The following is a 72,089-nucleotide window of genomic DNA, read 5'->3' as shown; positions in this document are numbered from 1 at the left end:
TGCGCCGGTAACTTCATCAGCACTATCACCACGCCGTCGTGCTGACGAAACTCTCCCTCGGTCTCAGTTGTATTAAGAGTTCAAGGGACGTCACCGAGCTGTACGTGTGCAGATCGCGGAGGTGCCTTATGTTCAGTACTTGATTAGTTGGATCGCGAAGACGTTCGACTACATGAACCGCGTTACTTAACGCTTACGCTTTCGGTCTATGAGGGTACGTAGACACACTCTCCCCGCTCGTTGTTATGCTTCTCCTAGATAGATCTTGCGTGATCGTAGGAATTTTTTTAAATACTATGTTCCTCAACATGAATTTCATCCGGTTTGTTGAAAATAGCTTAAAATATATGCGGCTAGCATTGGATGTCGATCTCCGCATCCATGTCCGTAGACTGGTCCCCCTGTCTGCGGACGGATGTGGGAGGAAATTTATGATTTGCCGTTAGAGATGGCCTTATAGCCAAATCAATCTATCTATCTATCTTCTATCTATTATATATACTTAAAACGATAGAAAATGAACGGCACAGATCTAACAATAGAAATAGAGTTCAAAAGGACGGCTGTGGTTTGCAATAAAGAAGTAGCTGCCTTTTCGTTATCTCATATGTTTCCGGCCAGAGTAAAAGCAATAGCTAGAGTCCGGACACAATACTATACGTGTATTGGACAAGTGATAAAAAAAGAATCGGGCGGGACAAGCAAAACAGGATGGATAAAAGAAAAGCTAGAGTCTAGACTCAATATGTATATGTGTGTTTCCTTTATAACTCAACATATGTGCTTTTCTACATGAACTCATCATAAGCGCTGATAAAAGGTATTGCCTTTCCCTTGAAAAAAAATGGTATTCCCATCAGCCGAATTTTACATGTTTTTTCCTGTACCAGTTGGACCATATTTGTGGGTCAAGCTTCCATGTGATTTCAGTAATCATATATTTTAACCATGCATATTTGTGGGGCAAGCCTTTATATATGATCTACTAATCTTGTATTTTAATCATCGAGATTTAAAACAGATGCATGTAATATTACGTTCTTCTTGCAAAAAAAATGTAATATTACGTTCTGATCAGGCACACGTACACGGACAGGATAAACTTTTGCACACAGGTAACATATTAGTTTCCAAACTTTAAGTATGAGCCAGATTAGTTTGGTCCATTCGAATTATAAATGTACCATGCAGACTGACTAAATTTAAACTACTACAATAAATAACAAGAATAAACTATGTACACCCTTTGTTCACAAATATAAGACGATTTATGGTCAGTGTTTTGAGAATAGAGGGAGTACCTTTTTAGTATATCATACCTCAAAGCGGTCTGAAAGTATCCGGTTACAAATAAGAAGCTGACATGCATAACATTGAGAAAGAATAATGAACAAGTAAAAAACCAATGGGTTAGACCTGCAAGGAAGTGTACCAGACTGCATGTATTGGCACATGATGAGTCTAGAAGTCCGATTTTTCTAGGCCATTAATGTCACGAAAATTTCAAGCATCAACCTTACCTTTTCTCAATATAGCTACAAGCATCATGGCTTTTTTCTAAGGAGTTCTATTTAACACATAATTTATTATTGCTTTGATGGATTAGAAACATGCAGTAGAACGTCAACCGAGAAAAATATGGCTGAAAAATTGGAGATACCTAAAATATATAACAGTGTGAAAAACATAGGGTATACATGGTGTTCAATACACATAAACTATGTACCATGAAATGTAAATAAACAAATACAATACCTGATTCATAAATTCAAATATCAAAAGACAGATAACTCATAAGATGAAAGTATAACCAAAACTGATCTGTTTACCATGAAATGTAAATAAACAAATGCAAGAGCTGATTCATAAATTCAAATATCAAAAGACAGATAACTCATCAGATGAATGCATAACCAAAACTGATATGTTGATTCTAACTATAATGGTTCGGGATAAAAGATAAAAAAAGTTACACATAACATGACACGTAACTATAACTGTAGACAAATCTTTTGTGCGTGGATAACGAACATGGCACACTTTTATATGTAAGGTTCCAGTATATTGAATAATTATTTTCTTCCATAATTTATGATATTTGATTGCTACTTTGATAGAAAAAATAACTCGGATAACATTTGGATTCCAGGGAATATACTGGTAAAGAAAGTAATATTGTGGGCACAATAATAAAGTAGCAAGTTATGAAGCGCATAGAACAAAAGATTTTATCAGTTTTGATACAATTTACCAATAATTATGTATATTGGATTGGAAACAATAGAGGATTAGAGTAAGATGGGAAGACATCAAAACATGTGGATACTGTACGATATAGTATTAATGGACAATAAGGTTCAGTTATAGGCCGTGAATATTACATGTTTTATAAATACAATAAAAGAAATTGTGAAAAAATATCAGGGGCTAGAATAAGAGGAACACAGATGTATCAAAATTTAATACCAATAAAATGAAATAAAATAGGTAAAGAAAAGAACATGACATAGCAATATACAAAAAATCTAGCCACGCAAATGCACAGGTAACCCCGCTAGTTATATGTAGAAATTGAGTTTTATCGTAGAAAATGGATCAACGGCATCTGAGCTAATTTTAACGGAAAAGCCATTCTTCTATGTGTTGGCCTTGTGTGGACACACATGTGACCTCTCACTAGACTGTCCACTCAAAACACCCTCATCCATACGAAGCTAAACTAATGAACCAAATCACCAAATCCATTTCCCAAGTCAACCATTCACATACACGTGTACATACCACTAGAATGTTCTTCTAATTAATTAATTTCAGTAAAGTACCTAATTAGCTGCTCATCGCCCGGCAAGCTTAGGCCAGCTGGGTCATTGCCAGTCATCAGACAGTATCCATCCATCCAGCTAGATGGCTGCAAGGTGGGTCCCACTGCCTGTAGAGGTAGCTAAGATGGGGCCCACCAGGCCACCCTGATCAGCCTATTATGAGGCGGCGGCTGATGACTTGATGAGGTGCACCAAATTGATTTACGTGACACGAGGGAAAATGAGGGGAGGCGAATAGGCAGGTGGTTCCTTCTTGGTTGCTCTTTGTTTGGAGCCCAAGTCCACACGTGTCAGGTCATCCGGACCTAACTCCCCTCTGCCTCCTGCACACGTGCCGTCCACACACAAGGCCTCTTTTTTTAACAGTGCACCTGCCATTTCAAATATATTTGGTACTTCTATGTGTCTATATGGTGTACAGTGGATATATTCATGATGATGGTGATCATCTGTCGTTTCATATCAATATCGTACGTGCAAAAACCGATATCTTTTGCTTTCTTAATAGAAGAAATTAACATGCACGTTAGTACATGTCTTTTTTTCCTTTTGAAGCGACCCGGCTTTAATTCCATAATGAGAAATTTTACCCTAGAGCGAAGAAACTGAAACACACACGTACGGACCACAAACATCTTTCGTAAAAGAAAAGGTTACATTAAAACACCACGGAGGTTGTCACATGTACCGTGATCTCTTGCAACCGGACTTTTCTCCAAATCATGCGACGGAGAATTAAACTTCACCCTGTACGCGCTCGCGCACGCGTGCGCACACACACACACATATCATGCCGGCTAGCTGCACTGTAGGCCTAGGGCCATGGTCATCGTTGATCTTCTTCCTTCACACACTCGCCCCATTGTTGTCGACAATGCCCCTTTCGCCTCCACGCTCTACGTCTCACAATAATCCTCTACCCCGCTCGCCCACCCCCTCCTTGTTCCTCCTTTTTTTTTTCCTTATACTTTCTTTCTCGCTCCTTTTTGGTCCTCTCGTATTCATCCCGCCGCTCAGCTCCTCCGCATGTGAAGATGTTAAAAATTGTAGTTTCGTTATATATATTTGATTGATACGGAATATTCGACATCAAGATATTCATTTAGAGCATAACGTATACACTATGTGATTCTCATACGGACGATATACAACTAATTCCAGTTCACTTGCTCATGCATATTATGCATGCATCACGCATGCATATTATGCTATGCATGCATATACGCACTACGTATAGTTGATCCATCATATATCTAACTAAACAAGAGGCAACAAGACAACAAGAGGCAACAAGACAGCACACACGTACGCCATCATATATCTAACTAAACAACGTACCTGCTTAAGCAAACTGCTGATTCGGTCCATAGCCAAAAAAGTGAGAGAGAGATAGAGGCCGAAATCACTGTTCTAACCTTATTAGGGAACCTTCGCACAAAATGAACTCGAAACGAAACTATTTTACAATCTAATCTTTTTAGAAACGCCACAGCCAGTGACATTGCTGCTCCACATGAAAACGCCAAGCTAGCTAGCATTGCTGCATCACATGAAACACCGAGATAGCTCGCGTTGCTAACCCGTCCAGTGCCAGGCCTCGCTGACGTGGTAGATCAAGAAACGCCACAAGTAATGGTGTTTCCACTGCTTACTCCAACGACAACATACCCGGCGTTTGATGTCAAAGCTTACTCTCTACCTTGTTTATTTTATTTCTTTTCCACTAGCCCCACAACATGCAGCATGCGCGTACTTTTTGATCCATTCCCAGAGATAGGAGAAATTGAATCCTTTGCACTGGTAGCCTCACACATGCGCACACTCACATCCATCCTTTGCACTGGTAGCCTCGAATGCAATATCATGTCATGAACCTTTTCAACATAGAAATACGAGTGCAGAGCATAAAACATCATGATAGATGAATAGTGTAATGGGCAGAAAAATATAATATTTTGCTAGGTTTTATATAAAAGAGACACATTCAGGGAATGTTCAATTGTACAGTGCGAAAATTCACGGTGGCACGCAAACGTCAAGACCTGCCCGGCCGCTTGATTGCCTCGCAATTCACAAAGTTGTCAAGTCTTGCACGGGGCCATAAATAAATTTTAAGTTTCAGTCATTGAAACTTACGACTTTTTATCTGAAACTTGCGATTTTTTCACTCGCTCTTACTAAGTTTCATAGATAAATTTTGATACAATTTTTTGTTGTTTGTAAGCACAACACTCATGATTTTATCGATCGCTCATACGGAATACTATGTTTCAATGGTTGAAATTTAAAATTTATTTTCAAAATTCATTAAAACATATTCAAAATGAATCTTATTTGATGCAAATGGAGGATGGGCGCGAACGCATGCATTAGAGCATATACAGCCACATATGGCAAATTCGGCCCCTCAAATGTCTGCGGGCAGTGACCAGAAACGCCTCAAATTTCACTTCTTGCATCCGGACATCTCATAGTAGATTCTTATATCCATGAAGTGATGCGGGTCTGGGTCCAAATTTCGTGGCCGGACAACGTTCGATCAGCCTGTCTGGACATTTGAGACGGGTTTAAGGGGTCCGGTTATAGATGCTCTTAGGTCTTCTATCTATATGTGAAAGGAGCAAAAATACGTGCATGCTGAATGTGGTGGGGCTGGTGGAATAAAAGAAATAGAATAAACCTGAAGAAGAGAGGAGACAATCACTAGAAGGTCCCCATGTAGGACACATCAAAGTAAGCTTTGTACACATCAAACCCCAGACACTTTGGCGCTGTAGTGAGCAGTGGAAACGCCAGCATGTGTCATGTCATCGGAATAAAATAAACAAGATAGGGAGTAAGCTTTCGCATCAAACGCCAGGTACTTTGGCGATGGTGTAAGCAATAGAAACGCCATCACCTGTGGCGTTTCCTGCTCTGCCACGTCAGCAAGGCCTGATGGTGGGCCAGATCAGCAACGCGAGCTAGCTCAGCGTTTTCATGTGTTGCAGCAACGCGAGCTGGTTTGGCGTTTTCATATGAAGAAGCAACGTCACGGGCTGTGGCGTTTCTAAAAAAGTCAGATTATGAAATAGTTTTGTTTCGAGTTTATTTTGTGTGAAAATTTTCTAACAAGGTCAGAATAGTGATTTCGGCCAGAGAGACGGAGAGAGAGATTTAGAGAGAGAAACAGAGAGGTCCCTAGAGAGAGGGAGAAACAGAGAGGTCGCTAGAGAGAGTGAGAAACAGAGAGGGTAGAGAGAGGAGGCTGCGTCTCCCGCACACAAAGACTTCCTTTTAGCATTCCATGCCGCCATGCACGCATCATCGTCCACCTCCCTCCCGGCCCCTCTAAACCCTTCTCTATAAAACCCGCTCGTATCCACCCCAACGAAACCTCAAAAACCCAACTCCTCCGCCGGCAAGCTAAGCCTCGCAGACAAAGAAAAAGAAGAAGCTAGCTACTAGCTTAGCTAGTCGTTTAGTGGAGCGATGGGGCGGTTGCCGTGCTGCGACGGGGAGGCCGGCGTGAAGAAGGGCCCGTGGACGCCCGAGGAGGACAAGCTGCTGGTGGACTACATCCAGGAGAAGGGCCACGGCAGCTGGCGTCGTCTGCCCAAGCTCGCCGGCCTCAACCGCTGCGGCAAGAGCTGCCGCCTGCGCTGGACCAACTACCTCCGCCCCGACATCAAGCGCGGCCTCTTCACCGACGACGAGGAGAAGCTCATCGTCCACCTCCACTCCCTCCTCGGCAACAAGTAAGTCACGCTCGTATCTATTGTTTGTGTCTTCTTCTCCGACTCCGGCGCCGGTGACTGATGGATTGGGATTGATTGGTTGGTTCAGGTGGTCGTCGATTGCTACGAAGCTGCCGGGGAGGACGGACAACGAGATCAAGAACTACTGGAACACGCACCTGCGCAAGAAGCTGCTCGGCATGGGCATCGACCCCGTCACGCACCGCCCGCGCACCGACCTCAGCCTGCTCGCCGGGCTTCCGGGCCTCCTTGCGGCAGCCGGTATCTTCGGCGGCTCTGGCGCGGCCACGGCCGCCTGGGACATGAACGCGCTCAAGCTCCAGGTCGACGCCGCCAAGTTCCAGCTGCTGCAGGGCCTTGTGCGTGCGCTCACCACCGCGGCGGCTCCCGCGCCCGCGCCCGCGCTCGGCATGGACAACCTCATGGCGCTCCTCGCCGTCAGCAACGGCGGAGTCGACCAGAACATGCTGCTCCAGCAGTGCCAGTGGAACGACATGAACAACCTGCCGGTGCTGACCAGCTCTGCGCCGACGAGCGGCATGCACAACATCAGCGGCATGTTCGACGGCTTCAGCGCCGGCGACGGTCTGAGCTCAACGGAGCTCGGGGACCATGGCGGGGCGAGCGGGAGCAACGTGACCGTTGATCGAATGGTGGCCAGCGACCAGGAGTGCAACAACAATGGCGGCGGCGGTGTGTCGTGCGAGCAAACGCCGGCGTCGAGCCCGTTCGGCGGGCTGGAGAGCCTGAACCTGATGGATGAGCTCAACACGGACGGTGGTTGGAAGGATTTGCTAGAGTGAGTACCTGCTCCTATTCCATCAACTTTCTATCAGAAAGAAGAAGGAAAAAACACATGCATGTCTGCATGTCTCTTTTCCACATCCACCCAAATTGTTTGGCTCATAGTATATTCTTAACTATTCTCTATGATTTTTCATTAATCCTAACTTCTAGTTCAACTAGCTAGATCTTTTTATCAGGAAATTAATTCACACAATGCATAGCTGACATGATTAATTCTTATATTTATTTCTATGCAGGCAAATGTCATGGCTGAACTCAAGTGAGCTGTGATGGGTAGATAGAAGAGATAAGATCAAGAATGCCAAAAATAATCAGGAAGGAGATGGAGACTAGACTACTAATTGTTGGATTGGATGCACATTTCGGTTGATCAATACCGAAGATGTGAAGTTTGTTTGTTGATAGGGGAAAAGGTGGTTGAGTCCACACTTTTAGACATGTACAGAAAAAGAACAGAAGAACATATGTATGTACACACTCACTGCAATTAAAGTTCATTTTCGTTAATTAGTTAATTGTTGTTTTCTTTTTTATGAGGGGAATATATGTAATAATTAGCTTGTGACATAAAAGCACTTCTCTTTTCGGACAACAAAGTATGTGCGTGACGGTGTGAGTGTGACTATATACTCATCATATTATTTCTTGACGCTTGCATTATGGCACATGATTTAATTAGTTAGTTTGAACTTTCTCTTGCGTGAAGAAGCTCAACTCAGGTCATCATTTGATTGGATTGTCATTTTTTTTCCACGGTGTTGGCCTTGTGTCCAGCATTAGTCTTCACTTTAATCAATCTCCCACATGTACTTTGCGACAATAAATGGTATGGCTACGTACATATGCATGGTTAGTAGGCTAATTGCATCATATTTTTATTATCTAACTAGAGGAGGTATAATATACAATGTTGGTTTTCCATTTCACATTAGGGTGTGTAATATAATGAAAAATTAGATTTTATGCTCTATTTAAGAAAATGTTTCATGCAATTTTTATGTTCATCTTTACCTATAATAATAAAGCAAATTGAGTTTCTTTCGTCTGTCATGGTATTTTTCAAAAAAGTCCCTCTATTTCAGAGAATTCAACCCATAGTTATGTTTTAAGTTAAAACGAATCGTTATTTTCGTATTTTATACAAAAGTCCCTGTCTTTTCTTGAAATCAACCCGCCGTCCGGATTTAAGTCACACCCGAACCGTTATTTTACATTTTTCAAAAAAAAACCTGATGTTTTAGGTAATTCATCCGCGGATCATATTTAAGTCAAACAAATGCTTTTTAAAATCATCCATATCTTTTAAACCGTAACTCCGATTTGAACATGTTATATATGAAATTTGATTAGAAAAATATGTAGAATATGAATATGAGATTATTTTACCTGTTAAGTATTTTTAAATATTATTTTTGAATATATTTGAGTCAAACCAAATAATTTTCTAAATTATCTGTATCTTTTAAACCGTAACTTTGACTTTAACATATTATATATGAAATTTTATTAGAAAAATGTGTGGAATCTAAATATAATGTTAATTTTACCTGTTAAATATTTTTTAAATATTGTTATGGAAGCAAAATTATAATTTATAGTGCAAGATCCGGTTTTTTCATACCGGCGGCGATCCAGATTGCAAATAAACACCCCACTATAACCATATAGGAAAAAGAAAATATCGATAACTACACATGCATACCTCTGAAAAATGTCGCGGGGGAAAACAACAGATTTCTCATCGCGCGCGCGCCAGAGGGAGAGAGGGCGAGAGAGAGAGGAAGAGAGAGACGTTTTAGGATTAACCATATTCAACACACGCTCGAGTTCCGGGGTGAGAACCCTAGGTCTGACCTTGATTGGTTATACCTAGCAATGGCGTCGTTTTTTGCGTCGTTACCCTGGTGAAGGCATTGCTCGGAGTTTTGCTCGGATTTGATCTTCAGGGTGAAAACCCATGTTCTGACCTTTGGTGGTTGGACCGGCGACGGCGGCGTTTGCGTGTCGTTCCCTTTCTGGAGGCGTCGCTTTTGAAGAAACTTTCTCGTAGTTCTTGTGTTGTCAAGAATTGGTTGGCGCCCGATGGTCACTGCTGTGTTTCATCGATAGTTGTGTTTTTTGCTTCAGGGTTTTCTTTTTCTCCATCCGTTTAGGCATAGCTTCGGTCTTGTAAGACTTTGCTTTTTGCCGGCGTGATTGTTTGTTTGTGTGTGTGTGTGTGTGTTGCATTGGCTGTGTGCATCTTAATTATGCAGAGACCGGGTGTGTACTCATTATTATTGTATCGCTTGATGCTACACTATGAGTCAATAAAGAGCACTCTTTATCGAAAAAACACATGTTTTTTGTTGTTTTGTGTGAACACCGAGGCTATCGTCGGCGAGGGTGAGAAGGAGGATAAGCGGCAACACAAATATGATGCCTCCCAAAAATAAAGGAGATGGACCTATTGTGATCTTGAGTGATGGTTGTTGAGTTAAGAGCGTGTGTTATGTTTTCTCTCCCGTTGCAATATATAAAAGGAAATTAAAAATAGTTAGATGCATAATATAGCTTCAAATTATTTCACATCGTCTGCTTGAAAAGTAGACATAGCTAGCTTCGATGATACCTGTTTATGTGGGGTCTTCTCAGTCAGAACGAGGTTACTCGTTGGAGGAGAATTGACTAGCAGACACGCATCACTTGTACTAATTAACCAGCAGGGGGCATGCATGCATATATATATTAGCATGCAAACGGTATAATACTATAAATGAGTTAGTTGGAGTTGGACAAGGACGGGTAGCGCTCAAGCTTTAGCTTGTCAATGTGGAGAAAGTTGCCTTGTTAATCTTCTAGAATTTCTCCACTATCACTGACGACCCAGCACGAAAATCAAGGCAAAAAAACACTATATCTTCATCAAACTATCTAGCTAATACGTACCTGGTTAACCAATATTAACTTAACACACAGATTCATAACTAAGACTTATGGTAGTATCAGATTCAGAGGGTGTTTGTTTCCAGAGACTTTTTTGTGTAGGGACTACCAAACGGGGAGGGGGGGTGGGACTTTTTAGGGACTAAACTAGGCATTTGGGACTAAATGAAGAAGACTCTCAAGGAGAGTCTTTTTGGGACTTTTTGGGACTTTTCTAATAATGCCCCTCCATGCACCCATTGCCCCGCCATCCCATGGTGTTGTTTGATTGTTATTTTTCTATATACTAGGGGCAACATGGTCATTTAATGACCTCTAGGAAGGGACTAGGAATTTTTTAGTCTCTGAAAACAAACGGGAAGGGACTTTTTAGGGACTAGAGACTTTTTAATTGGGACTAGAAAAAGTCATAGGACTAGAGAACCAAACACCACCTCAACTTGATACTACGACTTATGGTACTCTAATTAATCAAGCTTAACTAATTAATAACTAATATTAACATAATTGAGTAGACTTATATTGTAATTTTGACGTGCAATTTTGTTAAGCAAATGAAGAGCGTACTAAATAAAGCAAATGAAGAGCTACTAAATATCCATTTCAATCTTTGGGGCACTTTCGATCGACATGTCTTGTTCATGTGTGTACGTTCCTGTCTAATAAGCTAGCTTAATTAGATTCCTTTTTGTGATATATATATGGGGCAGTGGATGCAAGCATATCCACTTGGTGTGACCCTGATGCCTGCCTCACGTAACATGACAATATATATGTTTTTTTCTTGGTCCTGGACCATGTAAGTCACAAAATTGATTAGACAGTAGGTAAAGGGCTCATTTCCGGGTACCACAAGCCATTGACTGCCGCAGCTACGTATCACGTTTGTATGCACTGCTCTGACTGGTCTGTCCTCTATGCTCACAACCTAGTTTAATTAGCACATAGCGGCCCTTTTGATTAGCAGCTAAGCTCGCTTTATCCTCGAAAAGCCCGCGGGCTTTTTCGGTTTGACATAGTGGTTAGAGTACTCAAACCTGTTTTTTTCTGGCAATGTCCTTCCTTCTCTCGTGACAAGTTTGAACAGTTTCCTTTTCTCTTTCTAGCTAAGCAACAGGCCGGGCCTGTCGATATCGGTTTCTTGTCAGGTGAGATTTTGACATGACCATGCATGCATTCATGGCAGATGAAAAATGGACTACGGATAATTTGTTCAACACCGAGTCCTTTCATACGTATGTACTCAATGCGAAATGAGCTTGTTAGTAACACAAATAGGTGTGTGTGTGGGGGGGGGGGGGGGGGGGGGGGGGTGGGGGGGGTCCAATTTGTAGGAGGTACAATTATTACTTGAAGTGAGGTCTGTCCAAAATCTTCTTAAGAGATCTTAGCCAAGAAACCGTTGATTGGATACTTTGGTCTCTAATAAGCCAAGTGAAATTTTCTGGGGCGAAAAAAGAAGTCTACCCCTTCACTTAGAGAAGAGAACGTTGTTAGAGAGACATCCAGCAATTGTACCCCTTCGCTCATGAGTCACGACACACACAGGAAATAGGGCTTCCTGCTCTCGTGGGCGCCATTACTGATCTGCCTCGTTTTCTGTAGCCTTATGGTCATTGAGGCGCAGTGGATCCCGGCCTCTGTTGGCAAGAGGACTTCGCTTTTAGGTGTTTTTTAGTTTGGTTAAGGCTTGGGTCCTACTCAGGAGTGCGAGGCGGCGGCGGCTCCCAGGACATGGAATATAGTTCTCCACGTCTCGGCGGTGCATCTAGCATCGCCGAAGGGTGTGTGGAGGTGTGTCTCCGACGGATCTTGCGGGTTTCAGTCTGTCTTTGTCTCGGTAGCTCAATTTGGATCTGGTCTTCGTTCGTCTTGTTCGGGTGTCTATAGGTTGGATCATTCCAATTTATGACTCACTTCATCGGGGATAGTTGTTGTTCTTGTCCGCTGGTCTTGTGGGACCTTAACACAACGACATCCCAACTATCTACTACAACATGGTTTGCCCGGCTCCGATGAGGCAGGGGCGAAGATGGCACCGCGCCACGCATTCGGCTCGCTCCAGTGCTTGTAGTCGTCACTAGGTGGTCTATGGACCTTTATGTAATTTATGTTATTTTGTATGTTCTTTGTATTGCCTTGACAGTTGAATAGATTGGAATTCTCTTGGAAAAACATTGTTAGTGGTCAATACAAGGGCTTTGTATTTGAAATTATGTAGCTAGATGCAATTAAGATGACGTTGTAATTTAGTGGTAAGTATTCCCGCCTGCCACGCCAGTGACCTGGGTTTGATCCCCAAAAATGGCGCATTTATGTTTCTTGCATAAAATGTACACCTTTCCTTTACCAAAATTCTATGCATTTTACCATATGTTTCCGTCCTCAGCAAAGTAAATCTCCCCTTTCCATTTTCTCCTGTCATTTTTGGAGATTCCTGGAGAAAGAACAAACTAATCATTGGCATTATTATTATTAGTATTCAACACATTCATCACAGACTGTATTAGTCAATGACACATAACAGAAGGAAGAAGAGTAACTTGTCAATCCTCTGCCCTGCTGTAGTTGCTACTTTCCCAGCAGCAGTCCTACTACCATGAGTCACTTCAGTCTACATCCAAAGTTAAACTTCCCTTGCAAGCCACGGCCCTGCCTAGCCACCTAGCTAGCTGTTAAATAAACTAATCACATCATCCATGTGTTGGATTGGATCACAACACAAACCGGCTTACCACTCAACCTGAGGACTGACTTTTCTTTCAGACAAGAACTTTTTTTTCCAGAGGTTCAGACATGAACCAACAGGCACTACTGTTGCTAGTCAGCCATGGATATGCATCATTATCATGCCACTGTTTTCTGGCTTTCCCATGCTTCTCATTTCTCAACCATGCATTTGACCCCCAATCCACAAACAATTGCGCCAAGTTGATGCTTGCTAAACTGGCTACATGTTTACAAACAATTGTGGCTACATGCCTATTGTCTTTAAATATATATTAGGGCAAAGAACAGGATTTGTTCTGTACACTACATTTTGTGACCCGCGGGTCACATCCGTGTCATGCGCACACGCTAGTATTGCTGAGGTCTAGTGCAGCACATTCAGTTGATAAAAGTCTGTCGACAGTAGGAACACTACACTAGGTTCCAGCGAGCTGAGTCTAGCAAACAATTAACCGTGCGTAAGCTAGTAGCAGTTGAAGTTTCAACTCCGTAATTTACTGTACTCAAGTTTAAGCAAGTAGTTAATAGTATTTTTTTAACGACAGATAATTACAAGACAGATGAATAACTGAAGATCTAAGAACTGATTCAGTTTCATACACTGTTGCTTGTTGGCCATCTTTGGACAGCAGGCGATAGCTTGTGCCTGTTTTTCAGGTGCAGACACAGACACACAGGTTCAGGGTTGAATTCCTTCCATGCTAGGAGTATTTATAAACAACTCCTGCTGCCAATAGCACAGACATGCTCTGAGACAAATTGGTTAACAAGAAGGAGTCAATCTCAGCAGCAAAGTCAAACAGATGCTATACTGCAACATGGTCTGCTTTCTCCTAACTAACTGGATTAGATTAATGCAACAAACTAAGATTGCACAAGTTTCCGAGACGCGGCTGTTGTCGGGTTTATTGCCACGGCATGACACCACGGACACCACGTATGCATTGAAATATGTTCTTATTTACACAAATGGATTTATTTAATTTTATTTATTAACCTGACATATATTATCTGAAACCCATGGTAACTCTAGATATATATTTTTTGAGAAAATACAATTACAGATATGCTTTTTCCTCACATCCGAGTACCAAAACTTCCTGTTTATGTAACTGATGACGTCAACAAGAAGTGCAAATCGGTCGAGGCCCGGAGCATCAAATTCAACCTTGATATAGTCTTTGTCAACTCACTCAAATTATCACCATATCATACCAATGGAGCCTTTCTGCACGTCTGCGATTAGGACAGTGAACCTATTGACTTGAGAATGCCTAGGCCAATAAGCCTAGCTTAGCATTGATTAACAGTACCTTGTCTTGCAAGTAAAATGCCACATTTAATTAATCTTACTTAGATTGATGCCCAAATTGCGAACAGTCCTAGTATAGGTTGTTAATATAGCATCTAGTATAAGTGCGGAGATACAAGTGAAGTAGTACAAACGTGAACACAATCCTCACCAAACTGTAACAACTACAGGCTTAACAGTGACATGCGATGAGCAAATGGATCAGGCAAAGATTTGGTTCTATTTCTTTATCCTATTCTGTTTACTAACTATACTCTTTAACAGATGCAGTCCAGGGCATGGCACGGCAGATCATGTTGTTAATCCTTGTTGATTTAGAAAATTCTTAAGCAATGCAGTATCCTATGATGATATGAAAGACATGAGAACAAATAGCTTCATGCATTTTAAGGTTGCATTAGACTAAGTTGAGACCCTAATATTAACCTAAAGACCCCACAAGGCTGTCTGACTGTGTAAACATTTAAGCTTGACATATCCGTCCAGATCCTTACTTTATTCATCAACTGAACAGCATGTGAAGTTTGAGTTGCTTATATATTACTGCAACTGAAGAAAATAAATTAAAGGTGAGAGTAAAATTCATTGCCTGCCATATTCAAGCTCCATATGTGATCGAGTACTCCTTAGTAAGTATGTTACATATATCTTCTTCAGAATGATAGCAAAAAAAAAATGAGAACATATATATCTTTCTCTATTATGCATGTGTACATTTGGTTATGATTTGGAACAAACCATAAAATAAGTTAATTTCCGAAATATAGAACAGAAGCAAACAGCCAGAAGATGGGAATTGCATTCTTCAGATAATGACAGAAATTATTAACTCAGCGTGTGACATACATAATTGGAAGCGATTCTGTCATATTTGCAGCGCTGTTGCTTCCAGTGATACACAAAAATGATGGGCTGAAAAGGATTGCCTCCTAAAATAAGCACATAGTTATATAAGATGTCCATATCAGGTTTCTTATCACAATGAGTTACTCTTCGTTTGTGGCTGTCACACGCGTCAGAAATCTGATTAGTGCAAATATACATAATTTGTATGAACTGTTCACCATTCTGTAGGAGGACATGGCATTGCCAATCAGAAATGTTCAGTAATATTTTCTAGAGTGTACACTGACATATACTACATCCAACAATCTGACGGATTATTTTAACTGCCCAATAGCATTCAAATTCATCATGTCACCCTCATACTCTAAATCAAAGCTGCAGATAACAGTGTATTGGCGTCTCAATGCTACTAACAGGCACAAAACAGCCAGTAATTGTCTATTGTACTAGTAGCTAGATGCCTAGGCAGGTATTAATATATCCAAATTCTACTGTGGGATGCTTGCCAATTCATCCACTAGATAGAGTACTTGCAGAAGTTATCAGAATGAAAACAAAGTTCTTTCTTACTGTCATATCTACTCACATTATTGAACACACTCAAATTGTACTCATATCTACTCACATGAGCATATAATGCCAATAACCAATACGGACATAGTAGTTTTCCTCTTCATCGGACACCAGAGTGCGAAATTCTTACCAGTTCCACAAGTTCAGTTCAGTGATTGCACCGGACCAGATCTTTTTTTTAGGAATAGACTGAATCTTATTAACTACTGGGTTTGTTTAATGCAGAGAAAGCAATTCTACAAACCGGGTTTGCTGAAGGGGAATGTCTAATTAATTGACCAATAAGCTAGTCTGCTGAACGGAGACTAGTTTAATGAGCCCTCTAACAGTGGTTGTGTCGTGAGGGCATCGAATTTAGAGCACATTGTGATTTAAGTATGCATGGCTGATTCATACTGACTGAAACCTGCAGGCTGCAATAAGATCAACCTGAAGCTTCTACATAAGAGCGTGCGTGTGGGTGTTGATCCACCCACCATAACCGATTTGGTTAACAATATTGGGTGGCTGATGATGGTGAAGGCGCATACTCCCATATAATAGGAATAATCTATGAATCTATCGATGCCAGTATTAGTGTTAATTAGACTCTAAGCATTCTACTAATTTGTAGAAGTGAAATTAAGATGTAAAATAGACATAGATGTATCTTGTTAATTTTGTTCTCCTGTCTTGCTTGCAGTTCAGAGTTATAATAACACATGTCATGCCTTATCAGAGTGTGTGTTTTTCGCTTTTTATCTTTGATTTTTCTTATTTAATAAACCTGCAAATTAAGTATTAAGTATTTATTGAACCTGCAAATTAAATATCTGTGCAGTACAACATTAAGAAAGAAAAGAGAATAAATGACCTGACAGAACCGACAAGAGTGTTGAACTATATGTCTGAATGGACAACCAATGGAACTAACTACTCATCTTTTCTGGAAGACACATATGGATATTGGATTTGTGTGCCTGCATTTGTCAGTGATGACAGTAGCAATCAAGGATTGACAGGAAGCTTCCAATGAGCAAGGTGTGATAGCTATTATATCACAGTTCAAACATCAAAGAGCCCGATTTTACAGGAACGTCTCTGCTCTGTGTGATGTGAGAGATCAAGGTGGTTGCATGTTTGGTAAAAGTTTAACCAACTGTTTGAATTGCATTGCACCCCCATTATTATATAATTTATTCTACTAGCTTCTTCAGTAGACGACTTGGATAAATTAAGCATCCTTCATGCACTGCAACTAAACCACCAGAACACACTCAATGTAATTCTGTAATTCTTCTGTAGACAGAATTAACCATTTAGTTAGATATGGTTAATTAATTAACTAAGCATGCATTGACCCACATAATTAAGCATATATACCTGTCAAAGCGGGGGCCACTGGATTGCAGAAACCACACTTTCATGCAATCAATGCCCTGCCCTTCATACTCTCTTCATTGCTTGCACATAAGGGTGTCTTGCATTTCACAGTAATAAACAGTGATGTGATGTGCACATGACCTACATATCAACATAGATATACCTTTTCTGCTTCTGTATTTTTGCCAGTGCCGACAGCATATAGATACACCTTTTCTGTAATCCTAGGACCACAAGATCATTAATTCCAACTAGTTGCACAATTGCTATCCTCAAATGGCTTTGATTAGTGCCCACAAGTAGTACACCTTGGCTCAACACAGGAGATTAACTAAGAGTTTCAGCAAGTTATAAATGGACCCACTGTACATGGGCATGCACGTATGGTTTAGATAATCCAGTGACATGCACTTGACAATTGTAAAATGTGTTGTGTCCAGGTACTGTCTAATCAACCCTTGACAGGGATCCATACTGAGTAATTTAATAAGTGAGTGGGATTAGCTAGGCAATTATGTCTGAAAAGTTCAGTTGTGTCATGCATGCATGAGTGGGTGAACGTGTGGGCCAAAAAGATGCACGCACGCATGGTGGGATCAAGGAATATCAACTCCAAGATCGACACATCTAAGCAACTTCTTCTCACGACAACACACTACAACATGCAATTGCAATCTCCATGTCGAATATTGTAAGCCATTCAGCATTCATAGATTGCTACTATAATATGGATTCCTTTTCTTGCCTTATAAAGAAAATAGACTACAAATGTTCTCACAAAATTGGAACGTAAAGAGGAAGGCTTTGAAATATGTTCATGAATGTGTGCAAGTGGCAACTTTTGAAACGGGCTTTCCCCCGCTTTATAAATAAAGCCCAAACTGTTGAACCAATGCAAAGTGGTGAGGAAATCCTAATATGTCAAATAAAATAAGATATCAGAAAGAGTACCTAAAATGCCACCAACTTAAAGTCGAGCAAGGTAATAGGAGTCGACACACCTAATACGAAGCGACTGAGACTACCGAATAGGAAGTAAACCTCAACGCCTTGGAAAACCAAGGAACACCTTTGCACAAAATGTCTGATACGATTCTGGATCCATCGGTACGGTATCCCACCTAGGAAATTAGGTTGGATGGTAATAGGATTCAAGGATTTACCCAAGTTCAGGCCCTCACAGTCAAGGTAATGCACAACTCTTGCTCGTGTACAATGTACAGATGAATACAAAGGTATTATGTGCATGATATCAATGAGCCCCCCCCCCCCCCCCCGGCTTATATAACATACTTGGGTTCTAGGGATAAATACCCTATTCCGTTACATCAGTGGAGGTAGAGTCCTCCATGCCCCTGGTATCTTTGGCTTGTTCAGCAAGTCTTCCAGAATCTTCTATATAATCGTCATAGGCCACCCAATGTGGCACTGGACGTAACCAACCTAAGGGTCCTTGGTCGGCCCACCAAGCAGGGAACCGACATAGTGAGACACCCTTGGGTCGGGACACCGTTAGTAGCCCCTAAATCAGTCTCCAAGCTTGGATGCATCTCTGTCATGTCCGAGTTTCATGTCGTCTTCGGTCATCGAGATTGAAATGGATTCAATGAAGCTTCCCCAATGGTGCCTTCATGCAGCCAACCTCCGGCTGCTGGGCTGCCTCCAAAGTGGTGCAAACCTCCTCAGCCTTGTCTCATCAAAGGAGATAGCCGACCTACGCAGAAAATATTTCCCGTGTAGTCAGCTCTACACGGGTCAAATTCAAGTATCGTGTCTTCAAAGGTTCAATCTGCTTGGCCCTAACTAGCCAAGCCGGTCTCATCAAGTGGTCCTACCAGACCACGTGTCAGACGTGACCCGATAGTAAACATGACGTGTGGGAGCGAGCTGACGACCCACCTATGTCACATCCCATCCATAGTGGATGTGTGCCTCAATCCCCGCCCAAGGTTAATTAGGGTCCCCTTGGTCCACGCACGCAATTAACACCGATGTCGGGATGCAAAACGATTTGCTGCCATGCGGTAGGGGTAAGATGTCGCCATTTCGCATTTCCCTTGCCCTATATAAGGGAGAGGGCGCAGAAAGAGAGAGCTTTACACACTCATTCTCCTCGCCCACATCTTCTTATTCCTGATGCACAGAGCTCTGCTGCCCTAGCGCATTCGTTGCTCACTAATGCTCCGCCGCAACACTGTAGTAGCGCTCCTCGACCGCTCCACAACATCACAATGGGTCGCGCCTCCGGACGCTGACTTATGATGGGTGGAGAGCCCATCAATGGCAAGAACATCCTCGGCGAAGGATAAGGTGCCTCCAGGCCGAAGGGAAAGTGGATATCCTCCACAGCTATGTGTGGTCAGCTGGACCGCCTCTCCAACACCAAATACCTTCCAAGGTCGGCGGTCGCCTTCACGTGTTCACCCGTCACCATGATTAGCAATGGAAACGTTTGGGCCGAGGCGGTGCTGCGGCCAAGGCCCAACAAACATGTTTGTTTTGCTCCCTTTCTCATTCGAAAGTTGGGGTTTCCGATTCATCACTTTTCCAAGGTTTGTTGCACTTCTACTGTCTACAACTCTATCATCTTCCCCCCAGCTCCATTCTCCACATCACATGCTTTATGAGGCCTTCCTCTGCATCGAGCTGCACTTTGGCCTGTGGAGGAAGTACTTCTAGACCAAGATCCAAACCAACATCGACGAGACCTATGAGTGCGAAGGAGCAGCCATTAGGGGGCAACCCGGTGTCCAGTACCTACCAGGTGAGTGGTTCTAAATCATGGATATGTAGATCTCAAAAATCCTCGTCTGCCCGGCATCATCACACCATTGATCCCAGCTCCCCTAGTTAGGCGACACTCCTGTAGCCCAAAGAACAACGAAGTGGAGTCCAAGTCGACCCAGAAGTTGATTCAGAAGGTGATCGAGCTGTCCGACAGAGGTCAAACCCTAGTTCATGTAATGCAAGTGACCCTTAGCCGAGGAATCCAACTACTGCAAGCTCAAGTGCACCTAATGTGAAAGTACACCAGGGAAATGACCCTACCTTGGCAATCCAGACCCTAGCAATCCATGGAAGCTTCTTTGAGAACAAGCCCATGCGAGAGATGCTCTCCCTTATGTTCAAGGGAAAGACGATAGGCTTCCCCAATGAAGCAACTGACGCCTACTTCTCACCCGACATGCTTGTAGTCGAGGTGTATATTTACTTCAAGTTTCTCAGCTTCTGCCAAGTCTGGTAACCTGAACTAGCCCTTCGTTTGATGTTGTAGTCGTATCGCTGGTGGGCAGACAAGGTCGTCTCCCACGCCCCTAAACGTGAAGATCACTAGCCAAAAGGTTGAATTTTTGCTTTATCCTAAGGGTCCTGCTATGACCTTTACGCGCAGAAGTCATGCCGAGGGGGCCTTGGCGGAGATTGATGTCGATGACCTTCTCGAGGAGGCCATGGGAGAATCAAGCAGCGAGACAGAGGAGGATGGAGCAGGCGCCTTTGATCTTGTCAAGCTTGTAAAAGGCGATCGGAGTTCCCCCTCTCGCACCGCTGAGCAAGACCCTTCCTCGGACGATGGGCAAGAAAAATGCCAAAAGGTGCGCCAAGACTCGGTGTCCAGCACGGCTGCTCGGACCTCCTCTAGCCACCCAGCTTCTCTTCTGCTGAAGAAGGATTCCGAGTTGCTGCCCACGGCTTGAGATATCTACATTAAGCATGTGGCTACTTTGTAAGTATCTTCATAGATGAACTGCTAACTTGAGGTGCCTTCAGGTTTTATTCTTCAACATGTCTTGTACTGCACACCGTCGAGCGATCCAGACGCTGACCTAACCGGCGCCCCTTGGCTCTCTGAACGTGTCTCTCGAGTCTCGACACCACCCTGTGTACTGTGATGGGGGCATTGATGGCCATGCTGGTCACTCAGGCTCCTTCGCCTCCTCCGGACTTCACCTTCATCTTTGCAGTCGAGGAGGACGAGCACATCGGAGAAGCCAACCAGCCGCCCACCAATGACTTGACACTGATACATCGTGTCATTTCACCTAACATGTCTGCCACTGACGCCTTCCTGCAACATCTAAGCAATAGGTAGCCATGCTGGAAGCAGAACTTGGAGCTAGCCAGCATTAAGCCTAGGCTGACTGGGAAGAAGCCCGGAAGACAGCCACCCAACTTTTGCAAGAGTAAGAGGCAAGCCAGGCTGCCTGAGATGTGATTGTCCTCCTCTAGCAAGACCTCAGCAAACTTCATGACCTAATGAAGGATGAGAATGCCAGCTTGGCTGAGGACCTTAAAAAGGTCATATATGATTAAAGGATAGGCAAGATGGTGTTATTGTAGATGGTAAGGCATATATTCTTGAATGCATTTTTGATGTCAAGGTTATGCAAATCTGACTCAAGTTTTGCTTGCCTCAAACTCTACTGATCTCCCCCAAAGTGCAGATCGTGAGTTCTTCCAAGGGGGGATGTGATCCGAAACATGGGAAATACCAGGCCTTCTGGGCGCAGTTCTGGGACATCACCCACCTTGTCATCCATGGAGATTGGATTAAGCAAAGTGGCGAGCTACATGTGCTCGTGAGTCCGGATATGGGTCAATCTCATAAATATTTATCTAACCAGATGCTTGACTACTATAGCGATCAATGAGAAACAAGTCAGATGATGCGCTGATAGACGCACGCAAGAAGCAATTCCTAATCAAATGAGATGCAAGCCCAAATCAACGAGATGCATGCCTAGATAAAGAAATTCAAGACGTTGCACCTTGCACTTCTGGTTGTTGTTATGATTTGGTGCATACTCTCTGCATCAGCAGCATGTTCTTGTGGGATCCATTACAGGTATAACATTCTAGGTTTATGCAATTAGATAGAGGGACAATTAGAAGTGATGGTAGCCTTGCACTAAAATGTTATTCGTAATATGTACCCTAGATCAGTAACAAACATTTTTATTGTGCAACATTGAATTTGATTTGTATCTTGGATTAAGTTACGTATTAATATGTTATGAAAAGTATGTTCGGACTAAGTTTGTATGCAGGCATTTGAAAAAGAAACAACAAAATAAAATATGGGGGTGGGGAATTAAGTTTTGAAGGATGGGCTAGATGGACAAAAGTGTCTCAAATATGGGTAATTAAATTATGGGGATGTGCTCGAGATGCTCTTACCCATCCAAATTTAGGCTTAGTTTGAAGTCGTTGAAGTGTGTTCTGACATGCTTCTTTTATAATCAAAAGTTGAAACAAAAGCGGGGAAAATAGGCCGAACAAACAAAAAATAGGCACAAACATGTTGTCCAATTTATTACAAAATTCGCACACTCCAAGTAAGGACCGGAATATGTTGGTGAATGTTCACTTCTCTTCCACATTGCGTGCCAAATGACAACATGAGGCTATGCTTTCATATAAAAAAACACTTCATGTGTGCAATTGGCTTCCTACTTTCTTAGGGCATCTCCAAGGCGGACCCGTATACCTCTCGCAACCGTCCGGACCGTGCTGTCCGGACCGCGGAAGACATCCAACGCCGAACTGTATCGGTCTGCAAGACAGCCAGGACGCGATTTCTCCTACAAACCGAAGACAAACATGAGGGGGGGGGGGGGGGGGGTTGCGGGAGTCCGAACCAAGCCCAAGCCCGTTTCTGACCGCCCTGGGCCACCAAAAACCCTTCCCCTCCCGCGCGCGCTCCCGCCCGTTGCCAGCTGCCCGCCGCTCAACATTGAAGACGGCTCAGGGCGGACGCGACCTCTCACTGCCTCTACCATTGAAGAGGCGCACCGGCCGAGGGCGCCACCCGCGATGCGTCTCTAGTGTCCGCGCTTGTTCAATGCCAGAGACGAGTGACTGGACTGGACGGGACAGGATGGATATCTACTGCGCCCATTCAATCACGCTGTCTGTCCGTCTGCCGCCATTAAGCAGGCTCGCCAACCGAGAAACCCACTACGATGTCGCACATTGACGCACCTAGACGCCTCGCCCCACCGAAATCCACTATATAAAGGCGGCCACACCCAGCTAACTCCACACCCCAACACAAGCCCTCCACATCCTCCTCCCTTGCACTGCATCCGCCATGATCGCCAATGGGAAAGCACTGTGGGACAATCTGTCGCCGGAGATGAAGCACGCGATGGCCGCCCTTGCCGCCACCTGGAATAGCTGTCGTGGGCCGGTCTGTCTCCCGTGTTCTACTCTTCCTCGCCGGAGACCGCGCCTTCACTTCATCGGTCTTATCGACGGTGCTGGTGGAGACAGCGGAAGGAGGGTGACACAGGCTTGGACACCGGGTGCCGCCGCTGTAGGATAGGTTTAGGGGCGGGTTTTTTTTGTTCTAAATGTTCGAAATGTAGTTAAATCCATTGTGTTTGTATGAAATCGGTCATGTTTGTACGAAATACAGCCGTGTTTGCATGAATTTCATCCGGTTTGTTCAAAAGTAGCTTGAAATCTATGTGCCTAGCATTGGATGTCGACCTCAGCATCCATATCCGCGGACTAGTCCCCCTGTCTGCGCACGGACGTGGGAGGAAATTTGTGGGTTACCCTTGGAGATGCCCTTATAGCCAAATCAATTATACGTAGAAATTGAGTTTTATCATAAAAAATGGATCAACCACATCTGAGCTAATTTTAACGAAAAAGCCATTCTTCTATGTGTTGGCCTTGTGGACACATATGTGACCGCTCACTAGACTGTCCACTCAAAACACCCTCATCCATACGAAGCTAAACTAATGAACCAAATCACCAAATCCATTTCCCAAGTCAACCATTCACATACACATGTACATACCACTAGAATGTTCTTCTAGTTAATTAATCCCAATAAACTACCTAATTAGCTGCTCATTGCCCCGCAAGCTTAGGCCAGCTGGGCCATTGACAGTCATCAGACAGCATCCATGCATCCAGCAAGCTAGGTGGCTGCAAGGTGGGTCCCACTGCTGGTAGAGGTAGCTAAGATGGGGCCCACCAGGCCACCCTAATAGGCCTATGATGAGGCGGCGGCTGATGAGGTGCACCAAAATGATTTACGTGACACGAGGAAAAATGAAGGGAGGGGAACAGGCAGGTAGTTCCTTCTTGGTTGCTCCTTGTTTGGAGCCCAAAGTCCACACGTGTCAGGTCATCCGGACCTAACTCCCCTCTGCCTCCTGCACACGTGCCGCCCACGCACAAGGCCTCTTTTTTTTAACAGTGCACCTGTCGTTTCAAATATATTTGGTACTTCTATGTGTCTATATGGTGTACAGTGGATATATTCATGATGATGGTGATCATCTGTCGTTTCATATCAATATCGTACGTGCAAAAACCGATATGTTTTGCTTTCTTAATAGAAGAAATTAACATGCATGTTAGTACATGTCCTTTCTTTTTCTTTTGAAACGACCCGGCTTTAATTCCTTAATGAGAAAATTTACACTAGAGTGAAGAAACTGAAACAACACATGTACGAACCACAAACATCTTTCATAAAAGAAAAGGATACATCGAAACACCACGGAGGTTGTCACATGTACCATGATCTCTTGCAACCAGATTTTTCTCCAAATCATGCGACGAAGAATTAAACTTCGCCCTGTACGATGCTTGCGCCACGCGCGCACGCACACACACACATATCGCGCCGGCTAGCTGCACTGTGGGCCTAGGGCCACGGTAATCATCGATCTTCTTCCTCCACACACCTGCCCCATTGTTGTCGACAATGCCCCTTTCGCCTCCACGCTCTACGTCTCACAATAATCCTCTACCCTGCTCGACCACCCCCTCCTTGTTCCTCCATCTTTTTTCCTTATACTTTCGTCCTCGCTCCTTCCTCCTCTTGTATTCATCCCGCCGCTCAGCTCCTCGGCATGTGAACATGTTAAAAAATGCAGGTTCCTTACATTTGATCGATATGGAATATTTGACATCAAGATATTCATTTAAAGCATAACGTATACACTTATGTGATTCTCATACGGCCGATAAACAACTAATTCTAGTTCACTTGCTCATGCATATTGTGCATACATATTATGCTATGCATGCATATACGCAATACGTATAGTTGATCCATCCGCTTGCTCATGCACGGAAAACAACAAGAGGCAACAAGACATCACACACGTACGCCAGCATATATCTAACTAAACAACGTACCTGCTTAAGCAAACTGCTGATTCGGTCCATAGCCAAAAAAGTCAGAGAGAGACAGACGGAGAGAGAGAGAGAGAGATTTAGAGAGAGAAACAGAGAGGTCGCTAGAGAGAGATTTAGAGAGAGAAACAGAGAGGTCGCTAGAGAGAGAAAGAGAGTGAGAAACAGAGAGGGTAGAGAGAGGAGGCTGCGTCTCCCGCACACAAACACTACCTTTTAGCATTCCATGCCGCCATGCACACATCATCGTCCACCTCCCTCCCGGCCCCTCCCCCTCTAAACCCTTCCCTATAAAACCCCCTCCTATCCACCCCAACGAAACCTCAAAAACCTAACTCCTCCGCCGGCCATTGCTAGCTACACCTCTCTCCACCAAGCTAATAAGCCTCGCAGACAAAGAAAAAGAAGCCAGCTACTAGCTAGTCGGTGGCGGAGCGATGGGGCGGTCGCCGTGCTGCGACGGGGAGGCCGGCGTGAAGAAGGGCCCGTGGACGCCCGAGGAGGACAAGCTGCTGGTGGACTACATCCAGGAGAAGGGCCACGGCAGCTGGCGTCGCCTGCCCAAGCTCGCCGGCCTCAACCGCTGCGGCAAGAGCTGCCGCCTCCGCTGGACCAACTACCTCCGCCCCGACATAAAGCGCGGCCGCTTCACCGACGACGAGGAGAAGCTCATCATCCACCTCCACTCCCTCCTCGGCAACAAGTAAGTCATGTATCTATTGTTTGTCTCTTCTTCTCCAACTCCGGCGCCGGTGACTGATGGATTGGGATTGGTTGGTTCAGGTGGTCGTCGATTGCTACGAAGCTGCCGGGGAGGACGGACAACGAGATCAAGAACTACTGGAACACTCACCTGCGCAAGAAGCTGCTCGGCATGGGCATCGACCCCGTCACGCACCGCCCCCGCACCGACCTCAGCCTGCTCGCCGGGCTCCCGGGCCTCCTCGCCGCCGCCGGTAACTTCGGCGGCGCCGGCTCGGCCACGGGCGCCTGGGACATGAACGCGCTCAGGCTGCAGGCCGACGCCGCCAAGTTCCAGCTGCTTCAGGGGCTCGTGCGCGCGCTCACCACCGCCGCGGTGCCCGCGCCCGCACCTGGCATGGACAACCTCATGGCACTCCTCGCCGCCAGCAGCGGTGGGCAGAGCGGCATGAATAACGGTGGGCAGCACGGCGTTGACCAGAGCATGCTGCTACAACAGTGCCAGTGGGACGGCATGAATAACCTACCGGCGCTGACCAACTCCGCGCCGGCGAGTGGCATGCACAACATCAGCGGCATGTTCGATGGCTTCGGCACCGGCGACGGGCTGAGCTCGACGGAGCTCGGGTGCCACGGCGGGGCGAGCGGGAGCAACGTGACCGTGGACGCGGTGGCGCCACCGCGCCCAATGGTGGCCAACGACCAGGAGTGCAACAACAATGGCGGCGGCGGTGTGTCGTGCGAGCAGACGCCGGCGTCGAGCCCGTTCGACGGGCTGGAGAGCCTGAACCTGATGGATGACCTCAACACGGACGGTAGCTGGAAGGATTTGCTAGAGTGAGTACCTGCTCCCATTCCATCAACTTTCTATCAAAAAGAAGAAAAAAAAACACCCATGCATGCATGTCTCTTTTCCATCCACCCAAATAATTTGGCTCATATATTCTTAAATATTATCTGTGCCTTTTCCTTAATCCTAAATTAATTTATATAGTTCAACTAGCTAGGTCATTTTACCAGGAGATTAATTGACACAATACTTAGCTGAAATGATTAATTCTCTTATTTATTTTTATGCAGGCAAATGTCATGGCTGAACTCAAGTGAGCTGTGATGGGTAGATAGAAGAGATATGATCAAGAGTGCCAAAAATAATCAGGAAGGAGATTGAGACTATTAATTGTTGGATTGGACGCACTTTTCGGTTGATCAATACCGAAGATGTTTAGTTTGTTTTGTTGATAGGGGAACAAGGTGGTTTAGTCCACACTTTTAGTCATGTACAAAAGAAGAACAGAAGGATATACATATATGTACACACTCACAGCAATTAATGTTCATTTTTGTTTAATTAGTTTCTTTGTTGTTTCCTTTTTTATGAGGTGGGGAATATATGTAATAACTAGCCTGTGACATAAATTGAAAGCACCTTCTTTTTTCCAGACAGCAAAGTATGTGTGTGCAAGTGTGACTATATAATCATCGTCTTTATTTCTTGAGTCTTGCATAATGACGCACGGTTTAGTTAATTTGTTTGAATTTTCTCTTGCGTGAAGAAGCTAAACTCAGGTCGTCATTTTATTGGATTGTGATTATATTTTAATCCCACGATGTCGGTCTTGTGAGTCCAACATTAGTCTTCACAATGATCAATCTCCCGTATGTACTTTGCGACAATAATTGTATGGCTACCTAGTCAAATTTGCATCATATGGACTACTGTATTTTAATTATCTAATTCGAGAAGATATATTCTACACCGTGGGCCTTCCATTTCGCATTAGGGTATGGTACGTATATACTAGAAGATAAGTTTACTCTCATGCTTTAATTAAACCATATATATGTTCTAACTAAGAAAGACAACTGCATGCGTAATACTCCCTCCGTTCCGAAATATAAGTCTTTTTAGACATTTCAAATGGGTTACAACATACGGATGTATGTAGACATATTTTAGAGTGTAGATTCACTCATTTTGCTTCGTATGTAGTCATATGTTGGAATCTTTAGAAAGACTTATATTTTGGAACGGAGGGAGTATATAGCTTCAAGAAAATTTAGAATATTTGCTTGAAAAATAGATATAGCTAGCTTTGATTAATTCCTTTGTGTGGGGTCTTCTCAGTCAGAACGAGGTTACTTGTTGGATGAGAATTGACTAGCAGACACACATCACTACTAGTACTACTGAAATTAACCAACAGGGGACATGCATGCATATATATGATAGCATGCAAACGGTATAATACTATAAAAATGAGTTAGTTGGAGTTGGACAAGGACGGGTAGCGCTCAAGCTCTAGCTTGTCAATGTGGAGAAAGTTACCTTATTAATCTTCTAGAATTTCTCCACACTATCACTGACGACCCAGCAAGAAAATCAAGGCAAAAGAAGCACTATGTTCATCAATCTATCTAGCTAATCCATGGTTAACCAGATTCAACTTGATGCTAGGAGGCTAGGACTCATGGTACTGTAATTGATCAAGCTTAACTAATTCAAACTAATATCAATGCTATGCAATCAATTCATTTAGATTTGCAAGGCAGTAGTTTCGACGCACAAATCAATCAATTAAAGCAAAGGAAGAACTAACTAAACATCCATGTCGATCTCCGGTGCGTGTCCTCGGGGCAGTTTCTGACATGTCTTGTTCACGTGTGGACGTTCCTGTCTAATTAGCTAGCTTAGTTAGATTCCTTTTTGTGATGGGGCAGTGGATGCAAAAAAATATCCATCATCGGCAGCTAGCTGCTTGAGTGCACTTTTAGTTAAAACCGCAGCTACTTGGTGTGACCCTGATGGATGCCTCAGCCTCACATTACTTGGCAATATGATTTTCTATGCATATGTATCTATGAATATACTTTTTCTCTTGGTCATGGACCATATAAGTCACATAATTGGTTAGACAGTAGGTAGAGGGCTCATCTCCGGGCGCCACAAGCCATTGACCCGCCTCAGCCTGCCTTGCACCTGTATATGCATGCACTGCTCTGACTGGTCTGTCCTCTATGCTTAGAACCTAGCCTAATTATTAGCATATATAGCTTCCCTTTTGATTATATGATAATATGATAATATGTTGATGGGCAGTTTATCTCCTCACTGTCAGATTGTTTCCAAGTTGCTTAAAAAAGAGTTAGTTTCCAAGCGCATGTATGTATACCATCCTCAGAATTAATGACCTTCCCGGAAACTTCCAAGTGTAAGAATTATATATGTGCATGCATACGTGACCTAAATCTCGCTTTCTGGTCGGGTGAGATTTCCACATGACCATGCATGCGTTCATGGCAGATGACAAATGGACTACGGATAATTTGTTCAACACCAGGTCCACGGTGGCTTTCATTTCGTACCTATGTATGTATCTACCCCTTACCCACTAATTAATTGAACTAGCCAACGAACTAATTGCATGAAGAGGAAGATAAAGAATAGATGGAACACTTCAGCTTGGCTCTAGAAAGACCCATGAATGTATTGTTAAGATTTATTAGGCACGATCAGGTTTAGGTGGCGTTGCATATCAATCACTGCTTAATGTATAAATGATCAGATTCTAGTTATTTCCAGATTCTCCTAAACTTTGTGCCTCGGCTAAACCAGAATGTAGGCATAATGGGAAGTCGGGAATAAATAGTTTATGCTTCACCACAAACTAATTAGCTAGGATTAATCTAACTCTGCTTCCACCTGAGAAGATTGATGTGTGCCAGGAGACCTGGATCCCGAGGACTCTTAGCAACGGCCCTAGCATGGCCAGTTGGCCACCTATGCAATGCTGTCCACAAGTGTACGGTGACATGCACAAAGATTTACCTAACCCACGAAAAAAGAACCATACAGAACCCGTATGATGGCTGCAGCGCATGCATGGTGGTCAACTTGGCATTTTGAGTCTGACCAGGCACCAACGCATGTCAAACTGAGACTTTTTGCTGAACAAAACTAATGAAACATTAATTAGTTTAAAACATGTGAGACCCATGAAACTGTGCGGCTTTTGAGAGGTGTGGAAAGGAGGGACCTAATCAATTCCTACTCATCAGAAAGAACACTGTTCCTCGACATGGGCTGACCAACCAGACAAGGTTTTGATTTTGACCAGGTAACTATCTAAGTGAGACTAGTTGCTCAAAAAATAAAACTATCTAAATGAGACTAGTTGCTCAAAAATAAAAATAAAAATAAAACTGTCTAAGTGAGACTAGTTGCTCTATGGTCTCAAAGTTCCCAAATGTAAAAAGTATATGGATTGCATTGGTCATTGCGGATTCTGTGGTTAACTTCTTGTCCCACACAAACTGACAAGCACATGGATGGCAGTAATTCAGAGGAAGAGGCAAAGTTTACTCGTTCCCCAAAGGTACATATGTCGTCTTAGATAGCGACACATTGGCCGTCAATATGGGCAATTATGAAAATTGTATTTCCTGATAGACTATCTAGTACTCCCTCGGTAACTTTTTATAAGACGTTTTTAGTGTCCATGGCAGTGTCAAAAAATGTTTTATACTATGTTATGGAGGGAGTAGAAGTTAAGCAGCATTTGCCCGTTTGGTCAGCTGTGTAAGTTAATTAGCAGTGGTGGCAGTAACCAATGAAGGCGATTACCCATGTGGATGTACTGCTTTGACCTGCTCGCTGCTTTGATCAGGTCAGTGCCTTCCTTTTTACAGTCTAGAGTCACTTTTTGGTGCTGCTGTCGTCAGATCATCAGTAAGAAAACGTGGGTAAGTAGATAATTGGCTTGTCCTGTTTGATAATCATCACAATCTCAAGTACTTCGAAGACCAGCTAATTGAGCGCACGGTCTGCTTAGCAAGTGGCAGACCAATCATTTCACCCAGGAATATATCACAATTACAAAGTCCCCAGTTCTATGAAGTTGTCTCCGGTTCGTCTCTCTGCCAAAATAAACAAATATCTCTATACAATTCTAGCAAGAAAAAAAAGGTCACTCGCTGTCTTCCAGGAAACTCACCTCTCGATGGTCACACAATTTTCTTTCCCACAGGTTAAACTAGGAAAAAAATATTAATTTTACTGCATCGTAAAATATTGCATCTTAAATTGTTGAGCGATTAAATGTAGTATAATACCCATGAATGAGTGCTCAGGAGGATAACAAAGCGGAAACAAAGCCTTGCCCCACAAGGGATGGCAAGATAGTTAGTAGGTAAACCATGGACCTATAAAGGAACAACCACATACCTACCTTGCCATGGATGCGGGAATAATGCTCTGTTCCAACCTAAAGCCCTCTGGCTGGATCTCCCTCTCAATCCCCTTGCATCATCCATGAAGAAAAAAATAAAGGGGGACAAATGTCACTCTTTGAAAATGCCATCTATTGGTCGACACATCAAATTCATATTTTTATATGCTTGACAGACAGTTTTTGTGGAAAAGACATATAGTTGATCTGCTTTGTAACAAGAAAAATTTGCACTAGGGCATGAAAAGAACACATAAAACTTTAAGCACCAACTTAATTAACCAACTCGTCATCTATGGAAAGCACAGAACCATGCAGGCACCTAGCTCTCCTTATTACAGTTCCTGTTCGTACAGAAGAACCACCAAAGCGAATACAACTTCCTGACATAATCTTTTGTCAATGAATAATGAGGAAAATCATCAGGCATTACAAATACAGCCGTAACAGCATCGCCGTAAAATCATCAGGCATTACTAAATTAGCACTCATCGTAGTAAAAGGACAGGTCTTATGCAAAGAAAGGGGGAAGTGCTATAGTTCCCCGTGTGATAGAAAGCACGGTTCGGGTAATTGAACAGTAACAATGGATAACGATCAAACAGTCATCATCATCGATCACTCAGCACAGATCATGATCTTGATGGATCAAAAAGGTGTTCTAATCCTTCACGTGGTAAAACGACCAGTCAGTTCTAAGTTACAACCCCTAGTTTGTTAGTTAGCCTGATCATGCATGTACATTTACCAAACCTTTTCTTGTTACGCCTCCGATCAAAAGGTGATGTGATTCAGCAGAAATTTTACCAAACAGAGAGTAGGATAGACCGGCTGCATACAGGGACAAACAAATGCAGTCGATTTGATCGGTCGAAACAGTTGAATGATGTGTCCAGGATTGTCAAGTTGTGCATGCTTGGGTGTACATGTTGACTTGATAAAACTGTTTGTTGCTTATCTTGCCGGCAAGCGTTTGCTTGCAGAGAACCATCAGCATGCAAAACTTTGCAGCAACTGTTTACATATTTTTTCTTTGGGTGATGTGGAGGTGAACTCTGTGATATGACATGGATGTACACAATGTATGAAACAATATGTAAATCAGCCTGTCTCTTTCTATTAGTGGCTTCTGTTTGGTTAGGCAGTTCCTGTCTTACAATGATATACTCAGCTACTCTTAACAGCATGCTTAGGAGTAGGACCAGTTGGTTCATGTTAACTTTGCAAGCCTGCCAGAGTAGTGAGTACTACATACATTTGTAGTGCTGAATTAAGGATAAGTTGTGCTAGGATGTTCACCTTTTGGGTGGTGAACCATAAGGCATGACGATGACACAAGAATGCCTTGTCAATGTCGATCAACACACGCAGTAGCTCATCGTGGTCCAGCCATGTTTCTGATTAGGCAGATACACATGTATGTATCTTGTGGTCGGCATACCATCAACACCTGGTGTAGAACTGTAGATATATGCGGAGACAGCGATTATTTAATACTCCCTCCATCCTCCGTCCCAAAAAAGCTTGTTTTAGATTTGTCGAAATACAGATGTAAAATGTGTCTAGATACATCCATATATCTAGATAAATCAAGACAAGAGGTAATAGTTCTTCTGGCATATGTTCTCATTCATGAGTACTGCATATTTATACAGGTGTAAGAGAATTATACGTTAATTAAGACTAGAGCAAGCTAAGTAACCATGGATAGCAGCCACTGACCTTGTGAAAGCAACAAGCTAGCCAAGCACCAGGTGGTCCTGAACTGTGAGCCACAGTAGTGGACCACGCAACTGATCAAGTGGCCAATGCAACAGGAGGCATATGGGTTGTATGTAATTCAAGCACCAAGGATATACAGGGAATGTTGTCAGCACTCATTCCCCAAGGAAGCCAGGCCATATTGACACAAGATGGTAGACAGATATATCCAGACAGGTCACCCCATGTTCAACTGCATGTCAGCAGAATCTAACAGAAATAAGAGAGATGGGCAATGTAAAAATGTAACAGAATGAAATCTAACAGAAACAGTGTCAAACTCAAGAGTTAGCCGCTAGTTTACTCAAACTGTGATTACTGCTACCAGGCGACACAAATCACCAGAGGATCCAAATTACATCCAGCAACTCAAAACTACAAGCGCGGGTCAAATGAATATTCACACGTCTAAGCCAGCATTAGCTCATTGTCCACAAGCGAGCGATTAGCATCCAAATTCTCAGGGGCGTTATGTACATATGTTGTTTCAACCTAGCATGTCCCTAATCAAGTCCAGAAATGTACAACAAAAACACCCAGCGGATGGATGAGGCTTCTCATGACTCCTGGTTCGCCTTGTTCCCCGCCAGGATGAGGGAGATCTCCAGACCACGGCTGAAGGCCTGGTTGAACAGGATGCGCGACTGGAACGTGGACACAAAGGGGAACCACGAGAAGAACACGATGGGCGCAAAGATAACGGCGCCCATCCCAGCGTCGTACATCCGGGAGATCTCGCGGACGGAGTCCCACAGCCCCAGAGTCTTCACCACACGCTTCCATGTGATGGCCAGCTGCCACGAGAAGCAACAGGTTATGAGGCATGTGGCAAAATGCACAAAGGCAGAAACTACAGGAAATGTAGAAATTGAAAAAGGAAGACCAGTGTACTTACACATAAGATACACCATCCAGTTGCTAAGAAAGCTAGTGCACTTGCAAATAAATCAGCAATTGTAAAGTCTGTAAATCCAATAAGGCATGCAATTGCTGCAATGATGCCAATTGCAAGGAGGCCCTGTAGAAACCGAATAAATATCGGCAAGGCAGTTGACTTCCTTGGAGTTGCGGTGAAAAGCTGAAGCACAATAACAAAATAGATTTGTCATAACTCATGAATAATGTTATAATGCAGAATACAAAATAGATGAAAAATCATGAATAATATAACAAACCTTGAACAGGAGGACCATAACAAGAAGTACAATCCACGAGAAGCCATACATCTGACCAGTAACAGAAGGCATTTAGATTTATCACAGAATAGAACTGGCAGACTTGGTAGGAACATCATGAACCTGTTATACTATTATCTCTTGCTTTATTTGAAGATGAAAATACATGTACTCAACTTCAAGCTTTTTTTTATTCAACTTGCACATGAAAACAAAACTATAGAGTAAAAACTATGAAGTAAACTGGTAAATTTTAAAACCAGTTTGTATCCAACCACAATTTTATGCTCATGGCAGAAGGCAGACCTAACACACTACTGCTCGGTCACGGTTATGCAACCAATGTAAACATAAGAATGGATAAGTGGCCAACATGAAGAGATGAAAAAGGAATACATACAATGTAATTGAACTAGAAGAAAAATATTATATTTGGTGTAAAGAAGCATCCAAAGAGTCAGCTAACGAAGCAAGTGAAAATTTGTACTGTACAGAACTACTAAAGGAGAGAGCTCTTCACTTACTGCCACAGATGTATTATGTGCAGTAATTTTAAGCTTGTACACAATGCCATACTGGAACAGGAGAAATCTGAGGCTCAGGATAGTCTCAAGGATTCGTCCCCTAAAGGTCTGGATATGAGCCTGTATTTACACATTACAGAAGTAACAAGAACATGTATAAGTCAAAATAGCAAGAAGAACAGGGCTTAAACAAATAGATTTTCACACACAACGTCATGGTTACTGACCTGCTCCTCCTCCCACCAAGATTCCCAACTATTTTCGCCCTTTACACCAACTCCACCTTTATAAAATAACCAATTTGTCCAGTCATCAAAGTCCTCAACAGTTCTGACATTCAAAATGCAAATCAGTAAAGGTACATCCAAAAAACTAATTATATCGATGCAACATGCAATAGCCAAATGCATCTTATATTTATATTTCTAGGACCAGAATGATGAGTGAGCAGGTAGTATAAAAGCGTACATATACAATTATCCTATACTTCTATATACTTGATCACAGTAGTGACTGTTCTATTTTCTACAAAGGGAAAAAAAGTAAACAAGCTCAGTTTCCCAATCAGTGGTCATCCTGCTTGAATGACAACAAATCTAAAGGGAAAAGGTAGGATTGGTGAACATACTTTTGCCACTCGAAACCAGAAGGGTTGAAAATGTATGGCGCAAAAAGCCAGGATATAACCATGATCCAACTACTGATAGTCAACAGAATAAAGGACGATGACCCGCCCTTCGTGTAGCCATACGCAATGTAGACAATAAGCAGGAGAGCAACCTCAAGCCTGCAACAATATAGCCATCAGATTGATCACCAAGTAATGCTACCAAGAACACTATAGCTGGAATTGAAGATTCGATGCGTTGCATTGAGTCAGATCCCTGCATGGGGGGATCGTGTTTTGGCTCTGGGGAGCATATGCTCCTGGATGAACAGTGAATTAAAAAATACAGTAGTAAATAAATTTTTAAAAATCTGATTTTCTTTTTTTATATGTTCATTCATGTTAGTGTAACAAGCGTGCTTGACAAATCTCATGCGAAACAGGATAGCAGTGCGTCGTCGGTGAAAAAACAATAGTGTAACATTTGGAGGTAACATGTGGCATTCATCTTGTTATTTTATTTTATTTTGCACAGGTTAAAATGCTTAAGCTTTGCCCCTAAAAATTTGTAGGTAGCATTTGGGTGTGACAATGAACACATCTAATTTTTTTTCAAAAAAATTGGCATTTGTAAAAAACATTTTTAACACACAGGAGCATATACTCCCAAGAGGCGAATTAGATTTCTGGGCCAGAAATGACTCTTTAAGACATTATTACAATTGGTTGGCGTTTGCTGAAGCAAATCATGAAACAACAGTATTTGCCAATGAAAACTGCACAATTGCCGCTACTTGGTGCAGCACACTAGAACAATTATAATGTTAATATTTCAAAATTTAGAAGAGAGGGTTGTGAGCAGTTTTATTTGTACTTGGGAGAGGAACAAGAGAACATAGGATTGAGCAATAACAGTTGGGCTTGGTTCATTTCCAAAGGCAAATAGGATTTCTTTCCTTTTAACTCCTAATTTTCCAAGCAAGAAAATTTAACTACTCCAGTAATTTCCAGCACAATTTTGCAGAGCCCGTCAACAGATTACTTATTTTATGGCGTTATGCAAATGCTAACCAATTTTGCCTTCAAAAGGAGTTTCAGATTGATCACCAATGACCAATGTCAACAATCAGATTATAAAATGCAAAAATTATGTCTGATAATTGCAATTGGATGGAGAAACCGTATTATCGCAATACTACCATGGATTATGAGTCCAGGGACTGGTTAAGACTAGTCTATGAGTTTCAACTCCAAGCCCGAACTACACTTCAGTGTCGACTAGTCTATGAGTCACAACTTCACTGTCGACTAGTGTCGATTAGTCACGCACTCACGCTTAGTCTATGAGTCTCAACCTCGGAACGACTCGCCGACTCATAAACCTTGAATACTACAAAAGGAATATGGCAACACTACAGCTGTGTGGTATTCTGTTTGGTATAGATGGATTTGTGTGTCCATTACTCGTGCAGATGAACTTATTGTAACGATTCACTTTATTGCTTGAAAGTAGCAACTTACGCTTTCACAAAGTGGCTTCGAGAATAGAGCCTATAATTGTCAGCAAACTTTATGTGGCGAACAACAAAACCTCGTCCAGTAGCACGATACTGCATAGAGGATCATGGATCAGCAGAGTTCAAACAAATAATATTTGTAAAAAGGAACACATCATATGTTACCTTTGCACCACCATGAAGGATAGTTCTCCCAAAATAATGTGTTCTAGTTCCAAGTGAAAAGGTGAAAAATACTGAGCAGAACTGCAGTTGCATTGTGATAAAACTGAAAATAGCCTGCACAGGATTAAAAATTATAACATGAATACATGATCATGGGTGACCCTATAAAAGTAGGTTTCTAAAGAAACAAAGGGCACCACCTTCATTAGCCCTAATTCCAAAATGAAACCCATTATCATTGGTACGGCTGTAAAAACTCCAATCTGAACCAAAAATTGAGCGTTCAGAGCAGCATCAAGGGCAGTGTTCCCCAGAAACCTAGCTTGACGAGATATCGAATGGTCGAGTCCAGAGAGTGCCTAAAAGTTTCAAATGTAATTTACGGTTTAATACAGCACAGAAGCAAAATTCAGCAAAAAGAAGCATAACGAAATAGGGATCATAATACTTACCAGATACACCCTCCCATACAAGAAGATATACACAGTTAGAACAGTCATCTGCATGCACACGTAAACAAAGAAACTATTACATATATGCATGCGACTGTAATCATATATGCAGCCAGTCAAGAAACATATACAAATTATCCAATTCTCAAGAAAATGCTTATAGGGTCTTTTCTATAGGCATGCCTTAAGCTATCAAATGATTGAAATTGAGAACCTAGTAGCAGCAAGACACGATGTTTAAGTAGCAACCAATAAACCATACCCATAAGTCAATCAACACGATCTAGGTTTTTGGTGAAGGACTTAGCATATCAATCTTAAAGAAGTTGAATTAGAAGTTTGTATAAACCCTAAGTTGGGAATAGCCGACAAGGATGCATTTATTTTTATGACATTCTGGTATCTATAACCATCTTTATAGCCTCAAGCAGATATGGCCGGTTTCAGGATAATGTAATGCAACCAAAACCAATTCATGATATATGATCAACTAATGGCACTATGCATATCAAAGCTCACGTAGCAACAACACACAATAAATAACTTACTTGGATACATCTATTCAAATGAGTTGGTTGAGATTATTATCCAGGCACAACCAATCAATAACAATACAGTAAACTTATTATGAAGGGGGGAGAGAGGGATACCATTGTGCAGACATAATAACCAACAGTGGTGTAAAAGAAGGTTAGCATCCTAAAGAAGTCAAACAGCTGCCCCAAGCGGTACACGTCTCGACTCAGAACTTGCTCGCCGTTACCTCCGGCAACTTTCCCCTCAAACAGGGCAATCTGGTTTAAACCAACATCACGTCCTTTTCCAACCTAGAAAGAAGCAAAGATTTTATTACATTTTGGGGAAAAGAAGCATATCATTAGTACATTTTATGGGCAACATACAAATAATGGCATGTGCACTCAGTAAGCAAAATGTAGACATATCAGCACTGAATTGTAAAGCATGTTACATGTTAGCTTGTGTGCACAGAAAGAATAGAAACTGATGTGTGTGCTGCAGTGTCATTTACTCACTCATGTTTCGCTTAATGCACATAATTACATCTGTCAACAGAACTTTCCACACATGTCATACCATGTATGCACCTAAATGTATCCATGCTGCAGACTATGTATACAAGTGAACAGAATAGATAACCTGGATATATTCATGATGTGTGATATTACCCTGGCGCAGAGTTGAATTGAATCCTGCAAATTGTTAACACTTAAAGTCAAGCTTTCAAGAATAAAGTAATATCTAGGTATGCACAACGCTTGTGATCTTAAACTAATATTTAGTTATCGACACGTCACCTACCAACCTATCTATTGTGAGACAATTAACAGAGATGGTGACATCAGGCATTTTAGCTTCTTAAAAAATATAACATGGTAAATAACTTCAGAATGACTAGTTATCTCAAGACTTGAAACCTCGAAAAATACTGGGTGGGGTGTGGGGAGGTCCAACAAGGAAAAGGTCCCGGTGCAACCTAAATAGCCATGAGCTGGCAAGCACGGCAGCCCACCATGTCACATTCATGATGTAACATAACTGTAGATAACATAAAGTACCAACCAGCGTATATATCTTCACTTATATTGATCACCCGGGATGCCTTGCTAATACCACCCCTGGTTATATGAAATATCCGATCAAAGACATCAGGATGCCCGTAGTGCATTCGAACCCTACACAAGTACAACAGAATGCAATTAAGTTGTGCCGAAATGAAACTATTGTCAGGTTCATTGGTAGAAAGAGAAAATTAGTAAGAATGTGCACGGATATTCCCTACAGGACACGGTACATTTACTCACTTGAGGTAAGCAAGAACACGTTGCCCCAAAGTAACGAAACTGGTTTCCTGTTTAGACATAAATGATGCCAGCGAAGACACACTGTAGCAAAATAAAATAGAACAGGTTGATACAGAAAAGATACAAAACATGTCAATAGTTGGTAAAATAACTGAGTAGTCGAAGAATAACCTTCCCGTAAACACATGCTCCCGCACGCCAAGAATTGTGGGATAACGTATTCCATGGTTACCACGAAATTCTTCAAGTAAATTCCTCACTTTCATTGCCTCCTCCAAGTAGTTATCCTATGTGAGAACTTGTATCCATCAGGGCTATTTCGGGTACACCGGGGCATCATAACAAATCTAATGTGTACCATGCATATGAGAAAAGAGAAGCATCTGAAACTAAGCCTAGCACAGTTTGTGGGAGTTATACACCCCCACCACCCAAGCTCAAGTCATCTACTTGAATTTGGGTGCCTATTTCTTTTTGAATGAACACCTAGTCCCTCCTCATCTCGTTTTCTAAGGGAAGTATCTAGTGCGACTTCGTATTTTGTTGTATAAATTCCCCTTACGCCCTTGTACACAATGAACTCCTTTCTATTCAAGAAAAATGCAAGCAAATTGAAAGCAATGGAACATCCATCTGTATGGCAAATTCTACAAAGAACGGTGCAGGATGCGACACTATCAGAATTTAAAATATCCTTAAAAATGGAATGGACAAACTAGAAACAGACAATATGTTCTATGAGTAGATTTTTGACTGGGATCTAAATTCAATCCAACAAGATACACGCAAGAATCTAAACTAGTGATACTTCATGAGGAATTGACAAATGATAAGGTTAATGATTAAATATTTAAGGGCTGTTGTTACTATTGAAGAAGAAAAGTATACCTGATTCATATCAATCGTCTGTATTGCATCTCCACGAGTAAAAATTATAGCATGATTTTGGTTTTCAGGTTTCCCCTCGCCAAGTTTGGGGTTCCCAGGCAGTTTAATGGAGTATATTTCCTATTTATACAACAGTATGAAAAAAGATGAAGCATAAGAGGTCAATTAATATTAATGTTGGTAAAATTCTAAGATACATTATGGCTGGCAAGAACCAAAACTTTCTTCTGTTTTTTGGTTAATAAAATTCCATACTACCAGAGCTAAGGCTACAACAGCATTTGTGATCTCTTCCAGAAGTGGAGTTAGTTTGGTAGATCAGCAAATGATAAGGGGGCATCAATAGAAGAGGTGGTGCAGTAGCAGAAAACTGAGAAATGATGATAAGAGCAATAATTTCATATTCTCTTACTCAATATATAACAAGAGAGAACAGTATTATCAGTTTTATTCGAGAAGGTGATATTACGAGACTAACAAAAACATGTGAACTAAAGGAAAGCGGGGAATAAGGCTCAGGTACTACGCATGGTTTGTGGGTTACACGGAGAAGGAAAAGGATGGAACATGACCATCAGTTTCTTCACCTATTGTTGCTTTTGGAGTCAGAAAACAGTTAATAATAACTGAGATAGCTCAATTGCTGCTAATACAGAACAAGCTATTTTCCACGTACTACAGATCTTATAATGTGAAAAGTGGAGTGTTACAGGTTTATTGTTGATTTCAAGGACGCAAGAAAAATGGAGCAAATCATTAATCAAATTTATACAGAACTGCAGTACTGTCCTTACTTGATCTTTTCCGTGAATATCAGCCTTCACGAGCTTGGAATGATACTCTTTTATAGCTTGCCCATCACTCGATACACCATCCTCTTCATGTATGAAAGCAACCCGAAGGGCCTCATTTCTACAAGTTATAACAAAAGTTAATCAGGATTATGCAATGTAAGGTTTAAAAATTATATAGCAGAAACCAAAATCAGAAACATATTAACTTAAGATAATGAAAACTAAAGCAAGAATGACCTCATCTAACAGACAAAAAATCAACTGATGATCCAAAAGACAAGAAATTAAGGACTTCTTTTAATCTTTTCATATCCTCTATATTTTTTAGTTAATTATAGAGTGCATCCCACTTTGAATCACACAAGTGTCACATCATGACAATTAGAAGATTGCTATTTTTGTATTGAACCAGATTTTAAGCACCGAAATCCATATTTGTACCAGACTTAACATCCACTTCTGATCCTGGTTGGTTTGGCCTACCTGTCAGCTGACTAGACAGTGAGTTGGCACGCATCTGTTGACAATTCAATGAAAAAAATAGCATGACCCTTAAAATACGCTATTAGCGTGCTATATCGCACTATAGCGTGCTATTAGCGAGACATTTCTGAGAACTCTATAGCACGCTATTATTTTTCACTGGTTGACATGGACATCAAGAATGATGCAGCTTTCTAAAGACATGTCTAGTGTTGCCTTGGAAAAAATAGATTAGGAACAAAAGTCTATTACCCCTTCTTAGCTACAAAATGACTAATTTATTCTATTATTAATGGAAGGCCAGAATTACCGAAAAAGGCTTTCTCCCCGCTTTAAAGATAAAGCACCACAACCAGACAACAGTATCCAACACAAAAAGCAAGTCCAACAAAAAACACACCACACGCACACAGACGAGAAGTACAACAGGTTCTGCTGAGGGCACAGCTCAACAAGCCCAAAGAAAAGGAAAAAAGGCCAGAATTAACCAGTGCTCCCACCACTCTGGCAGAAGTGCCTATGTACTGTAAAAATGCTTAATATTAAATCTGTTCAAAATGTCAGTGTGAGAAATATGTGGTTCGAAGTGGGGTTTACTCTTTACTAAATTAGTTTGGGTATAATTATAATTTTTGACAGAAATAAGGTGGACTATTTACAATGAAGTGAGTTGCAAAGCAAGCCATTGTCCTAGTAATCTAGAATAGATCTTACAAAAGAAATAAAAGTCAAGCAAATTAACCTCTGCAATAAAAGAGCAATATCCGCAGCCTCTGGAGCCTTCCTTTGCTTCTGCTGTCCATATATTTGACATGAAACAACGTATGTAAATTTTAGATCTGCCTGGGCCCGTGCATCAGGAGATAACTGATACCCTTGAGTGTCAATATATTCAAGTGCAGAATACCCATCTTCAATGCCTGGTGGAACAAACAAAATGATGAAAATCTCTCAGAAAACAAAATGAGAAAAATAAACTATGTTATTTCATTTTCTACAACAGAGAACTATAAACACACCTCCAAGATATCGCTTCTCCAGGTAACTCTGCAACATCAACGCTCGTCTGTAGTACATCATACCCCTCACTGCTCCAGCAAATACAAAGTCAAGGAATATATTAAATAAAAGGAAGGAAAAAATATGTACTTGGCATCAGATTGAAGCTTATGGACCATTTGAGTATGGAACATGTATTAGTTGCATACATTCCGCTATACATGAGCATTTAGTAAACAGAAATAAAAGAAAATTCACCTGTCCTTGCCAAAGTTTGGCCACGGTATGACACCCAAAACCGCAGTTCTAAGGTGTCACTTGGACTTTCCTTAAAATCCTCTTCTGATGATTCTCCACGACCAATTCGTTCTAAGAAGTTGGCCCACTCATCTACAAACCAAATAAAAATCCAAGCCACACACTTAAAGAAAATTAAGGGCATGTTTTGTATAAAACGACAATCTGATTGCAAAAAAAAACAAATGAGATACTAATTACATTTCTGGTATAAAACAAACAACTTAATCAGTATTCTGGTACAAGGAACATCTTCTTCCTTTGTGGTGAACCGTGATCCAACAGAAATGTTTCGCTAATAAGCAACACACGTTGACATGTAGGAATTTTGTGATAATTAATTGAAGCTGTATTTACAATGCTCAACTCTACATGACTTATTCTGCCGAACACTTTCCTCTGCAACACATGCTGACATGTAGGAATTTTGTGATAATTAATTGAAGTTGCATTTACAATGTTCTACTCTACATGACTTATTCTGCAGAACACTTTCCTCTGCCATACAACATGTGTAAAAACTCCAAATACTTTATAGCCCAAAGTACAACATAAAAAGGGGAATGCTACCACGAGAAATGAAAAACCTCAACCTGTGAAGTTGTTTAATAAACTATGGACGAAAAGAAAAAACTCAGGATGGGAGGAAAGAGTATTGGTTTAAAATTTTGATGTCTACAAACACAACTTCGGCAATAGTTTTGGTAACTACGAAAGAGTTCAAAACATGATATCAGTGCGGCAACGACTTGTATGCACTCTGTCATTTAGGTGGAACAGATGAACCAGGCTTGGAGTACGTCCAAACAGTAAACGAAACAAGATGCATCTACCATGTGTCCTGTTTCTCGATTGTCAATCGCGTTTGGATTTGAAATTTTATAACTCATAATAGTCGCATTGTGTTGTGTCGATTTTGGCAAAATCAGAATTTTTGTTTCCACTCAAAGGGGTGAGTACACCTCCCTATCTATACATACTTTCCCTGGCAAAACAGCCAGAACAACATCTACATAAACCAAACCTTGAGAAATAAAATATCATCAAGAAGTAATAATTTGCAAGAGAAAGCATCGTAATATTACCAGGAAAGATTTTTTGAAGATAGAAAAGTATAGAAATGCCATCTTCATTGTCAACACACAGCTCAGACATGCTATAAAGTACAGTCTCACTGTAGTATGGGGTAAATACACTGTTGCACAAGAAAAGTATGTGTCAAAAGGATCATATTCATTTAGATAAGCATGAAGTTCATAAGCATTTACAGTACCAGAATGGGATCATCTCAGAGACGGGCTTTGCTTCCGGCATGTCCATGAACAAAGAGTTGGTGAAAAATTGTAGTCTTCTCTGAGCTTCTAAATTTTTTGGAATGTTTGCAGCAGAGTCTTTGACAGTCAGAAGTAAGTGTAAACGCTTAACTTGTTCTTTCTACAAGCACAAATATACCCAGTGTAAGCAATGAGAGAATGCCATGCCCTATAGGGATGCTGCTATGGTACCAGCGAAGCAACACAGAAAGTCACGAAAAACCCAAAAAAAATGGATTTTTTCTTAACATTTTGAGTGGCAATAGCATACATTGGTAGCACCACAAGAGATGGTACGACAAGAACTCTTTCCAGTAAGAAATTTTCAAATAGTTGTGCGGATGAAGTAGAAGTACCATTTCCAGATCATTTGGCCACAAAATGTTAGAGAATAGACGCCCATCATTCCTAGCTCTTAACAGTAATTGCCAGGTGTCAAATTCTTCCCTGCAGCAAGAAAAAAACATTTGTAGGAAATAAAGTAGAACTGTGTAACTGATATCTTTCACCAATCAAAACAGTGATTGTTCTCATAGCATACCTCAGATTTGGTGCAAGAAACTCGTGGGTAACAACCTCATAGAGCTCACGGAGAGCTTTTGTAACACCAGCTTTACGATCAGCAGTCTCGTCGCGTATCTAATACATATTGTATTGTCATTTAAAACGCCTTCATGATATATTTAAGAAACATACATGAAATAGGAAACAGTTAAAAAAATTACTAACACGTATACTGCTCTATTAAATGTTCATCAAAGAAAACTATGCGAGGCATCAACGAAAGCACAATCTCACCAGAAGTCCTGTCAAACCAGTAAGACGTGACTGGACCAACTGCAACTTCTTCAGATTTATAGTAACCAAAAGTGAATCTCGTTCTATGCTTTCATTGAGATATTGGAAAAGGCGTTCAACCCTGTACATGTATCAGGACAAAGCAGAGAAAAGTGAAGAGATAATTTAGGAAAACCATCTAATGATGGTGAGTAAGGTACTTCATCTTTTAGTACGGAATCATACCAGAGCTTCCCTTCACCATCAACTATAGACTTAAGAATTCTTTCTGCACTATAGTAGCATTCCTTGACCGCATAGGCCATGTATTCATCTTTTGATATTCTGTGCCATAATTCCTTCTGGGAGTCTTTGCAGTCAGATGCATAGTCATTCGCCAACATGATCTACAAATAAAGCAACAGAGTCATGACACCCCAATTCACAGATAAAGATCAATTCTTGCAACAGAAGTTGGATATAGTTGGTTTCAATTAGGATACCTTACTAGTAAGAAGAAACAATGGCCATTGTACGAGTCTTAAAGTTCCACAGTTACTTGGCATCATAAGCAGATCCATCTCCCTGAAACAAAATTTATTGATGGTATTGAAGCAAATGGTTTTTATAGAATGGTAAACATATATAGTGTTCAATGTACCTGTTACTGATGTAGTCCTCTTCACGCAAGCTCTTGATAATCTCATTCCAAAACGGGGAGAATATCGAGGCATACATCTTAGTAGCTGCTTCTGAATCCTAGTGTTGAGCGTGATCAAAGGTCAGTACTTTCAGGTATTTAACTTGTCGAGATTTTGAAAAATGAAACTGGAATCAGCTAACTTGATTTTTTAAGATAAATAAAAAGAAGCCATTAAAAATAATAATATGTCCAGCCAACATCACTTCATCAGGGTCTAGGATATTGGCCAGATAGAGAGGTAATATAACAAGGATGAAATAAGAATACAGGAAAGCCAGTTTTACAAGTTGAAATTGGACTTGGTAGTTTGAGAAACAACAAGTTTAAATAGAGTGACATGCTTGGCTAAATTGAGTTGAACATAACTTGTTTGCATAAAACTAATCGCGAACACTTAGTTTAAGAAACTAGATGTGTGTGTGTGCCAGGGGGTGCGGCGGTAGACATCTTGAGATCTTGAGATGTACTGTGGCACAAGCATCTAAAGGAAGTTACAAACACAGCATGTGATAAACAGGCATTTGTTTACCTGAGGAACTGGCCTGCTAGATATCCTACAACATCAAATGAAAACATTATGAAAATTGGAAAACAAATCAAATTAAACTAGATAGCTGCTCAAAATGACACAATTTTAAAGAATAGGATTAAGGACCTTTGCGGGGAAAGGGTTTTTGCAAAAGCTTCTGGAAAGCTCTCAAAACGTTTATGAAGCATTTCAATTGAACGAATCTGCATTAAATTGGCACATGTAAGAGTGATATCCAGTTTACAGATCACAACAAATGCATACGTGGTCGATAGTACCTCCCCAAGGCGACCTCTAGCACCCATAACGCCACCAACAAGAGCAGATAGAAGAGTGTACCAAATGTGTATGTCCATCAGGTATATCTGAATATACAAATATAGTGAAGCAGTGCATCATTTTGAAAGTTCACTTCTTTTCTCTCCAAGAATTTGAAGGTCAACACATGAAACTTACAGCTACGACGGGCGCCCATAGGCTGAGAATGGTCAAAGCATTTCTATTTCCTATAAAAGCGTCATCAGCATGGTAGTGTCATTGTTAGTGTACTTAAGTAAAAAAGAAGATAATCGTTTTCTCCTTAATAAAGATGTTGAGCAAATTATTACCTCAAAAAAAATGTGGAGTAAATGAAACAACGCTACTAGTGCGATATGTACAAATTTACTAACCCTTTGATACAAAATCATGCCAAGAATACTGCAAATCATGGAGTTGCACGATTATATTGGTTGGTACAACTAAAGGGCGAATCTGCAAAAGGGAATGACATGATGAAAAGAAGAGTAACTTTTGAAGTTCTGGCCACACAGAAAATATCAGTAAGCATCTGAGTTCTGAAAGAAATAGTTATACCCACCTGGAGATAATAAGCAAAAGGAAATTTGCATGCAAATATGACCAACCAAAAGATCACGTATCTGCATCAAAAAAAAATTCAAAGGTAAATAACACACCACGACCATACAAGCACTCAAGTAGTGAAGGCTGAAGACCAGTTAGAATGCTGGTGAATTAATAACTAAACATGACCAACTGGCAAGTACTAGTAAAGAAACTAGAGAAATGTCTCAGACTGATGCTAACAACTCCTAATGTCAGGTAGTGATTACATTATCACATATGTCTGTCTTTTGCTATTTCCTAATAACTGGCTCCCTGCACTTTATATTAAGTGCATACACATATCTGACAGTAAAATACCGCAAGCAGCACTACAGATATCATAACTAAAGTTCGGCAGGAAACGTGATTGGCCTGACCAGAAGAATAGGTAGCATGTCTCGCAAATAACATCCCACAAAATTTTAACACAACTGAACATTAGTATCTTGGTGATATGTCAATAAAGAAGTACAAAAACTAAGGGTGCCTCAGATTACAATGTTCAAAACTCCTGAAAATGAGAAGAAAAGAACCTGGCATAGTTGCCTATACTCTCATAGAGTCCCCGTCCAATATAGTATCGTTCCTAGGTACGAAAAAGGGAAAGAAGATGAATACGTAATTTCATAATGAAGATATGTTCCCAAAACACGACGTAGAGTGAAAACATGCATACTTGGTATATCCACTTGAAAAACTGGAAAAACTGTGAACGGTCAGAGTAATTGGACAGCCTGTGGCAAGCTGGGATCTTGGCCAACGATGCGAACACAAGCCTAACCGCAGCATAACCACCCAGAACAAGAACATAAATCCGGAAATAAGTTGAATCATTGTTTCTTGCATTTTTCTCATCCAAGACTTTCCTGTTCAATATTCAACATTCAAAGTGAATAGGTAACTTAGTGCTCAAAGTGAATAGGCAACTTAATGCACACTGAGAGAGGTAAAATCTAAGAACAACATATAATCAAATACTCACACATAAAGATAGGTCACAAATGTTGAAATTGCAGCCAACCAAAGGAATCGGATTACTAATCGTGAGATGGCAAAACCTCTTGCAGTTTTATATGCACCAAACATGAGTAGCACATCCAAGCAGCCTACAAAAGATAAGAGGCACATGCAAATGGAGAATGTTAAAGATCCTGGTCCAGGTAACACTTTCTTAAAATGTATAAGTAACATGTGCAAAACCATTACAGGAAAAGTGAGATCAAGAAGAACAAATTAGAGAGCGTACACTCAATGAAGTTCAGTATGAAAAAGGCTGGCCCAGCGCTAAGTACTACTTTAATAGTACTAATGTTTATCTTCCCATGGTGAAAGGCTATAATAGTTAAGCACTGCAGCACCATTGAGAGAAGAGAGAAGGCATCTTTAGCACAATATAAACTATTGATATATTTATTCACATAATTAATTACAATAGTATCAAACAGCTGACCTGAAACATTAATATGAGGAAAATCCACAACCGATGAAAACTGCGGTACAGGTGCAGAAAAGTTCGATGCTCAACAAAGTTGGTCTTTCCCGTCTGCAATGGAACTTTTTAATAAGAAGGCACATAGGTAAAGAAAAAATAATTATTATGTAAAACAGGGTACGCATGAATATTTCATAGAAAATGGATTTATTTCATTCAAGTCAAAGAACACCCCTTAGCCCCCTTAATCACTAGTACTGCCAAATATTTCATATCAAAAATAAATAAAGTGATGACGAACGGCCAATGTTTGCTTAAAAGACTCCACACTTTTGTAATACGTTTTTACAAAATTTAATGATTCAAAGATATAGTTCTGCATAAGAAATGTAAGCATAACATCATAAATTCTGTCTCTGTTTTCATTCCTCTTTGCAGATACTCTAAAACACCAATAAAAAGGATAATCACAAATTCACAATAGTATCCAGAGGTAGCTGGCTTTAGTATTAAATGTAATTTATTTATTTTACAATCTATTGCCAAGTTCTAAGGTGGAGTAAAACAGCAACTACTTACAAAAAAAATCATGCAGCTCGATATAGTTTCTTAAATATCGCTCTTAATACTCCTTCCATCCGGAATTACTTGTCGCAGAAATGGATAAAAATGGATGTATCTAGAACTAAAATATGTCTAAGATACATCCATTTCTCTGACAAGTATTTCCAGATGGAGGGAGAAGTAAGAATTGTATTTCATAGTCAAAAATCAAGTGTGAACCAAGTTGTTTACACTGTGTGAACTGAAATGAGACCAAGGTCTGCAACCAACATTGAAACAATGCAACAAGAATGCTGACTAGAAACTAAAAATGATAGGATGGTAAACCTCATGTAACTTAAAGGAGATTGCAGGTAGTTAAATAATGTGGAAGACTCCCAAAATCCTACGAATACGAAGGTGGATGGACAGTGCGACTTAGAATAGGGAGTCTGTACAAATGGGGTAATAATGAGGAAGATGACTTTTGATGAGAACTATTCTCCTTGCTTGATGTCAGAAGTTACAACAGTTGTAGGGTTTTATAAGGCAGGCTCTCCTTGTTACCTAGAAGTCCAAACTCTTATGTTTAACGCCCAATAAAAACAAACCTAGTCCTACTTCGCTGATTTGAACTCAAACTCTTTAGGATAACTTCCTAATCAAACAAACAGATCAAAACTGAAACAAACTAGTAGACAACAAGCAATCCAATTTACTACCGTACTGGAGCCCCTGCCCATAACATACAGTGAGAACAACAGATAAGGGCTAGGTACAAGAAAAGGAGAAACTAAACAATTTTATTCTGCGGACTAGGTTTCTCAACAGTGTTTAGCTGTTTGCACCACACGTACCATCAAACTACTACTGTCTTTAAAAAATATATTCATGATCAACTTACACGCTTCCTCTTAGCAGGTTTGCGCAAAAATTTGGAATTCTCGGCAGGTGGCCAACTCAGCTCAAAGCATGAGCGTGACCTACACATATGAAACAAAGCAGAGTAAGAGAGACAGTAAGCGAAGGGTAAAAGGGAAACAGCACAAAGGCAATGATTTAGGGAATGGACCAGAAATATTCATTGAAATCATCATAATTCCGCCATGCAGAATGTGCTGCTTTCCCATCATTGTTATTGTTAGCCTCCTGTGGAAGATATAAAATGCATTAAACCTAAATATAGCAGAAAGGATAAAAAGACAGCAAGTCAATTCCTATGTAAATAGCTAAAAGCTTACACTGGAAAAAGAATTTAAGATTCTAAGTAAAAATAAATCAGAACAACGAAACCTACATGGTCTCTCACAGATAGCCAACTAAGAGATTGAGCGAACAATTTCAAGTTTTCAACAAAATCAAGGAAGTAATGCTAAAATATTGAAGCGCCAAACTGTAGCGGCAGAATATAGGACTTCATTTTGAATTCAAGAAAGATCCATATCAATCCAAAGAAAGCCAGATCCAAAAGTAGGAAAGCAATAACAATTCTGATCTAATTGATGTAACAGTTGGACAAAATTGTAAACCAAGCTAGAACTTCCATGATGAACCTACCGCAGACATTGTTAGATATATAGGAGTAATTATTTTCTCTAGATATGAGGTTGAACCATCATTGGTGACACAGCTCTTTGCAGGCTCAGCTTCAGATGAATCAAGAATCCCATCAAGTTCCTTTGCCATCTGAAGACATGCCAAAAAGGATCAGTAACACATTGTACAAAAGAACTACAGAGGAACTAAGAACATATTCAAACACGACAAGGAACCAATCTTAAGTTTGCCATCAATCAGAATTTGATTTCTCAAGGACATAGTGTTTTGTTCCATTGAATCATCAAATACAGGGTCTACTTTTCTAGTACAAAGTGAAGATCTACAAAAAAAAGCTACTTCGCGATCTTTTTTGGCATAAAGCAAACTGCTGTGAGTGTCATAGCATAACAATTGTTTTCATGATACATTAGAGTTCCTTGAAACAAGTCAGTGCAGCAAAAAGGTAGATACACCATCAGGGACAGATGCACAGATCATTCTGTTTACTACTACTCCCTCCTTTCATCTATACAAGGCCACCTCGTAATTTGGGTCTAACTTTGACCATCGGCTTGACCCATAAAATATAAGTTATATGGCACAAAAAGTATGACACTGGATTCGTTTGTGAAAGAAGTTTTCAATGCTATATTTATTGTGGCATATAACATATATTTTGTTGGTCAAATTGGTGGTCAAAGTTAGACCCTAATTACGAGGTTGTCAAGAAGCTAAGATAACTAGCTGTCAAATGGCTGTTGCAATTAATGATTTTGGTCATTGCCACAAACTGACTAGACTATCTACAAAACGGAAGAGCCTATCCTCGACTGATTTAGCGACTTCTAGTGTTTCACATGGCATCCCTTGAAAACAAATTAACGGGTGACAAGAAAAGACTCACGTTGTGGAAAATGTAGCATAGGCATTCTGGAAGAAAGCGAACATTTGCAGCTTCGCCCCAAATTAGAAAGTAGAGAGCAACCAATATGATTTTTCTGTTCTTGTTTACTGCTTCAAGGCTACCAAAAAAGTAAGTGATATAACAGGTAAGCGTCGATGAGCTAATAGCATGCAAAAAGAAAGCTGTTCAAAAGCAGTTAACATACCTGGTCCATGCAACACGCTTGCCCAAGAACCTACACCATTTTATGTAGTTGTCCAGAACTTTGCAGAAAACTTCTGTAACAGCCTTCTCATCGATTTTCTACAAGAGTTGTGTCCATGTTTATTTTATAGTGAGTTTAGCTAAGAAATTATTAATATGCACAGCTAAAACTTACTGACAAATGGCCACCAGAAAGAATAATAAAAGAGGTCAGGTATTTCATATTTGCCAGGTGCCTCAAATTTATTGATAATAGATGGAACAACAGCAGCAAGCCTAGGCATTGCTAATAAACAGCTAGTTATACTTCTTTCAATCCTTAAAAGTTTCAGTTTATTTAGACAAAACCATCATTCCCTGGGGCAATCGTAGAAGACGACCAAGGTAAATAGGCGAATAGGCTTCTAATTTGGCATAGATAGATTAGCATCCACACACACACACACAAAATCCGATGTATATTCTATTAAGAAATCTTGCTTTTTATAAAGTGTAAGTCGACAACAAGGCGAGTGAAATGACATAGACGAGCATAGACTATTTGGACAGTAAAGCTAAGGGTGGCGACAATCTCAAGAGTGATCTTGCTGTAAACACATTACTTTTGCATAAACGTACAAGTAGAAAACAAGGCGAATGAAGTGAAATAGATCAGCATAGGCTATCTGGACAGTCAAGCTAAGGGTTTTAAACCAAGGTGGCTGGAGGCTTGCACTCTTGCAAGACCAACCAACCAAGATACAGTCAGTTCCTGAAATGTGTGGTTTAAAAACTTTATTACTGTGTGCTCAAATGTTCTATCCTACATTGAAGACCGTGTGAATGCCCAAGACAACATATAATTAGTAACAAATGAAGTATTATAATCGGTAGGAATAAGGATCTAACTTAACTCCACACCCATATGCCTAAATGTTCTTTTGTTCAGACGTATCCGGATAAGAGGGGGAGAACTAACCGGTTCTGTATCATTAGGCAAGCTCAGACGGGACTGGGCATTGGCTAAGGTAAGTGCAACATTTTCACGCTGATTCCGAACATTATCATCCTGAAACATGAACAAAATTTGACCGCATTAGATACACGACGCGGGTAGAATAGATAATAGTAATGAAACCAAGGGTACTAGCAACCCCCATACATTATAAAGAAGATAAAGAGATACTAGTTTATTAGTCCCGCAAAATAAATGAACAAGAACTAATCCGCCCCACAGGGGTCAAAAACCCAGGTCGGCAAGGAGACACCAATGTGCTCCCACCAACTGGGCTAGTGCCCAGTTCTACAATACAGAATAGCATGAATCCTAAGTAGATAAGACTGGAGCGGGAGCAAAAAATAAAGAAACAACTTGCCACATTGTTGCTTGATGGATAACCAAGCCAAAGAACATAAGATCATCGAACTAAGCACACCAAAAAAAACTACACACGTATCTACCTTTTCACTTAATAGAGGAGGATCTAATATAATATGACCCAAACCATGAAAATATGGCAGAGAAAGGTTACCTGGAAGCCAAATACGTACTGCAGAAGGTCAAAAATATCTTTCTGTCTCAGCTGTGGTGTGTCATAATGAAAGCGTGGCAGATCCTCACAGTTTTGAATTGCGGCTATTGCAGCCCTGACCTAATAGGGTTGTAAGAGATAGTCAAGACAACTAAAGAGACTAATATCTGGCAAGGTATGAGAAGATAATATTGTAACAAAAACAGAAAACATGGATACCTCAGGGAAAAAACCAACAACATTTCCCACTGATGATGCATCAAGGGGTATAATATTGTAAGGCATAAGTTCGCCTCTCAGAGCTGCATCGGATCTTTTTATTTTCTTTATCTGAAAGGGCCAATGAGTACCAGTTCAATAAAGCATAAATGTCAAGCAAACCACATCAGCAAACCATGCTTTAAAATAATGGATTAGTATATTTAGCAATTACCTCCTCTAGAATCTGTCTACCAAGCCTATCACTCGGTGCTTGTCCAACAAGAATTTCTAAAACATCAAGCAGAGCCCTCAAAGTAGCATAGATCTTTTTCATTTCCATAGCCCTAGCTCCCATCCTGGTCATAGCGTAAAAAATGGAAAACTCATGAGCAATGTCGTATAGTACATAAGATGAGTTGCCACCATAGCATCATCAAGTGCAACAGGGATATGATAATGTAGTACTTCAGCAAACAATTGTGCTCAGAGACCTTAAGAAAGAAGGTCAACTTAGCACTTAGTGTATAACAGACACTTCCAGACCAGAGATCAAAGATGCATGGACAAACATGAGTAGAGCATATAAATACAACAAAATCCAACTCCGGCGTATCAATATCAACTAATTGACAGCTAAAAACATGCAGCACAGGAGCAGCAAAGCAATGAGCAAATGTAAAACTAAATACAAGATTTAACATTAGTTAACCAAGATACACAAGCTTTACTTGCTGGTTGTTTTGAGCAGAGTGTTTCAGCGAGTATCTCAAGGTAACACAACATGCAGGATAAGCTGGCCAAAACTCAAGTCACAGAAAATGAGACGACCCTGGTGTTTTATGAAGCAAATAATACCACAATTATAACCAGAGAGAAAGACATACTCGGTGCTAAAAGTTCCTGATTCCCTCATTATCTCCTGCTCCCGTTGCATGTCATCAACTCGACGACGCTTCTTGTACTCCAAATAGAAATTCCACAGCACCTCGATGTCATTCTGACGGTCAATTGAACCCCCGTCCTTCTTAGCAAGCTTTTGCTGCAGAATACCATGGCACACAATAAGAAGTTAGGCACCAAAGTAGAATCTTAACTGGAGGAAAGATTGAACCACAATAGGGGTGATTGGTCGTGCAATACAGTGAGCACTAGCATACCTTGATCACGGATGCTAAACCGGTTTTGAACTGTAGAACGCCTCTCCCATCGCTGCTTGGATCCAGATTTTGAGCCATGCTGTATGCTTGTTCACAAACTGTAGGGCGACGATAATGGAAGATTAGAGAAGACATTCAGATTATAAACTAATGCAAGGGTGCATAAGTACGCCGCCACACCCATGTTCTTCTCCTTGTGATCATTCAACGGAGTAAGGGCGTAGAAATGGGGGCTAACAAGTTACATGTTCAACTGTGTCTTCTGGACCTAACCCCAGGTCAGTGGCAAGCATAAGAGACTGAGAGCACACAGAACCCTAAACCCCATGGCGTGGACAATGAATTACCCAGAGATTTTTCAGGCCCGCAAGCTGTGCACGAGCATTTCAGCCAGACCAAGGGTTGGAGTTGCATTCAGAGTAAATAAAGTTGTCAGAGCTTTCTTCAAGTCACTACGAAATCCTAGATGGAACATTTTGCGCCAATTCATGCTATTAGATTAGAACCCTTTGGAACCTCCAACGGGACCATGATTTGGCCAGAGAGTCGGACAATCTGAAGCCAGCAGCACCTGAGCTATACAGCAAAATTCGCCCCCAATTCAGCCCAAACAGGCAATCCTATTCCTACGACTTGTAAAATCAACTACTCCGTCTCAGGTCGAGGTGAGGCGGCAAGCATCCAAAGCGGCCTAGAGCAGCAGCAGAGGAGCGCACACGAAACCCTGAGCCCCGCTGCGTGGGCGCCCAATTACCGACTGGCATTTCCCCCCACATCCGCGGGCCACAAGCTACACTCGGTAAACCCCCGCAAGCAACCACAAGGTAAGAACAGGCTCGCTCGCGGTGACAAGCAGCAAGCGAAGCGGGCTAGCGGGAGGGGAGGGGAAGGGGAGTGGGCGCTTACGGATCCGCGCGACGTTGGGGTCTTCGTCCTCGATGTCGTCGGCGGCCTGCAGGATCTGCTCGATGTTGGTGGTGCGGCCGAGCGAGGGCGGCACGGCGGAGGCGAGCCCGGCCCCCGCCCCGGCGTGCGCGGCGGCGGCGGAGGCCCCCGTGCCGCCCGCCCGGTCCCGCTTCAGCGCCGCCCGCACCAGCCGCTCCCAGTTCTCCGCCGCCGCCCCCGGGCCCCCGCCCCCTCGGCTCGGCCTCCGCCGCATGGAGGACGCCATCTCCGCGGCCCCCGCCGCCCCACCAGCTCGCGACGAGAATCAGCGGCCGCGGCGGGCGATCTGAGCTGGCTGTCTACTGTGGTGGTTTTGGTTTCTGGGGGTTGGGGGAGAGGAGACGGGTTTCAAAAGCGAGGTGGGGATGGAAGTGGTGATGGTAGATCCGGGGAGAGGAGAAGGGTTCGGGGCTTTGGCCAGTCGGGCACGCGGTAACGTGCGACGCGGGGGCGACCCGACCGACCGGTGCGGCGCGGTCTGGGCTTTTGGCTCTCACGTGTCGCTGCCTTTCTCGACCGGGCTACCGCGTCGGGTCGGGGAAGAGTACAGTTCGTGCCAATTTCAACGAATTCTCGACGCGTTCACAAAACAGCCTCCATCCGTGTAAATGTATATATATGAAGATAACGGGAATAGGATTTTAATTCTAAATAAATAGAGTAAAATTCATCAGCGGTACCTCAACTTGCGTCGCGCGCTCACTTTAGTCATTGTACACAAGAACTCACGCAATACGGTCACTGTGTACGGTGAACAGTGAAAATATATAACACCTAATACCAGCTAAACAGTACATGGATTGCATCAAAGCTCTTCACAAGGATGTCCTAAAATGGTACTGTCATCTTCCAGTACATGCGGAAAAAATCTTTGTAGATTTTTTTTAATGATTTGGCACCTTTACAAAGATTATCTGCTTAGCTGAACTATATATCAACAATTTGAGGTTGATGCTTTATCCTTCTGTTCAAGTGCATCTGTAAGCTCATGCACAAGTGCAATGGGTGCAAATAGTGTTTGTTTTCTTCATCTCAGTGTTTGTTGGTAAGTTGCACTTGAACAACACATGCTCAAGAAAGTCATGATTATTTCATCTTGTTTATCATATCATTGCCTGAAGCAAACAAGATTAATTGTCACAAGCAGAGTATTCCCTGCTACCAGATAATGGCTACGGTTTTTGTAATCAGTGTATTGTGTACAAACCCACCCACATGATTTCTTAAGCAAGTTGCAGCTTGGATAATGGAATCCAAACCTAAATGGAGCCCTCGTCTGGGACAAAGGAGGATTTCTTCAGAGAAATGAGCTGGTTTTTGTTCTTGCCACTACACCTGACATTATTATTATTAGGTAAATAATTTGAACAGAAACAAACTCGGTTATTCCTTGCATCCATGGAATAGTTAAGCGACTTACAAACTGAATTAGTAGTACTCCTACCACAAATACACAAACACAAGTACTAGTACAGTGTATATATAAATAAAAGCATGGAAGGCATCAATGCTCGTCGAATTCGCAGCCGCTCGTGGTCACCGTCGAATGTGCATGCGTTAGGCAGCAGCAGTACGCGGCAGAGTGTGCACACTACTGTAAATAAATTTGCAAACTACTGTAATGGACAGATGCAAACTGAAACTGAACCTGAACCGAACATGTACACAAATCAAAGTGGTTCTTTGTTGAGGAATAAAGACCTGGTTGCTGCTGTTGTCCAGATGAGGAGGGGACCAGCAGGGGCACCTTGCCGCCGGAGCACCTTGTCGACTTGCCGCAGGAGGAGTAGGACCTGGTCAACAGAGAAGAAACAGGAGGTACCTGCCGGCAGAGGGAAGGTGGCGCGGCGGAGACGGCCCGACGACCTCAACCCTAGCGGACGGGGAGGCGCGGCGGAACCGATGGGAGGGCCAGCTCGGGCTAGCTCATGGTCGGGACTACTGTGCCGAGGAGGGGGCGGCACCGGAGGGTGACGGCGAGGCGGCCGATGGGTGGAGGGTGGGCGGCGGGCGGCGGCGCAAGGAAGGGGGCGGCGAGGGGGAAGAGACAGAAGGCAGCGGCGCGGGGGAAGCGACAGGGGGCTAGTGCGTGGGAGCCTGGGAGGCAACAAACCAATACAATGAACCGGGTTCTACCCATGGTTTGTAGCGCATAATGCATCAAACGGTTTCAGCCCATAACCAACTATACCCAAACTGGTTCTTCTCCAAACCGAAACCAAACCAGACTTAAGAAAGCCTCAGCCCAATAAGACCTAAACCAAAAAAAACGAATCAAGCCCATAATAAAAACCAACCCATTTCACCCAGTTTTTCTAAAACCACTCCCAGATTTATGCGCCGTGTTTCGGCGCCGTGGTCGGAGCACCGGGCGCGGAGGAGTTTCTTCTCGCGGTGGTGAAGAGGAGGCGCCGCCGCCATCAATTAAATAATAGAAAATGAAGGAGATACTAGGTAATGTGTATGAAGGGGTAACTGCACTAAAGGAAAGGCTCTCTCCGTTATAAACTATTCCGCTCCCTAACCTACCTTCCGGTCGATCTTTACTCTTCACTACGGTTTCAAGTACTCACTCCATCGAGCGTAAGTTCTGATTTCTGTCGTAAATTTTCTTCTTTCTCTTCCATTCTTGTTTGATAGGGCTGACATTGTGTTTGCCTATGATATGTGGTAGTATTTGTCACGTGTATGGCGATTTAGGTTTAGGGTTTTTCGAACCCAATTAGGCTGTGTTCGGTTGAGAGGGATTTGAAGGGGGTTTGGCAGGGATTGAAATGGATTTAATCCCCTACAAGTCAAAACCCCCTCCAATCCTCCTGTGGGGGGGTGTAACCGAACAAAGCCTTAGGGGTTTCTAATAGGGTTTTAGGTTCTTGTCAAGCGGGTCAAATTTTCATCGATTCCACATGAAATGATGTTTTTATGTACATGTATGTGCACCTTAAATGTTGGAATAGGCTTAGGTTTGGAGCTCTGGTTTATGGAGAAAATTGGGGGTTTCTGGTGCTTTGTGTTGTCCTGTTCAAAAAGGTCATTCTTTGATCAATTTTGATTTGATGAATTATGCTTTGTTGTTGCAGGAGCAAGAAGTGGGAAGTTCTCAGTGCAGTTTCATCATGGTGGTTTTTTCATGGGTGAAGGAAGCAATAGGGCTTATGTTGATGGACATCAAGTTTGGTATGATAGTTTGGATAAGCTCACCTGGTCTCCCATAATGGTGGAACATCTAGAAGAAGAGATTGACTGGGAGATGGCAGACACGTTGAAGGCATATTATCAAATCCCAATAGTTGACATTACTAGGAATTCTTTGAGACTTATCAGTTCTGAGGAAGATATTGGTCAAATGATGAAATTTATGTCTATTGGGCATCATTTCTTCAGTATTTATCTGATCATGATGACACCTTGATTACTAAGAAGGTTGTTGATGATGTGGTCCAATTTCCAAGGGCTCAACTTCCACCAGTGTTTAGCCATTCAAAAGATGGTACTAATCCTCAGAGTGGCAAGCCTGGAAATTCAGAAGAAGACTGCCCTATACCAATTCAGGTTGTCTATCCAAATAATGTGCTAGACAGGGAAGAAGATGGCAGTCCATTCATGTTTGTAAGAAGGTAGTGCACATTTGGTGAAGGAGCAAAGGAGAATGCAGAGCAACAAGGACAAGCAGGGCAATATGAAGATATAGAGCAACATGAAGATGCAGAGCATGTAGGGCAAGAAGGAGAAGCAGAGCCACATGAAGATGCAGAGCAAGTAGAGCAACAAGAGAAGCAGAGCAACATGCAGTAGAGGAAGATGCAGAAGCACATCAATTGAGGAGCACCAGAGCAAAGAAGAGATGTTTTGAAGGCAATGTAGGAACAAATAGTGACTCAGATGACAGTGACTTTGATCCTGGTGACATGGTAGATAGTGACTTTGAAATCAGTGATGGAGATGATGACCTTTATGCTGACAATGTGGATGAGGATGAACCAGTTCAAAGGAAGGAGAAGGTGAAGCAGAAAATAGCAGCTATTGCAAAAGATAAAGGAGTTGTAGGGGAAGGAAAGGAAGAAAACATGTCAGATTATGAATCTGAAGGTGAAGATCTTTGGGCACCTGATTCAGATGATGAAATACAAACCAAATTTAGAGCTTTTAGAAAGGAGGATTTGACTTGTCCAAAATTTCATGTTGGACAAGTGTTTGAAAATGTTGATTTGCTTAGGAAAGCAATTAAGGAATAGAGCTGCAAGAACAGAGTTGATGTCAAGTTACCAGTGAATGACAGAAAGAGAGTCAAAGCAGTCTGCGATGATGATTGTACCTGGTATTTGTGGGCTTCTTATGACAACAGGACAAAATGTTTCATGGTGAAGAAATATGTTGAAGAACATAGTTGCTGCAAAAAATGGTAAATCAAGGCTTTCACAGCACCTTTTCTAGCCAGGAAGTACCTTGAGAGTTGCAATAGGAATAGATCCAAATAATTGCATATTCCCCATAGCAATAGGTGTTGTGGAAGTGGAGGACAAGCCTAACTGGGTTTGGTTTCTTGAGAGGCTGAAGAGGGATCTTGGTATATCAACACATCCCCATGGACAGTAATGTCTGACAAGCAGAAGGTATATGCAACCACATTGCCTGATGGTCTAATTAAATTTGTGTACTTAAGTACATTTGCTAAACACTTTCTGTATTGGTCTATATTGTTTTGTAGGGCCTGATAAATGTTGTCACTGAAGTATTCCCTGAGTCAGAACATAGGTTCTGTGTCAGGCATATGTGGAAGAATTTCCAACAACTGTACAAAGGTGATGCTTTGAAGAACCAATTGTGGAAGATAGGTAGGAGCACAACAGTTATTAAGTATGAGCAGTACATGGTTGAGATGAAGGTGCTAAATGAGGGTGCATACAACTGGTTGAAAGAGTTGGAGCCAAACACTTGGGTGAGGGCTTTCCAAACACTAGTGCAGAACAGGGCAGTATCACCGGTTCGTAAGGGCCTTTAGTGCCGGTTCGGTAACCAGCACTAAAGGGTGGGGACTAAAGGTCCCCCCCTTAGTGCCGATTCTGCACGAACCGCCACTAAAGGGCCACCACGTGGCACGAACCAGGGTCGTGGGCGGGGAGACCTTTGGTACCGGTTCGTAACACAAACCGGTACTAAAGGTTGGGGGTGTTTTGGTTTTATTTTTTATTTTAATTTTGTGTTTTCCATTTAATTTAGAGATTGTTTTTACATTATAATGAGTTGTTAAATCACTAGGTGAAAGTACCGCGGATTAGTGGATATATATGCATGGATTGTCCTAAGTGATCAAGTAATATGGATATGGCATATTGCTTGATGATCACTTAGCTAGCTAGCTAGGATCCATCCAGTTGAAACTAATCCGTGGTTTCTTTCATAAATGATATAATAACTCATCATCATCATCATCACCATCATCATATTAATATGAAAACTCTTGCATCATATCATCACCAACAACATTAATGAGCTAGCTAATAATCATCATAGTCGTCATTACCACTATTTAATCATCATAGTCATCACCGCTATCTAATCACCACAAACACCAGCTTAAAGAAGAAATATTCACTTGTACCAGAAGCAAAGATATCATCGATTTCAACATGGTCATGAGATTATAAGCGTTCATAAGACCACAAAAGCACAAATCACTTTGAGATTAAGTTCAGGACGAAGACATGAGAGGACAAGTACTAATTAAGAGCATGAACTAGCTAATCACTCCTACTGCTCTCTCTCAGGTAAAATAGCATAGAACATGTGTAGAATTCCTGATTCATCATATTGGAGCATGCAGATGAACATGTATCCTAATCGTGGGCTACGCTTCTGTTTGCTGCCCCCTAGTACTTCTTTGTGATCATTCACAATTTTGTCCAGTCTTTCACTATTAAGCATTCCTCGGTTTTAGAAATCCTGAATGCACTCATGTGCGTTGTAGGATGTCTTGGTCGTAAGCTAACCATTGACATACCTAAGTGTGACATTCTGCTCAAGAATTTGTGTGCGGTGTTCAACAAGTAAGTTCCAATGCTTTCCTCTCACTCTTTTTAACATAAGATGCAATGCTTTCCTATCACTGTTGTTAACATAACATGCAAATGCTTGTGCAGATATATCTTGGAGGCAAGAGAATTGCCAATTCTTTCAATATCTGAGAGGATGAAGCAATAGTGGACTGCAAGGCACTACACTAAGCATTGTGAGGGTGATAAGATGCAAGGAGTAATGTGCCCTAAGATTAAGAAACTTGTTGACAAGCTGACAGAGTTGGCCAACACGTGTTATGTGTATGAATCAGGAGATGGAGTGTTTCAAGTGGGGGATAGAGGAACAAATTACATAGTAGACTGGCACACCAAGTCCTGTAGCTGTATGAGATGGCAAAAAAGTGGAGTGACTTGCATACATGTTATAGCATGTTGTAGGAATGAGAGAGTAGATCCACTAACCTTAGTGGATCAATGCTATTCAGTGTCCATGTTCAAGAAGGCTTATAGCACTAGTAGAAAAAGGGCCTTTAGTCCCGGTTCATAAGGGCCTTTAGTCCCGGTTCTGGAACCGGGACTAAAGGGTCGGTACTAAAGCCTCCCCCTTTAGTCCCGGTTCTAACTGGAACCGGGACTAAAGGCCCTTCACGTGGCCGCTGCCTGGAGGTCCACCTTTAGTCCCGGTTGGTAACACCAACCGGTACTAAAGGAAATTTTATGATTTTTTTTTGAATTTCAAATTTCTGAATTATTTTAACCTCTAATCTCTAATCACCCCTCATCACTGCTCAATTTAACCTTTAATCTCTAATCACCCCTCATCATTCCAAATCCCCTTCACGTGGCCGCTGCCTGGAGGTCCACCTTTAGTCCCGGTTGGTAACACCAACCGGTACTAAAGGAAATTTTATGATTTTTTTTTGAATTTCAAATTTCTGAATTATTTTAACCTCTAATCTCTAATCACCCCTCATCACTGCTCAATTTAACCTTTAATCTCTAATCACCCCTCATCATTCCAAATCATCTAACTTCCCGAACGGTCACCCATCCTCTCACTACTCCAGCCTGAGCACGCTTAACTTCCAGGTTCTATTCTCCCTCGTCTCCAAGTCTGCACTTGTTGTTTTCCTGACAATAGTAAGATGTCAATCTTATTAACCCTCAGGAATTTAGCTTGAGCATGAAGTCACACATTTCACCGTTTGAGTTTGAAACTATTGTTCTAAAAATCAATAATTATTTAGTAACACTAATATTTCTTGAATCACTAGTTTGACCACAGTTTGACCATAGTTGACCAAAATTCAAAAAAACTGAAATAATTATTTAGTAACACTAATATTCTTGAATAATTATTTAGTAACACTAATACTTCTTGAATAAGTAGTTTTCCCATAGTTTGACCAGATTTAACAAAAATTCAAAAAAAAACTGAAATTTGAGCATAACTTTTTTCCTTTTAGAATTTGAGGATTCTAAAAATTTGCAAACAGGCCATAGGCGGTCTCCATCGGATGCGGATTTTCGTTCCGAACATTTTGATATATTATACGTTTTTTCCGACATCGTATGCAAAAGTTATAGCCGTTTTACATTTTCCCTACATTTTTTGCAAAACATGTCCAAATTTAAGTTTTTAAAATTTTCCTAACTAGTAGATGTAGTAATATAACTACCTCTCGAAGGATTTTATTTTTTGAAGTTTTTATCATTTTCTTTTGATTTTTTCAAAACAAAAAAGGCGATCCACAGGGGTGGGGGGTGGGGGGGGGGTAGAGTTCGAAAATGGGACCTTTAGTCCCGGTTTGAGACACAAACCGGGACTAAAGGGCATCGCACCCTTTAGTCTCGGTTCGTGTCTCAAACTGGGACTAAAGGGCTCAGGTGAACCGGGACTAATGCCTTAGCCGCACAAACCGGGACCAATGCTCACATTAGTCCCGGTTCGTGACTGAACCGAGACTAATGTGAATATTGCCCCGTGACCAAAGCCCTGTTTTCTACTAGGTGTAGCAACATCATCTACCCTTGCAAGGACATCACTGAGTGGGAGAAGATGAATGGGCCTGAAATTAATCCACCAGGCTACCAGAAGCATGTTGGAAGGGCTTGCAAAAGCAGAAGGAAGGGACCAGAAGAAATTATTTGTAGTAATGGAGGCAGGAGGATGTCAAGGCATGGTGTCATCATGCACTACAGTTACTGTGGTGAGCCTGACCACAACATCAAGGGATGCAAATATATGAAAGTTGGTCTACCACCTCCCAATGCACAAGCTCCTCCACCCCAATCTGATGACAATTTGGAAGCTTCACAAGCTACTATGGAGCAACAGCCACCTACAGAACAAGCCCAGGTAACTGTCTTTTGTTCTACACAACCTCTAGAAGATCTTATGGAGCAGCAGACTCTAACAAGTTTTTTATTTGATGAGCAGCAGGCCAAAACAAGTGCGGAGACTAGTACAGTAGTTGAAGATCTTATGGTGGATCACAAGCTTCAGGAGGTAATTTAAACATGAGTACTCTTTAAACATATTGTACTTGTTGCATTACTTGCTCTGTTTCAGTCATGCTTTAGTGACATGGTTACTTTCCATTTGTTGACACTTGACATGTGTATGTACAGAGGCCATTGCCTAGAGTGCTTCAGCAGACACCAATCCCAGAATCAACATTCTTAACAAATGCATAGGCAATGTTGAACTAGGCCCAAACAAGCACTATCACAATTAGGCAGGGAGAGCTAGCTAAGAAGATGTTGGCCATGAAGCAGCAAAGAGAGAAGGAACTTGAAGACAGGAAGCAAGCTATACTAGGGGCAAGGATAGAACCAGAGTTGAAGAAAGCAGAAGAGGCTGCTAGAAGAAGGCATGACAAAGCAGAAAAGAAGGCTAGATAAGTTGAGAAGAAGAGAGAGGCAGCTGCACAGAAGAAGGAAGCAATGGCAATCCTGAGGTAGGCAAGAGTAGAAACAAGGCAGATAATAGTGGAGGTACAAAAAGAGCTTCCTGCTGAGAGGAAGGAGAAACTAGCTGCTGAGAAGAAGGCACTGAAGGAAATATGCCCTAGAGGCAATAATAAAGTTATTATATATTTCCTTATATCATGATAAATGTTTATTATTCATGCTAGAATTGTATTAACCGGAAACATAATACATGTGTGAATACATAGACAAACAGAGTGTCACTAGTATGCCTCTACTTGACTAGCTCGTTAATTAAAGATGGTTATGTTTCCTAACCATAGACAAAGAGTTGTTATTTGATTAACGGGATCACATCATTAGGAGAATGATATGATTGACATGACCCATTCCATTAGCTTAGCACCCGATCGTTTAGTATGTTGCTATAGCTTTATTCATGACTTATACATGTTCCTATAACTATGAGATTATGCAACTCCCGTTTGCCGGAGGAACACTTTGTGTGCTACCAAACGTCACAACGTAACTGGGTGATTATAAAGGAGCTCTACAGGTGTCTCCAAAGGTACATGTTGGGTTGGCGTATTTCGAGATTAGGATTTGTCACTCCGATTGTCGAAGAGGTATCTCTGGGCCCTCTCGGTAATGCACATCACATAAGCCTTGCAAGCATTGCAACTAATGAGTTAGTTGCGAGATGATGTATTACGGAACGAGTAAAAAGACTTGCCGGTAACGAGATTGAACTAGGTACTGAGATACCGACGATCGAATGTTGGGCAAGTAACATACCGATGACAAAGGGAACAACGTATGTTGTTATGCGGTCTGACCGATAAAGATCTTCGTAGAATATGTGGGAGCCAATATGAGCATCCAGGTTCCGCTATTGGTTATTGACCGGAGACGTGTCTCGGTCATGTCTACATTGTTCTCGAACCCGTAGGGTCCGCACGCTTAAGGTTTTGATGACAGTTATATTATGAGTTTATGAGTTTTGATGTACCGAAGGAGTTTGGAGTCCCGGATGAGATCGGGGACATGATGAGGAGTCTCGAAATGGTTGAGACGTAAAGATCGATATATTGGACGACTATATTCGGACATCGGAAAGGTTCCGAGTGGTTCGGGTATTTTTCGGAGTACCGAGGAGTTACGGGAATACGGGGCAAGAAGTATATGGGCCTTATTGGGCTTTAGGGGAAAGGGAGAGGCAGGCCGCGCCCCCCCCCCATTGACTAGTCCGAATTGGACTAACGGGAGGGGCGGCGCCCCCTCCTTCCTTCTCTTTCCTCTTCCCCTTCCTTGTCTCCTACTCCTACTTGGAAGGACTCCTAGTTGGACTAGGAAAGGGGGAATCCTACTCCCGCTGGGAGTAGGACTCCCCTAGGGCGCGCCATAGAGAGGGCCGGCCCTCCCCTCCTCCACTCCTTTATAGACGGGGGTAGGGGGCACCCCATAGACACACAAGTTGATCTTCGTGATCGTTCTCTTAGCCGTGTGCGGTGCCCCCCTCCACCATAATCCTCGATAATATTGTAGCGGTGCTTAGGCGAAGCCCTGCGACAATAGAACATCAAGATCGTCACCACGCCGTCGTGCTGACGAAACTCTTCCCCGACACTTTGCTGGATTGGAGTCCGGGGATTGTCATCGAGCTGAACGTGTGCTAGAACTCGGAGGTGCCGTAGTTTCGGTGCTTGATCGGTCGAGCCGTGAAGACGTACGACTACATCAACTGCGTTGTGCTAACGCTTCCGCTTCCGGTCTACGAGGGTACGTAGACAACACTCTCCCCTCTCGTTGCTATGCATCACCATGATCTTGCGTGTGCGTAGGAATTTTTACGTTCCCCAACAGTGGCATCCGAGCCTAGGTTTTATGTGTTGATGTTATATGCACGAGTAGAACACAAGTGAGTTGTGGGCGATATAAGTCATACTGCTTACCAACATGTCATACTTTGGTTCGGCGGTATTGTTGGATGAAGCGGCCCGGACCGACATTACGCGTACGCTTACGCGAGACTGGTTCTACCGACGTGCTTTGCACACAGGTGGCTGGCGGGTGCTAGTTTCTCCAACTTTAGTTGAACCAAGTGTGGCTACGCCCGGTCGTTGCGAAGGTTAAAACAACACCAACTTGACGAACTATCGTTATGGTTTTGATGCATAGGTAAGATTGGTTCTTGCTTAAGCCCGTAGCAGCCACGTAAAACTTGCAACAACAAAGTAGAGGACGTCTAACTTGTTTTTGCAGGGCATGTTGTGATGTGATATGGTCAAGACATGATGCTAATTTTTTTTGTATGAGATGATCATGTTTTGTAACTGAGTTATCGGCAACTGGCAGGAGCCATATGGTTGTCGCTTTATTGTATGCAATGCAATTGCGCTTTAATGCTTTACTTTATCACTAAGCGGTAGCGATAGTCGTGGAAGCATAAGATTGGTGAGACGACAACGATTCTACGATGGTGATCAAAGTGTCGCTGTCGGTGTCAAAACCGGCGGATCTCGGGTAGGGGGTCCCGAACTGTGCGTCTAGGCCGGATGGTAACAGGAGGCAAGGGACACGAAGTTTTACCCAGGTTCGGGCCCTCTCGATGGAGGTAAAACCCTACGTCCTGCTTGATTAATATTGATGATATGGGTAGTACAAGAGTAGATCTACCACGAGATCGGAGAGGCTAAACCCTAGAAGCTAGCCTATGGTATGATTGTTGTTTTGTATGTTGTCCTACGGACTAAAACCTTCCGGTTTATATAGACACCGGAGAGGGTTAGGGTTACGCAAAGTCGGTTACAATGGTAGGAGATCTACATATCCGTATCGCCAAGCTTGCCTTCCACGCCAAGGAAAGTCCCTTCCGGACACGGGACGAAGTCTTCAATCTTGTATCTTCGTAGTCTAGGAGTCCGGCTGAAGGTATAGTCCGGCCATCCGGACACCCCCTAATCCAGGACTCCCTCAGTAGCCCCTGAACCAGGCTTCAATGACGACAAGTCCAGCGCGCAGATTGTCTTCGGCATTGCAAGGCGGGTTCCTCCTCCAAGTACTTCATAGAAGATTTTGAACACAAAGATAGTGTTCGGCTCTGCAAAATAAGTTTCCACATATTGCCATAGAGAGAATAATATTTACACAAATCTAATCTGCTGACGTATTCCGTAGTGTGACACACCACGGCCAAGCCTTTATCCGAGTCGTTTTTTATTATCCCACCTCAGCGCGTCATGCGAGGCGGTTTCCTTAGCACGTCTTGTTAAAGCAGAGATCGTGTCCCCTTATTCCGGGATTCTCATCAATACGGGCGTGGGTAACCCAACCGCTTCTAGGACTCCTAGACTATAGGCAAGTCCAAACGGCCACGGAGAGGACGTTTGATATTCACCCTCTTTATAAAGGGGCAAGGCTTTTATTTTTTCCCTCCCGTGCTCAATTGAATCCTTCCCCCACCTCGAGCTCAAACACCCAAAGTTCAGGTCAGGTGCTCCGAACCTTCAATCATGTCCGGATCTAGCCTTCAAGGCCGATGGATGCCTTCCTCCGTCACGGAAGAAGACATCAAAAAATTGAGGGAGGCCAGATATCTGACCGCCGAGATTCTGCATCGGCTGCCTGCCCGAGGGCAGGCCGTCCCCTCCCCCGAACCCAACGAGATCGTCGTGTTCGTCTCTCACTTCCTCCGAGGTCTAGGCCTTGCTCTGGATCCTTTCTTCAGGGGTTTGATGTTTTATTACGGGCTAGATTTCCATGATCTAGCTCCGGACTCCTTTCTTCATATCACGACATTTATTGTCGTGTGTGAGGCCTTCCTCCGGGTTACCCCTCACTTTGGCATGTGGCTCAAGACTTTTGAAGTAAAGCCAAAGATGGTCGAGGGGCAACATGCGGCGTGTGGAGGTGCCTCAATACGCAAGATGACGGGAGCTCCATGGCCCAAAGGTTCCATTCCAGAGGTGTCTGAATTGTGGCAACAGGAGTGGTTCTACATCACGGCTCCTAGAAGTGCCAAGTGGGCGGCCGCCCCTGTTTTCCGCTCGGGCCCTCCACCACAACTGATGTCATGGATTAGCAGAGGATTGAGCTGGGGTCCAGCCAAGGACGTGCCTATACTGCAAAGCCGCATTCGAGATCTCTTCAATGGAGATTTTAGTTTGGTTGCGGTAATACAAGTTATGCTGGTTCGTCAGGTCCAGCCTTGCAAACGCCGGCCCCTTCGCTTGTGGGAGTTCAATCCCGAGGGACCGCGTGTCATTCAAAATTTCCTCGGCCTGACGCACGAGGAGATGTACAAGTCATTCTTCAGACCTCAGGTAGAGTGTGCGGAAATCACCGAGGACGTGGGCCTGAGCAGTAACCGCGCCGCCGAACAGGTAAGGAATCTTCCAGCCGAACATACTATTTCTCATTTGTTACGAAGTTATTTCTGAGAGTTTGATTTTTGACCAGGACTGGCTGACAAAGGCGAAGTTGATTCGGTGTTCGGCCCCCCTCCCTGAGGGTTTGGAAAATCCGGTACTGGGAAAGATGCTCCAGGTCGCACCCTGCCCGGAGCCCTTGAAGGAAGATAGTGGGGAGGATAATACGGGCGGACGCGGGCCCCCAACACTGTCCATTCTAACCGAGGGAGCGGGCGTCTCCATGAAGGAAGACGACCGGAGGAGGAAAAGGACTGCGCCCGGGGATTCGGAAGCCGAAACTTCCAAACGGGAGAAGAAGTCTCCCACAGAGGGTCCTACCTTGGGGGGTGCTTTTGCCGCACAAAGTCCGCGGGGGGATCAATTCTCCAGCGAGTCGTAAGTGACCTGAAATACTGTAATAGCACAGGTATGCCATCTTTTTCTTCTGAGGAAATAACCACCGCATATATCTTTTGCAGTTCGGGCCTTAGCCCCTCTCAAATGAGCTCGTTTTCGGGGGATCTTCTTCCAGAGATGATGGAGAGCGAAATGCCTCCTTCGGACTCCTCCGCTCCGGAAGCGGGCAACCCCGAAGTGTCGTCGCGGAGGGCCTCTCCGAGTCCGGTGAGGCCAGAAGATAATCCCATTGACCCCCAAAGCTCCCAGTGTCCGGATCCCAAAGAGAGCAGACAAAAGAGTCCGACACCGTCTAGTGTGCGATCGGATGTTCTGAGGGAGTTGGTGGGGCGAGCGGCCATCTCAGATGAACACCGTATGCTGATGAATATGGTGGTGGAGAGAATTGCGTCCGTCAAAAGCGGATTGCATGAAGCTTTTATGAGTCTACTGACAGGCTTTGAGGTACGTAAAATAATGTATGATAGTCCTGCACATGCTAGGTGTGCCCTGTGTAGATAGTAGCCCCTGAGACTCTGGTTGTCGTTGGAAACGATGACGAACAGAGGATCGTTTTCCCAGGTAATAACCATACTGCCTTTATGTGCAGGTGATGGAAGCTCCGGTGGCTAGCCGGACTGGCGAGTTTGCCCATTTAAAACGGCAGTTGGATGCGGCAGACGCCGACATCGAGCTCGTTAACAAAAGGCTTGACGAGGCATAGGGTAAGTGTCATTATCTGGTAAACGCCACATAATAAGAGCAGCATGATGCCAGTATCTTTAATATGTTGTGACTGCAGATGGAGCTACCACTGTTGAAGCCTTGCGGGCAGAACTTGCCCGAGCCAAGGAACAAGCGAGGGTTGGTAATGCGGCTGCTTTGAAGGCGGCCGAAGAGTTGAAAGTCGAGAAGGCCGCGCATGGCGAGAGCCGAGATAAGATGGCCAAGATGGCCATAGAATTAAACGCCGCCGCCGACCGTTGCCGGGTTCTTGAAAAGGAAAACCTAGCGAAGGCATCGGACCTTGAGAAGGCTTCTGTGACGAGAAAAGACCTCCGTTCTGCTATGAGGGCGAAGAAGGAGGAGCTGCGGGAAGCCGGGGATATTGTAGCTGGGAAATCCTTTATGTTGCGGAGGAAGTTCGGAGATCCACGGTATGCCTCTCTGGATCAGTTGTGGAGTTCGGAGGATGTGTGTATGGATTTGGCGGTGAGTGCTGCCGATGCAGCCAAGTACTTCCAGGGTCAGACGGACCGTGAAGTGGACCAGCTGTTTTGGGCACAATTCCATTCTCCCAAGCGTCCACTTTCATTGACTGATCAATTAGCCGAATGGGCCGAACTGAGTAGGTTGTCCGGACTCGCCATGAGGTCTGTTGTGGATCAGCTATGGCCGGAAAGGCCAAAACCGAACAGCTATTTCGGCTTGGTGCAGCAGTCCCTTGACATGGTGCCGTGCATAAATGCGATGAAAAGGTCGGCGTGCATAGAGGGCGCACGGATGGCCTTCGCCCGTGTTAAAGCATGCTGGGCGGAGATGGATGCTACCACTGTTGCAGCGCGGGATTCGGCCATAGGCCGGATGGCTGCTGAGCACTACTTTGAAGAAGTTCTTGAGGGTGCTCGTTTGATAGAGACCCAGTGCTCAAAAAATATTATGTTTGAATGATATGTAATCTCATTGTAAGCGAAATGCTTTTATACATTTTTATAAGGCTATTTTTATACTTTTGCCTGAAAGTAATATGATGCCTCCTGGGCGGCCGTTTATGTATACATGTGTATAACCTGAAAGATTGCAGCCGTCGGCTTCAACCCTCACGCATATAGGTGCTCGCAAAAAACACGCGTGCACACTTAACCCAACGTCTTGGTCCTATTAAGGAGGTGATAGCGGAGCGAGCGAGGCAACCGGACTATAATGCTTTAACACTTTCACTTAGCCATAGGAGTTTGACAGTGGGGCTACTAGATAGCCCCTGGTGGCTCCGCACTCTCCCGATCCGGGGTGCGTACATGCCTGGCCGGAAAACGGCCCTTCGTTAAGGTGGAGGAATTCTAACATTCCAACAGGTCATCGAGTCGTTGACCAGTCTCACGCTATATCATGACAGTCAGTTTTCGACTTTCTCTACTGAGGTGCTCGTCCGGATGAACCAGGGCACAATCGCAGTAGTTCTCCTGGTGCTACCTTAGCCGGTAAAGCGGAACGGAAGGCACCAAAACACAGGAGCCGGGCAAACCCAACATTTGACCAAAGACAATGATTCAGAGCTGATGCATATAAGGCCAAACTCGCGACGCCGAACACTCCCGAAGGTATTTGGTCTTAGTGGTATAAACCGGGCATAAATAATGGCCTTTGTAAGAAGCCCCTTGTGTCCAGGTACGTGCATTGTTCTGGTGTGGCCACATGCCAAGACATCAGCATCCTTCTCAACGGTGGATATGTATCAACAAGAGACAGTAAAAAAGGTTTACGCAGGGTCTTAATCTAAAAAGAATCCTTGGAGCGGGTCCCTGCTGCACGTCTGCGCCTGTGTCTCCGTTGTGCCGTATCCTGGACGGGTGTAGCACGATGATCGTCTGTAAAAGAGAGGAATTTAGGTGAAAAAGTTGTCGTGCAAAAAGATAGTTTTTTAAAGAAACCATGTATAATTCAAGATGAGAAGAAATTGCCACTTGTCTGCGCGCGTTGAGCCCCTTGTATTGACAAATAGGGGTATGACCATTTATTCGGTATGAGTAGCGGCGCTGAACTCGATTAGTTGTGTCTGAGGTCTTGATGACCTATTGGATGCTTTCGCTGGTCCGGGCGCCTTTAGTGTGAGGCTGCCAAGGCAGCCTCACTCTCTTCGGCATGCAGAGATCGCTTGATATTTCCGTGCACTGAAATGATGCCACGTGGACCGGGCATCTTGAGTGTGAGGGAGGCGTAGTGTGGTATTGCATTAAAGCAAGCGAAAGCGTCGCGTCCGAGCAGTGCTTGATAGCCACTTTGG

General features: G+C 42.6%; 3 protein-coding genes across 3 annotated transcripts; 2 read left to right on the top strand and 1 right to left on the bottom strand.

The window, feature by feature from the left end:
* Nucleotides 1-6,198: 6,198 nt before the first annotated feature.
* On the top strand, nt 6,199-7,873 carry LOC125532174 (transcription factor MYB53-like). The gene is made up of 3 exons (XM_048696325.2): nt 6,199-6,559; nt 6,648-7,358; nt 7,603-7,873. The coding sequence occupies exons 1-3, from the start codon at nt 6,294-6,296 to the stop codon at nt 7,634-7,636; spliced, it is 1,011 nt and encodes a 336-aa protein (XP_048552282.2). The 5' UTR covers nt 6,199-6,293; the 3' UTR covers nt 7,637-7,873.
* A 17,719-nt stretch (nt 7,874-25,592) lies between these two features.
* On the top strand, nt 25,593-27,418 carry LOC125518555 (transcription factor MYB53). Its single transcript, XM_048683372.2, has 3 exons — nt 25,593-25,977; nt 26,058-26,813; nt 27,057-27,418. The coding sequence occupies exons 1-3, from the start codon at nt 25,712-25,714 to the stop codon at nt 27,088-27,090; spliced, it is 1,056 nt and encodes a 351-aa protein (XP_048539329.2). The 5' UTR covers nt 25,593-25,711; the 3' UTR covers nt 27,091-27,418.
* A 5,843-nt stretch (nt 27,419-33,261) lies between these two features.
* Nucleotides 33,262-55,718, bottom strand: GSL8 (glucan synthase-like 8). Its single transcript, XM_048683371.2, has 51 exons — nt 55,294-55,718; nt 54,388-54,485; nt 54,115-54,269; nt 53,463-53,586; nt 53,249-53,359; nt 53,030-53,149; nt 52,477-52,566; nt 51,520-51,617; nt 51,315-51,432; nt 50,429-50,557; nt 49,944-50,020; nt 49,776-49,854; nt 48,347-48,439; nt 48,143-48,245; nt 47,879-48,002; nt 47,573-47,762; nt 47,430-47,482; nt 46,871-46,931; nt 46,683-46,764; nt 46,468-46,517; nt 46,290-46,376; nt 46,138-46,214; nt 46,012-46,036; nt 45,441-45,538; nt 45,283-45,364; nt 45,026-45,186; nt 44,801-44,921; nt 44,544-44,641; nt 44,359-44,449; nt 43,963-44,123; nt 43,775-43,884; nt 42,651-42,782; nt 42,413-42,481; nt 42,136-42,313; nt 40,911-41,028; nt 40,117-40,236; nt 39,400-39,515; nt 39,229-39,309; nt 38,987-39,099; nt 38,564-38,616; nt 38,056-38,232; nt 37,406-37,453; nt 37,154-37,312; nt 36,954-37,067; nt 36,793-36,881; nt 35,293-35,451; nt 34,892-34,994; nt 34,665-34,784; nt 34,141-34,191; nt 33,861-34,043; nt 33,262-33,759 (listed from the first exon to the last, which is right to left on the bottom strand). Exons 1-51 carry the CDS (start codon nt 55,556-55,558, stop codon nt 33,523-33,525), a joined length of 5,751 nt encoding a protein of 1,916 aa, XP_048539328.1. The 5' UTR covers nt 55,559-55,718; the 3' UTR covers nt 33,262-33,522.
* Between the last annotated feature and the right edge of the window lie 16,371 nt (nt 55,719-72,089).

This window comes from Triticum urartu, chromosome 7A, assembly GCF_056163025.1.
Source record: "Triticum urartu cultivar PI428250 chromosome 7A, HENAU_Tu73, whole genome shotgun sequence".
Lineage (NCBI taxonomy): Eukaryota > Viridiplantae > Streptophyta > Magnoliopsida > Poales > Poaceae > Triticum > Triticum urartu.
The sequence above is the reverse complement of the archived record's forward strand: the minus strand, read 5'-3'. Positions and strand labels throughout refer to the sequence as shown.

Excerpts from the sequence above, each read along its gene's own strand:
- LOC125532174 (XM_048696325.2), top strand. The coding sequence starts at position 6,294 with ATGGGGCGGTTGCCGTGCTGCGACGGGGAGGCCGGCGTGAAGAAGGGC. Across the intron at positions 6,560-6,647 it reads CACTCCCTCCTCGGCAACAA|GTGGTCGTCGATTGCTACGA; the intron begins GTAAGTCACGCT and ends TGGTTGGTTCAG. Across the intron at positions 7,359-7,602 it reads GGTTGGAAGGATTTGCTAGA|GCAAATGTCATGGCTGAACT; the intron begins GTGAGTACCTGC and ends ATTTCTATGCAG.
- LOC125518555 (XM_048683372.2), top strand. The coding sequence starts at position 25,712 with ATGGGGCGGTCGCCGTGCTGCGACGGGGAGGCCGGCGTGAAGAAGGGC. Across the intron at positions 25,978-26,057 it reads CACTCCCTCCTCGGCAACAA|GTGGTCGTCGATTGCTACGA; the intron begins GTAAGTCATGTA and ends TGGTTGGTTCAG. Across the intron at positions 26,814-27,056 it reads AGCTGGAAGGATTTGCTAGA|GCAAATGTCATGGCTGAACT; the intron begins GTGAGTACCTGC and ends ATTTTTATGCAG.
- GSL8 (XM_048683371.2), bottom strand. The coding sequence starts at position 55,558 with ATGGCGTCCTCCATGCGGCGGAGGCCGAGCCGAGGGGGCGGGGGCCCG. Across the intron at positions 50,558-51,314 it reads TATGCTACATTTTCCACAAC|ATGGCAAAGGAACTTGATGG; the intron begins GTGAGTCTTTTC and ends GCATGTCTTCAG. Across the intron at positions 46,518-46,682 it reads GCATGATTTTGTATCAAAGG|GAAATAGAAATGCTTTGACC; the intron begins GTTAGTAAATTT and ends ACGCTTTTATAG.